Raw genomic sequence first — 60,948 nt, forward strand, 5'->3', positions numbered from 1 at the left:
TATTTAAACCATTAGATGATACAGAAAACAACCAAACACATACAAGACCAGACAAGGAATGATCTTCTTCTTCTTCTTTCCAATTTTACGGCGGTTGGCATCCAGCTTTTTGGTGCATTACCGCCCCCCTCTGCTCCGGAATATGGATCAGATAATAGATTTATAATACAGCTTTGTCCATTCTCTTTCCTACACTTACATAACACTCATTCCCCTCAAATAAACACTCACACACAAAACAAACTTTAATTATCAATTAAATCCTATTGAAAACTCCCGCCTCCCTTAAAAAAGACATCAATATTCTACTCTGCGTCCCATTTACTGAGCTTAATAACCCTTTTAATGTAATCTCCTGCACCCCAATCTGCCTCAACTTATTCTTCATTACCTGCCTCTGCATTTCATATCTCTTACAACTCATAATTATATGCTCCACTGACTCCTCTTCTCGACATCCCTCACACAACCCTGTCTGGTGCTTCCCTATCATCTTTAGTGTTTTATTCAGCGAACAGTGTCCCACTTCCCACCCTATCCTCTTTAACATTTCTCTGAATTTGGTATAAATGCCTCCCTTTCTCCTCTCTATCCCACTTCTCTTGCCATCTTTTATTTATTTTCTCCCAAATTATGCTTTTAACCTCTGCTTTACTAACATTAACCTGTACTTCTACATTCTCTTTTGTTAGCGCCCTTTTAGCCAGCCTATCTGCCATCTCATTACCTGTAATGCCAACATGTGCTGGCACCCACATAAATTTAACCTGACATCCCATATGACTTAATCTTGTGTTTAATTGAAGTACTTCATACAGGATATCTTGCCGAGCTTTTGAATGGAATGACCTTAAACTTGCCAAGACTGATACAAGGAATGATAGAACAAGCAGAAACTTAAATACACAGATGATAACTAGACAATGACAGACAGCTGTGATGATAATGATGATCGCTGGCAGGTGCAGGTAATGGTAGAGGAGGAGCAGGTGTGGGCCAAGGAGGATGCTGGGAACTGTAGTGTGGACGGACTCTAACAGATGACAGTGACAGTAACAGTGATGGTGACGATGACAGCGAAGGTGAAGATAATTATGGCAGTGACGGTGAAGGTGACAGTACTCCCCTGGAGTCTTCCACAGGGGGGGGTGAACCAGAACAGAAGACTCCAGGATGGTACCGGCAGTACAGGAGGTTAGGGCGGATCAGGCAGAGCAGGCGGCCATGGCGGAGACGTCCCTTCGGGCGGCCATGGCGGAGATGTCCCTTCATGTGGCCATGGCGAAGACGTCCCTTCGGGTGGCCACATGGCAGAGATGTCCCTTCGGGCGGCCATGGCGGAGACGTCCCTTCGGGTGGCCATGGCGGAGATGTCCCTTCGGGCGGCCATGGCGGAGATGTCCCTTCGGGTGGCCATGGCGGAGACGTCCCTTCGGGTGGCCATGGCGGAGACGTCCCTTCGGGCGGCCTTGGCGGATACGTCCCTCCGGGCGGCCATGGCGGAGATGTCCCTTCGGGCGGCCATGGCGGAGACGTCCCTTCGGGCGGCCTTGGCGGATACGTCCCTCCGGGCGGCCATGGCGGAGATGTCCCTTCGGGCGGCCATGGCGGAGATGTCCCTTCGGGTGGCCATCTTCTTCTGAGTTAATTTGATTGCTTTATTTGAAGAACAGGTCGCAATTTAAGTCGTGTTTGTTTTTTTCTAATCATATCTTCCCTCATTTGAATCCATCTCCCCTCATGAAACCATTGGCTCATTTGCATAAGTGATCACCATTACGATAAAGAAGCTGCACACAAACCTCAGTGGTTTGATTTTGGATTAATCAAGTATGTCGTCCTGCTACAGCCTGCAGCGCAGCATCTTGATTGGTTCTCGCGTCTATCGTCACCGCTGTGTATTTGGAGTGTTGAAAGTGAACAACATTTGAAAACTGTCCTAAACAGGATAAATCTGCCTCCGAAGGGCACTTTAGAGTAAGAACAATCATCGCCTCCATATTGGTTTAAAACAAACTAACAAATAAGTCAATAAATAAATAATAAAAACCTCATTGGTTCTGGCATCTTCCATCAATGCATCTTCCATCCAGCATATGATATGCTTTGGAAGACCACTGTATGCAGATTATGGGCTATATGGGTTGTAACATAAAACATGTAACCAAAGTTAGACAGACAGTTGAAATTGGGCTAATAAATGGAGTTTCAGACTATCAGTGGCAAAAACTCAACTGGTTTGTTTTACAAAAGAATAAAATAATAAACGAAGCTTTATGGACAAATACAGGTTCCAATTATTAGACATTTAGAAGTCTGGCTAATAAAATAAAGTGATGTCGCATTAATAACTAACATGATCTATCAGTGGAAAAAAGGGTTTTGATTTGGACTCTTTGACCCACTGAAGGTTTCTGTGATTCACACCATGAATAAGACATGGTTGTTGTACTGGCCGTGTCATGCTGTCCAAGACAAATTTCCCAGGAATGGGACAAAAAAGTATAAAGTAAGTAAAGTAAAGACACATTAAGGGAAGCATTTAAACAATTTTATAAATGCATTTTAGAAATTCAGAATCGAATCATTAATTTAATTGTATCGCATTGTGAATTGTCTCGAATCTAATCATTCTGAATTTGTGAAAATTGCTCTTGAATCGAAAATCTATGAATCATGAATCAAATCTATTCGCTGTTGACCCAAAGATTCACACCACTAATTTATTCCAGGAAACTGAAATATGCATGTTTTGTAAGTGACATCATATCCTAAATATCAAGCAAACACACCATCAATCAAATATACATTTTACATATTTATTACATTTAATTGACAGTTTATTGTAACATCACTTCACTTCTGCCTTTCTAAGAATAAACCAGATTTAATTCTCCTGAGACACAAATAATGATTATTCTTAAGATCTGCTGCTCACAGAATCATATTCAACAGTTATTGATAAAGATAAGATTAGTGAAAAACATAAAGACACATAAACACACCAGATATGCAAAAATAGTCTTAAAACACACATATATTGTGTTAGTATTTTAGACATCTAAAGAATATTCATTGATATCAGAAAACTTTAATAAGATCACATTATGTTATGATAATTAACACAGAGAAATATTACAGACTATTAAAATATAATTAGAAGATTCACTCAGAAATGACTAAAGAACAAAATAAACATATGAAAGTGAATATGAAAAATAAAGAATGAAAACAGTGAATGTAAGTAAACACACAAACATTGCCGTCTTCTCACTCCTCAGATCTGCTGCAGATGAAGTTGAGTTTGTGAGTCTCAGGAAGGCTGATCCAGCGCTGATCTCCTCCAGACTGAACTGCTCCTTTTCTCTTTGTAAGGCTGCAGTTTTCCGGTGTCGTTCCGTTCCCTGGAGCCCAGTTCTGATAGCACACGACCTCTCCGCTCAACCAGAGCCACATGTTCATTTGGCAGAAGTTGTGTAAACCCAGCCACACCGCCTCAGTAGACGCACGTTTAACCACATTTATCACCTCCTCCTGCATCTTGACTGACTGAACCGAGACCAGATCCGTATAATTCTGTCTGCAGTATCTCAGAGCTTCAGGCCACGTCAGATTCTCTTTGATCAGAATCAGTTTATCTGGACACAAAACAAAACCACAAGCAAAAACTAGAGAGAGACTGATCAAAAACAACATGCAGAACAAACACTGTGGAGGAATCTGTCATGTCAGACATGTAGCGTGAACTTTAAGATATCTGGAGGTGATGGATGGATTGTGTGTGTGTGTGAGGATCTGCTCACCTTCATGACACACAAAAGGAAATTGGTTATTGCAAGAGATGTCATGCCATTGACCCTGAGCGTTCAGATTGAGAACTGCACAGTTTTCATTTCCTCCAACATTATTAGGTTCACCAGAATCCCAGTATCTGAATGAGGAGTCACTCTGATCTGACCACTGCCATGAGTCTCTGAACAGACCGATCCAGACATCATTAGATATGTGATTATCATTGATGAACTTCTGAATCTGTTGACTCTCATTCTGGTTCCTCACACTGACCAGATCAATGTGATTATGTCTGCAGTAACTCTGAGCGTCTCTCCAGTTCTTCGTCTGATTGACAAAGACGAGTTCTGAGTTCACTTTAAGAAAAACAAATGGAAATAGATTTATAAATCAGTTTGTTCATATTTCTTATGCTGGTTCATGGTTTTTAATGTGAATAAGAGCAGCGAAGCATCAGAAACACATGTAATTCAAAGACTGTTTCTACAGCTGATGATATATTAAATATTAAAATTCATATTAATTCAATATAATATATTCATGATGATTTTGCTGATATAACATCAAGTATCCATTGTGAATTTTTGTGATAATTTTATTGCAACTATATTTCTCCATCATGTTTTGTTACACATTTCTGTGTAATACTGTATTCAGACACACAGAGCTGAATGAGAGACACATCAAACAGATGAAGATGTTAAACTGTATATTAATGTTTGTTAACTAGTTCTTAGAAATATATCAGCAAAAAAATCAATTCTAAAGGTTGAATTGTAGACTAATAATACATACAAATTAATATTGTTGCAATATTAACACTATTAGTGTTTGTCTTGTTTCTAGTCTGATCGGTTTTTCACATTGTAATGGACAAATTGTCTTTGTGTGTTCAGTTAAAGTTCATCTAACAATGACGATTTTTACAGGTTTGTGTTAAGAAATTTATTGTATTTATTGTATTGTAAATTTATTACAATACAATTTTTTATTGTAATACATGTAACAAGTGAACACAATAAAATCCCACTGAAAAGACACTGAATTTTGTTCTCAGGACAAGAGTTCTCTTACGAGAGGTCTCTCGTACTGCGTAAGAGTATCTTACGCTAGGGGAAAATCCTTTTTCCGTGAGATATTGAAGCCAAAAATGATCCTTAATTTTGTAATAATGCAAAACGCGTTGCGGCAGCATACAGACATAGGCGAGGCAGCTCGCGCGCCTATTGGCTGTTCTGCGGCAACTGCAGCAGCCTATCGAGCGAGGCCTGGCGTGACGCCAGACCCAATGAGGGTGCTTCGCGCCCACTGCGTCACATCCCGCCGAAACGGGCGTGGTCTAGGCCTATAAATACCGCTCGCAGGCAGCTATTATCTGATTTTTCATCCTTCAAGCGAAGCACACGCATTGCTGGAGCTGGAGAAGAAGCCGCGCCATCTGAGAGAGAGCACCTTCAGCGGGACGAGTCACTGAAGTCGCTGGCCGCGCCGCCTTCCTTGCCTTCCTGCTGCGCTTTCCGCCACTTATATCCTTTTATTCTCTGTACTCTGTGTGTGTGTGTGTCGCCGCTGCGACGCACATTCTAAAAGAGCAGCGTCTTTTTCAAGATGCCTTCCTGCGGCTCGTGCAGAGCCACACTCAGCGACGGGGACCGCCATGTTATCTGCGTTTCCTGCCTGGGTGGGGAACATGCAGCTCTCGCGCTCGCTGACGGCGGCTGCCCTCACTGCGAGCTGATGCCCATGGCGACTCTGAGGACTCGCCTGGCTTTCTTCACCGAGACTGCTCCCCCGCCCGCTGCGGTGTCGCGCCGTAAAAAGCGCCGTGCCCAGCGGGTCCCGGAACCTTCCCCCAGCCGCCAAAGCTCGCCGGTTCGCCCGCCTGCTTCACCGGCTTCGTCAGCTTCTCTTCCTGACGGACAGCGGCCGCTCTCTGCCGCCGCTTCCGTCGACATCGCTGACGAGGAAGCCCTGCTGGGAGAGGCTGATTCCTGCTTTATCCTGGCGTCATGCAGTGAGGATTGGGCGAGCTCTGAGGATCTCGCGCCCCCTGCCCGCACATCGTCAGGCAAGAGAGCGTCCATCGAGACGGAGCTCATGCGGATACTCGCACAGGCCGCGGCGAGCCTCGGCCTCGAGTGGTCTTCGCCCGAGCAGCCCGCTCACAACCGGCTGGATGGCTTTTTCCTGCCTGGGGAGCGCGCTTCGCCTGCGTCCAGACCAGCGCCTTTTCTTCCTGAGCTACACGAAGAAGTCGCTAAGTCCTGGAACGCCCCCTATTCAGCTAGAGTGCGTCCCGCTGTTTCTTTGGCATTCTCTGCAGTTGACGATGCCAAGAACAGGGGATACCTTTCGCTGCCGCCGGTCGAAGAGGCGATAGCGGCCCACTTATGCCCGCCCTCCGCTGGACGGCGCGCTAAGCTGGCCCTACCCTCTAAAGCTTGCCGCACGACGTCAAGCCTGCTCCGCCGCGCTTTCGCCGCCGCCGGGCAAGCTGCGTCAGCGCTGCACACCATGGCCACGTTGCAGATCTTCCTCCGAAAGCTGGATGAGAAAGGACCTGACGCGATCTGTGTGACGGACCTGAGAAGTGCCACGGACCTCGCTCTCCGTGCCACTAAGTCCGCAGCACAGGCCATTGGACGGAATATGGCTTCTCTCACCATGACTGAGAGACACCTGTGGCTGACGCTCTCAGAAATGGCCGAGTCCGAGCGCACCGCGTTCCTCGACGCCCCGCTTTCTCCCGCTGGCCTCTTTGGATCCTCCGTCAAGGATTTTGGCGGAGAGATTCGCAGAGGTACAGAAAGCGTCACAGGCTATGAAGCACTTCCTCCCGATGCGCTCCAGCTCTGCAGCAGGACGTGCGAAACCGTCTGCACAGAGCTCACAGCCCCAGCCACCGTCCGCTGCTGCCACTTCGCAGCGCCGCCAGGCCCGAAGCGCGAGACCGCGCTCCCGCTCATCCAGCCGCCGCCGCCCCGCCATGCGTGGCCAGCGGCCTAGGATTGTGGTAAAGCCCGAGGCCCCGAAGTCGTCCTAGCACGCCTAGGAAAACGACGGTGTTCGAGTCCCGCTGCGGCCGGACTCCCACCAAAGTCATTCGCTCGTCCAGTTCCAGCAAATGTGACTGTTCCAGTGTTTTCCGCAGCCAACAAGCCGGTTCTGTCACCCGCTTGCCTGCACACAAATTCCGTTTTCACGGCTACCCAGATAAATCCCCAAGAGAGTGTATTTTCTGGTGTCCCGGCCACGGCCGATGGTGTCTCGTGTGTAGTAAGAATGCCCACTGCCCAGTGCCCATCTCTGCACACAAGCACAGCCTGTCACACAGGTCCCGCGCACATAAAATCGACTCAGATCGATTGCGCTTCAAACATGGTAGATGTGCCCACTACTCAGTGCCCACAAACGTCTCAGGTTACGACTGTAACCTATGTTCCCTGAGAACAGGGAACGAGACACTACGTCAGAATGACGCTATGGGGAACGCCTCAGGCGTGACAGGTGTCTGAAATCAAATATCATCTCACAGCAATCATGCTGACCGGCGACAGCCCGTGAATCATTAACGTGAATGATTAACGTGCAACCTGCAAGTATAAAAGGGCGCTTTGCAAACATGACAACATCCTATCGTCTGAAGGGACTGTTGCAGGCAGGCCCCGAGGCATGGCAGGAAGACGTAGTGTCTCGTTCCCTGTTCTCAGGGAACATAGGTTACAGTCGTAACCTGAGACGTTCCCTTTCGAAAGGGAACTCACACTACGTCAGAATGACGCTATGGGGAACGATATGCCAACGCCACCATGCTAAGGGGAGTGCATGCCAAAAGGCAGTGACAACTGTCAGAACCGGCAATTCAAATGAACGCTAGAACCACTCACCCCCAGGTCACACTGAGCTGTCAGTGACAGCACTCCCTACGGTCATAGCCCAAGCTATATGACACCACAGAAAACCTCCATAAACATAGTTTAGTGAAAGGTCTACCTGGGCCTGCTCAAGGGCCAAGGACCACAACTTCAACTTCTTAGAAGGGGTCCCTTCTAGGGAATGTGGCTAGGGAACCTGAGGAACCCCAGCCAGTCACTATTCAGGGGAACGTGCCGCCTGAAACGCCACCAGGCAGGCCTGACCTGGTGTCACTATATAAGACACTACAGTCTGGCCACTTCCTGTCTGTCCGAAGACAGAGCCTCTGGACACTTGCCTTTAGGAAGGCATCCAACCCGAGGGACTGTGAAGCAGGCAGTGAACCACTCGGACCGGATCTCAGAGACGGGATATCCTGGAGAGTATGACTCAGCATAGTGCTTTACAACCCTTGCCAGCGAGGGGAGTTTCTCTACTCAATCCACGGATCAACCCAGTGTTTGTGTTTCAAAACACTGAGGAGGCCTGTGAGGGCCTAAGGGCTGATCTAACTGGGAGGCCTCAAGAGAGGCCTACGACCGACTGACCAGACTCAGGAGACCACATACTCATACTGACCCTCAGTGAGGGGAGCATTAGATCTACCTGGTAGGCAACCAGGCTGTAGCAGGAAAAAGAGGTTCCAGGAGGGAACCCGTAGCAGAGAATAAAAACTTGAGTCGAGCCAGGGCGCAAGCTCACCTTCGCCAGCTGCCTGATAAGGTCTGCTAAACTGAAAGTAAGCGGCCACTAGCTTACAAAAAACCCAGCACCACTGTGAAACTACTCTCAGGGAGACCTGGAGAGGCCTTACTACCTGACAACCACAGTATGTGGGAGCTCACTTTCAGAGAGGCCTGGTGAAGCCTACTATCTGATAGCCACAGAACGTGGAAGCTCACTTACAGAGAGGCCTGGAGGGGCCTACTACCTGACAACCACCGTATGTGGGAGATCACTTTCAGAGAGGCCTGGTGAAGCCTACTATCTGATAACCACAGAACGTGGAAGCTCACTTACAGAGAGGCCTGGAGAGGCCTACTACCTGACAACCACAGTATGTGGGAGCTCACCTTCAGAGAGGCCTGGTGAAGCCTACTATCTGATAACCACAAAACGTGAGAGCTCACTTACAGAGAGGCCTGGAGAGGCCTACTACATGACAACCACAGTATGCGGGGGCTCAACTTCAGGGAGGCCTAGTGAGGCCTACTACCTGATAACCACAGTGCATGGGAGTTCACTTACAGAGAGGCCTAGAGAGGCCTGCTACATGACAACCACAAACGTGGGAGCTCAACTTAAGGGAGGCCTAGTGAGGCCTACTACCTGATAACCACAGTGCATGGGAGTTCCCTTACAGAGAGGCCTGGAGAGGCCTACTACCTGACAACCACAGTATGTGGGAGCTCACCTTCAGAGAGGCCTGGTGAAGCCTACTATCTGATAACCACAGAACGTGGGAGCTCACTTACAGAGAGGCCTGGAGAGGCCTACTACCTGACAACCACAGTATGTGGGAGCTCACCTTCAGAGAGGCCTGGTGAAGCCTACTATCTGATAACCACAGAACATGGGAGCTCACTTACAGAGAGGCCTGGAGAGGCCTACTACCCGTTACCAGAAAAAACACATTAAGTGGAAACTCAAAGTATGTTGGAACTCAACCCCAGGGAAGCCTGGTGAGGCCTACTACCAGAGAACCATGACATGAAGGAGCTTACTTTCAGGGAGGCCTGGAGAGGCCTACTACCTGAAAACCACAGCTGACAGTGGACCAGACTGGCAGTCCAGTTGACTGTCTATGGGGCTTTGCCTTCAGGGAGGCCTTATGAGGCCTACTACCTGATAGTTCAACCTCAGGGCCACTTAGTACCACAGTATGAGGGATTCAGCCCTCAGGGAGGCCTAGTAAAGCCTACTACCTGATCCCCACAAAAAAATGTGGGAGCCCATCTCCAGGGAGGCCTGAAGAGGCCTACTTCCTGAAACGGTCTAATCAGCTGGATGTGTACTGCTGCTGGGGACTCGCCTAACAGGGAGGCCCGGTCGAGCCTACTAGCTGATAGCAAGTCTTTCTGCTACTTTAATGAACACTGCTGGAACCATACTAAAAAAAAAAAAAAAAAAACTTTCCTAAAGTTTTGACCTAGTGTATGCTCCACAATGTTGTGACCCACCTCCGAGGAGGCCTGTTAAGACCTACTACTCGGTAGTGAGTCTTCTGCCCGAACTACCAGGGCCAACCAACAAAGGTGAGCTGGCCTAGGAGCCCTATCTTAGGGGCTACCCGGTCAAGGAGGCCTGCTGGGGCCTACTACCTAACTGTGCAGCCTTCAAGGCAGAAAAACTGTTACTACAGCGCTTACAGCATCCTGGTACCTAACCACATCGCCAAAGGCAGTGTACTCAGCACAAAGCAATACCCTCATAGCAGGGGAGTACAACATACGCCACTCTGCCTAGTGGAGGCCCCATTTCAAGGGCCTACCTACTAGGGGTGTAACGATATTCGAACCGAACCGAAAAACCGCGATACAACAGCCACGGTTCGAACCGCGATACTCTCATGTCGAACCGAACGCGCCCCGCCCCCTGCTGCCCCGGCCCAACTCTCACATCACTTTGTCACAAAACTATTTTTTTCTTCCTTGACATTTGATTAAATAGTTATTAATGAGTACACTTTTAACAACTAATAAGAGCTGTAGTTTTACTAAATATTATTTACTAAATAAAATGCATGTCACGTGATTTGGGTGATCGATCACGCTCGGGAGTTTACATACGCACTTCAGGATGGCAACTCCGCGGCATATTGAGATTGAAGACCCTCCGGTCACAACCACTGACTGATACAACAGCAGCAGTGCTGATCACGACACTTGAGAATGATCACCGACACCGTCATCATCCAATATGATGACATATCACAGCTTTTTTTAATCATCGTTTTGAGACAAATCATTGTTTGATTTGCGAACATAATCCTCTGCCGTCTGGTCGCTTCCGCTTCAAGCCGGACTCGTCTCGCGCTAACGGTAATTCTCACTGTCCACGTTTTGATTTCGGCAAATCAATTTTGCTGAATGCAAACAACGTGATTATTGTTCATGAGTCCAACATCCAGCCACGCAAGAAAACATGAAATCTACCTGAGGGAATAATATGCTCGCAAAATATTTCTGATTATTATTAATGTTTAAAACTGTTTTGTTTTTTCCCCCAGGATTCTTTGAAGAATGTAAAGATCATAATAGATTTATTTGAAATAGAAAGCTTGTGTAACACTATAATTTACTGTCACTTTTGATTAGCCTAATGCATCCTTGCTGAATAAAAGTAGGCAATTACTTTCTTTAATTTCTTTCCCAAAAAAAATTCTCTTACTAACCTCAAACTTTTGAACTGTAGGCCTATGTATAATGTTAAAAAAGCTTTCTATTTCAGATAAATGCTGTTATTTTGAATGGTGGTTTGTTTGTAATGTGACATTTTGTTTGTATGACATTAAAATTATTTTTAGAATTAAATTGTACATAAATAGGTTAAGCAATACAAATGTGTTTGTCTGATAACCTTTTAAACATATACTTAACTACAGTTTGCAGACACTGAAATTATGTACATTGTGCGATACAGTACAAATATTTTGAGTGTCCCTCGTTTTCCTATAAAGAATCACGATTGTCCCGCATTTTCCTTTTCTGAAGTTGGCAACCCTACTCAGGTGTGCAGTTTATTTCTGACTAGTCAGTGGAGGCATTTATTTCATTTGAGTTAACTCAGGTGTGCTAACTGCTCTAAAGAAAACGTGAAGCCACTGTATAAAGTTAAGTTAATAAAGTTAAAGTTAATAAGTTAGATTATTGTTGTTGTTGTTGTTTTTATTAAGTTAAAAGTGAATCTAGTGTTATTATTGCTGGTGCCCTGCCATGAACCCTGCCCCCACAGCAAACAGAACCGAACCGAACCGAACCGTGGCTCCAAAACCGTGATATGAACCGAACCGTGGCATTGGTGTATCGTTACACCCCTACTACCTACTAAATGCATGGGCGTCAGCTCATGGCAATGCCCTGGCTTCAAGGGAGCGGAGTTCAAATACCGGAATGAAATGTAGTTAGAACTCCCTGCTCAACCGGAGCCATCGTGGTGTGAGGTAGATAATACAGAGCTGAGAATGGATTACTCAAAACTACCCCGCGTTTAGCGGGGGAGTAACACCATATGCCCCTGAAATGTTAGACAGGGAGCGGGCCTGCAAGTGGCTCCAAAGGGTAACCGGGATTTGTCCTGTGCCCAGCCTGGGGAAGCGGGGCTTGCTTGCAAGCCAACCAACCTTCACCCCTCGTTCGAGTGGTTCAGCTCAACGGGCTGAGTGGAGCCAGCTCTAGAGGCCTAATCCAAGTAGCTCTGTTCGGCAGGGTCTGGCAAACTATCACATCGCAGAGCGAAAGACAGCCTAACCCTGCCTGAAGGATCATACCTCAACTACCACCCTGCATTACTCTACCACCCCTGAATGCAGTGAAAGGGGCGGGCCTTGGCCAACAACTCCCATTTAAGGGAGGAGGCTGAAATCTAGGGGAGGAAGCCTAACACATAATGAATGTGGCAGCTATACTTAGCAGAACGCCTCCAACATCCCAAACCTAGCCTAGGCCAGCTACAGAGGCGGCCCGGGTTAGGGCCGACCTACAAGCATAGATCTACCTGAGAGCTCGGAGGAGCCACAGCCTACTTGATTGAGAGGCTGTAAAACACTCACCTACTGACACCTTCCAGCGCACAGGGGAGCGAAGTACTCAGGATACCAATGTCACAAACCGATAGGTAAGACATAAGATCTATCTGAAGCGCCAGCATCAGTCTAAACCTAAAGCAAAAAAGTTCTTTTTTTTTTTAGGAAGACCAACTACTCTACCCCAGGGTGGCTAACAGCCCTGCGGCTAAAAAGAAATGAGCGGTGGCCCACCACCAACTGGGGAGGCTTCAGGGCCCTGAAGTCTCCATACTTTACCTTTTAATTCTAAGAATGACCCCTAGGTCTATACAGGGAACAAGGCTTCTGTAGAGAGATACAAATAAGTGTTAGTTATATACACAAATTCTCCAAAAACCAAAAAAGTTCACCTGCGGCGTGCGGAGTGAAGACTTCACCAGAAAGGTCTCAACGAACCTGGGGTCCACCACTTTTACATGCCTAAAAGAGGCGCTCACATCAACCAGTTGCTACGGCGGGCCATCAGAACATAGTTCTCATCATAGGCCCAACCCCAGGACTGGTGTAACGCAAACGCCTGGGGAGTAAAGAAGAGGGAGAGGGCCGGTAGAAAAAGCCCTCCAGGGAGGTCATACCCTTACTTCCGCTGAGCGCTGCTCCGCTTGCGCTGAATGACCTCCCTTAAGTCCCTCTTCTTGCGGGAGGCTCGCCTTCTCTGCGTCCTACTCCTCCCTGGAGGGGGCGCACGAGAGGCAACACTAGACCTCTGGTCCTGTCTATGGTCCTCGGACCAAGACGGACCAGGTCCTCCCGCCTGCCTGGGCCGGGGCCCGGATCTCAGCGGTATACAGGTTTTAAATGCGGCTGAGCGCGCCTTCGCCTCCCTAAACTTTCCAACCACCGCCTCAACGGAGGTGCCAAAAAGTTTAGTAGGCGAAACTGGTGAATCAAGGAGAAGGGCCTTTTCCTTCTCCCCGATATCAGCCAAGTTGAGCCACAGATGCCTCTCCGTGGCCACCATCGCCGCCATCGACCGGCCAATCGCGGCAGCAGTCTGTTTAGTGGCCCGGAGAAACAAATCTGTGGTCCGGCGCAACTCAGCGACCGCCTCAGGGGACAGCCCCGTCCCCTGGTCGAGATCCCGCAGCAGATCAGCTTGGTAGGCTTGGAGCACTGCCATGGTGTGAAGGGCAGCACCAGCCTGACCTGCTGCCATGTACGCTCTGCCATTCAAGCGAGCCGTGACTTTAAGAGGCTTGGATGGCAGAGTCTGAGCTTTTAGTGTCGACGCCCGCCCAGATACGAGATAGTTCGCAAACGTCTCGTCAATGGGCGGCATCGACACATAACCATACTCCCCGATCCCCTCAACATCAGCGAAATTACCCCGCTGATGTCGATGAATACGGGCCGAGTATGGTTTCTCCCATGCCCTCTCGATCTCAGAATGAAGATCTGGAAGGAATGGGAGGCTCCGTTGAGCTGGTGGTCTATGTTCAGGGAGAAATCGATCGTCCAACCGGCCGCGAGCGATCTCTCCCTGAGCGCGCCGCCATGGCAACTGCAGTTTGTCAGTGGCGCGCTCCATAACTTCCACCAACTCAGCGTACATGGGGCAGGATGGCTGACGAGGTTGAGGATCTGATTCATCCTCCTCAGCCATCTCTTGCCCAGCCTGAAGAGCACTCGCTGCAGTATCAGTAGGAGAATCTTCTCCGTCATCCACCTGCAGCTCACTCTCGTCAGCCGATGACTCGTCCGAGAGGTGAACAACCCTCTCGAGACTGTCAGCGAGCTCCATCTGGGAGCCCCATGAAGCGCGTCGCCGCTCTGCCTCGGCACGAGCGGGACCCGATCCGCGAGGACCAGATGCTGAACTCTCTCCCCTCGAGAAGAGAGCCAGACGAGAGCGGAGCGTTCTCATAGGAAAACACTCACAGTTTGCACAGGATGCTCCCTCGAGAGCATCCCGTGCGTGCTCTTCACCCAGACAGTACACGCACATCTCGTGAGTGTCACCCGGCGACAAATATCTTGGGCACGGGTCAACACATTTCACAAATTTTTTAGGACTTGCCTTAGACGTGCGTTTCATTTTCTTGCTGTAGCAGACGTTTTAATTACAGACAAAAACAGTCCCTGAAGACGAAAAGGATGTTGTCATGTTTGCAAAGCGCCCTTGCAGGTTACACGTTAATCATTCACGTTAATGATTCACGGGCTGTCGCCGGTCAGCATGATTGCTGTGAGATGATATTTGATTTCAGACACCTGTCACGCCTGAGGCGTTCCCCATAGCGTCATTCTGATGTAGTGTGAGTTCCCTTTCGAAAGGGAACACCATGTTATGCATGTCTCACGGTTTCCGTAAAAGCAAAACCAACGTACATTCGCTTCACTCAAGCGAACAATGCTTTCGGTGTGATAAATGTCCCCGCTGTCCCGCGCCCACATCCACACATAGACATGACAGTTCCTACGGGACTCGCCCAGCCCTCCCCCTCGCGGTTGACCGCCGCAGAGGAGTCGAGCGCGGGCAATCTGCCCGCTGTTATCAGCGCGCCCCATGCCTCAAATGTCACGAGCGCGACGCTTGTGTTACAGCACACCGAAGCCTCTCCATCGCTGGGCGAACGGAGCGCGCTTCGTATTCAACCCCTAGCTATTCATGCAGACGCATGGGCAAAGCTGCCCGGGGTTTCGAAGTGGGTGTTGGACATTATAAAAAGAGGCTATTCGCTACAGTTTCGCCGACGCCCTCGCCGCTATACGGCGCGCGTCGAGACCACGGTAAAAGCAGAAGTAGCACATTTACTTTGAGCCGAAGTGGCGAAACTATTGAACAAAGGGGCCATAGAGCCTCTCTCTCAAGTTCAGAGCGAAGGAGGGCTATACAGCAGATACTTCCTGGTACCGAAAAAAGACGGGGGTCTCAGACCCATACTAGATCTAAGGCAACTGAACAGAGTGCTCGTGAAGCGACAGTTCAGGATGCTCACGACCAGAAAAATCCTCGTGCAGATTCGCCAAGGGGATTGGTTCGTGTCAATAGATCTGAAAGACGCGTATTTTCAAATACAGATAGCGTCACGTCACAGGCGATATTTGAGATTCGCCTACACAGTCCTGCCGTTCGGTTTATCCCTGGCACCCCGTACATTTACGAAGTGCATGGATGTGGCGCTCGCACCCCTCAGAATGAGGGGCGTGCGAGTACTGAACTATTTGGACGATTGGCTGATTCTAGCGCAATCTTGCTCAGTGCTCATAGAGCACACGACCATTTTACTCGATCACCTCGAGAATTTGGGTCTCAGTGTCAATTGGGCGAAGAGCTCTCTGTCCCCCAGTCAGATGATATCTTTCCTGGGCACAGAGTTGGACTCGCTGTCCATGATAGCGCGACTATCACAGCAGCGCTCGGTAGACATTCAGCGTACAGCGAACTCGTTCCGCTGCGGCGCGTCTGTCCCGCTCAAGAAATTTCAGAAGATGCTGGGTCTCATGGCCTCAGCATCATCAGTGCTCCAGTTGGGCCTGCTCCGCATGCGCCCGCTGCAGTTTTGGCTGAAAGCGCGAGTCCCGCGCCTAGCGTGGGCATCCGGTCTGCTTCGCCTCAAGGTCAATCAGAAGTGCGTCGCAGCTCTGAAACCTTGGAGAGCGGACGACTGGTACCAATCAGGTGTAAGCCTGGGGACTTCCTCGAGGGTGAGAGTGGTGTCCACGGACGCATCCACCTCGGGATGGGGAGCGCTGCTCGAGGGCAGACCGTTCTTCGGCCAGTGGTCAGAACGGGAGAAGCTCCTGCACATAAACTGCCTCGAAATGCTGGCAGTGGACAACGCGCTGACGCGTTTTTGTCCCCAAATAAAAGGACACCACGTCCTGGTCTGCTCGGACAACATGTCTGTGGTGTCCTACATAAATCGCCAGGGCGGCCTCAGGTCCAGGAACCTGTACAGGCTAACAGAACGCCTCCTGGTATGGGCTCAGCGCAACCTGCGCTCCCTGAGAGCAGCGCACATGCCAGGGCTCCTAAACATAGGACCAGACAGATTGTCCAGGAACAATGTTCCGGCAGGCGAATGGTCTCTACACCCACAGACAGTCCAACTGCTGTGGAAGAAATTCGGCAGAGCGGAAGTAGACCTGTTCGCGTCTCAAGAAAACGCTCACTGTCCGGAATTTTTCTCCAAGAGCAGGGACGCGCTGGCTCACGTATGGCCCCGCCGCCCGCTCTATGCTTTTCCCCCCGTCTCTCTCCTGCCTCAGGTGATAGAGCGGATCAGGGAAGAAGGATGCTCAGTACTGCTTGTAGCACCGTTCTGGGAAAACCAGCCTTGGTTCCCAGTTGTGATACAGCTAGCGAGCACTGCCCCGTGGCCAGTGCCAGTGAGGAGAGACCTCCTCTCTCAGGCCCACGGCTCGATCTGGCATCCTCACCCGGAATTGTGGTCCCTTCATGTCTGGGCCATCAACGGGTACATGTCGAACTCCCTAAGGGAGTATTAAACATGATCACGCAGGCTAGAGCTCCGTCTACGAGACGGCTCTACTCCTCGAAATGGTCAGTGTTTTCGGGCTGGTGCACAGCCCGTGGCGTGTCACCCACAGACTGTGGAGTGACGGAGGTGCTTTCCTTCCTACAAGAGCTGTTGGATAAGGGCAGGACCCCTTCCACGCTCAAAGTTTATGTGGCGGCTATAGCAGCGTTCTCGAGAACAACGCTTGGTCAGTCAATAGGAAGGAATGATTTAGTCATCCGCTTCCTTAGAGGGGCTAGGAGACTGAATCCTCCCAGACCTCCCTCAGTCCCCGTATGGGACCTTTCTACGGTACTGGAAGCCATGAAAGGTGGACCATTCGAGCCCTTACAGACGATTGATCTGAAACATCTGTCTTTCAAGACTGTGTTTCTGCTGGCTCTCGCTTCAGTGAAGCGCATAGGGGATTTACACGCGCTCTCTGTGAGCGCGACGTGCATGGAATTTGGGCCTAATGACTCAAAAGTCATACTCAAACCTAAGCACGGTTATGTTCCAAAATCCCTCAACACACCGTTTAGGGCGCAGGTCATCTTCCTGTCAGCCCTACCGGTCCCTGATGAGGACAGAGACGCGGGCCTCCTTTGCCCGGTCAGGGCATTACGAGCTTATGTGTCTCGCTCGTCTGTTTTCAGACAGACAGAGCAGCTCTTTGTTTCGTTCAGTGGGCATTCTAAGGGACTAGCCGCGTCGAAACAGAGCCTATCCAGATGGATAGTTGATGCTATAGCGCTAGCATACGCCTCCAAGGGCATGCAGTGCCCGTTGGGTGTCAGAGCGCACTCCACGAGAGGCATGGCCTCTTCGTGGGCCTGGTCGAGTGGGATTGCCTTGCAAGATATTTGTACGGCGGCAGGCTGGGCCTCCCCGTCTACATTTATAAGGTTTTACAACCTAGAGGTTCCCGCCCTGCAGGCCAGGCTGCTGTCGGTCTAGTTAACCAGTATTATCTGACCTGATGCTATCAGCTCAGAATGCTGCGTCTACTGAGCACAGCTCAACGATTGACAGTAAAAAGCAGTAGCACAGTATGTGCCTGGGCAAACTGTGTAAGACCCACATTTCTCCATCAGTTCAGGCCGTACCCCGCCCTGTCTGTATGATGATATTCGCGTCTAAGCGACGCTGCCATATGTGGAAGAGTGCGGCTTTGCCCCTCCCTCTTCCCGGACTCCCTGTGAGTTCCCTGGGTGATTGTGCACTACATGAACCCCGGGCTTTCGCCCTTGGGTCTTTGGTGTCAGATCTCAGCATGCACGGCGTTTTGCATTGGGTCCCCTAGCGTAAGATACTCTTACGCAGTACGAGAGACCTCTCGTAAGAGAACGTACTCGGTTACTAACGTAACCTCGGTTCTCTCTAGAAGAGGGAACGAGTACTGCGTATCTTGCCGTGCATGCGCACGCTCTGGTTGCTTCGATGATGAAAAAACAGATAATAGCTGCCTGCGAGCGGTATTTATAGGCCTAGACCACGCCCGTTTCGGCGGGATTTGACGCAGTGGGCGCAAAGCACCCTCATTGGGTCTGGCGTCACGCCAGGCCTTGCTCGATAGGCTGCTGCAGTTGCCGCAGAACAGCCAATAGGCGCGCGAGCTGCCTCGCCTATGTCTGTATGCTGCCGCAACGCGTTTTGCATTATTACAAAATTAAGGATAATTTTTGGCTTCAATATCTCGCGGAAAAAGGATTTTCCCCTAGCGTAAGATACTCTTACGCAGTACTCGTTCCCTCTTCTAGAGAGAACCGAGGTTACGTTAGTAACCGAGTACGTTTTGTTCATAAATATCAAGATGGGGCAAGTTGTTGTACATCTATTATATGTTGAAATGTTATGCATTCATTAATTCATTACAATTTACAGTATGTTTGTCAAAACAATGGTTTGATATTTTTCAATTTAAAATGTACAGTATAAAGTTTGCTGAAAATATAATTATCTAGGTTCATAATGGTAGATTCCCACAGTTATGAACAACAAATATCAAAATGTTCAATATCAGTTTATTTTCCATAAAAAAGTTGAAAGTGTGACAAATATCCACAGTCTCTTCCACATTTATGAGCACATTAAAAAGTAGCAGCATTTATTGCATTAATTTTGTACAGTATATGTTGCATCTTTTTATTAATGCATGTTTATTGTGATTGTATGGAGCTGCACTTACTGTTATTTGATGAATTGCAGATGAAAGTCAGGCTGTTACTACATGGATAATCATGCCATTCTCCATTTCTCATTAAAGCACACTCATCTCCACCATCAGGTTGTCCAGGTCTCCAGTTCAGATAGAGCGCAGGTTCACCTGAAGACCACTGCCATTTCCTCTGCAGCCCAATCCAGATATACTGACCACCTTCATCATTCACACTCTTCTTCAGCTCGGTCATGTCGTTCATGTTGTCAACGGTGGCCAGATCTGTGTAATTCTCTCTGCAGAATCTCTGAGCTTCAGTCCAGTTCTTCAACACGTTTATAAAGTGATACTGACGCTGAACACATTCAGATACGGAGCAGAGAGCTGTGAAAGGGAGCGTTTGATTTAATGCTTTTCATAACAGGGTCAAACCTGATGAAACTATAAACCATAAATAAAACAACAAACACACTCACCAATGAGAAGAAGAATCAAATATAGAGTTTGGTCCATTTCTGAGGAAGAAACACAACGAAAAACTCAGACATCAAACATTTACAAATTCATTATGGAGTAAAATATGACAGTTTCAGAAATATGAATGAAACACATAATCATTCAGACAATATTAACATCTGAAAGTGTAATTGTGTTTGAAGAATGAACATGTTCTTACTTTAGAGGTTGTGTGTTTCTGTCCTGAGTCTGATGTTTCTGTCTGCAGATTTAAACTACGTGATTATTATATCTGCTCTCATCCCTCATTCAGCTCATCACGTCATTTGTTTATTTCTCTGAAAACCCCTATTTCATATTTTACTTCCTCCTTATTTGTGTGTTTTTCCAACTCTTTCCCCTTATTTGCATCTTGACGTCTGTGTCAGTCTGTATCAGTCAATATGAATATGGACCTTGATCAGAACATTATATACATATTAACATTCATAATTTAAATTTGAACATTAATAACTAAACAGTTTCTCTAATGTTATTGCTGGACTGTATAACTCGTGTTACATCCCTGTTCAATTTATTGTGTGTTTGTGTTTCTCTGTTTTTGGTCACTTTTTATCTGTTTGTGTGTGAACTGAACAACCCACTAATGATCTGATTGATGAGGGTTGAGTTCATTAGTGAAGACTGGTGATACTGGTTACTGAGAGCCTTTAAAAAACCCTGTTTGAGACTCCAGTCAAAGAGAAAGAAACGTGTGTGAGATGAAGTTTGATTATTGAGAGTTTGTGTGTTGAGAAGAGGGTTTGAGGGATTAAAAAAGACAAAATGAAGAGAAAGGAAAGATGTTTCCTTGTCACCACCCCTGGTGTTGAGGAGGAGACACGACAGACATTCACAACAGAGACGAGATAAAGACATTAAAGTGCTCATATCATGCTTTATTCCAACGCATTCTCATCCCCAAATCGTCACTTTCAGACATTCTTCAATATCCGACGCACAAAGCACCCTTTAGCGTCCATATGAGACGCTTCGGTTATGGGTAGGTTTAGGCGTCATGTAACTGACGCTTTCGAAAGTTCGTCAATATCCGACGCATAAAGCACCCTTAGCTTCAATATGAGACGCTTCGGTTATGGGTAGGTTTAGGTCTGTGGTAGGGTTATGCGTCTCATATGGACGCTAAAGGGTGCTTTGTGCGTCAGATATTGAAGAAATTTTGAAAGCGTCAGTATATGACGACTTGGGATGAGAACGGGCTGTTTATTCCCCTGAAGTCCATTTCTAATGTTAGTAAAGGTTGTTGGACTCTCATTATCTCACTGAAATAATATCATCATCTTCTGCTGTTTCAGAATAAACGTGTCTTTATTTCCTCCGTCTAAATACTTGATTGTGATTGGCTGGAATGAAGAGATTAAAACATTGTTAATTTTTTTTTTAGATTTCATCTCTTTGTGAAAATTCTTATTTTGTTTAATTTCATACTCCTGCTGTTTACTGTTTCTTTGTTTGTCTATAATACTTGAACACATCTGCATGTTAACACATCCTCATCACTCATTTGTTTATGTCCACATTTAGACATTCAGGATGGACAATATTTCCATCTCTGACGTGAAACAGAAGGAGAAACAGTGTGTGTTACTGTTCTAGTCATATTTCATTATATTACATTCATTTGTATTCATTTAGTTTTACTGCAACAACAGGAAAGTTACTCTATAACTGTGTCCCAATTCAGAGCTGAATCCTTTGAAGTCCACGTAGGTCGAATCAAAAGTTGTAAAACGAGATGATCTAACATATGGAGGATTTCCTGTTTACATCACCAGCTGTTCCCGCCAACCGCTCCTGTCGCCTAGCAACTGTCAGATGCCATCAGGTCTCTGACAGACTTTTAAATATAAAGATGGAGCCATGTTTAGTTTTTTAGAAGCCACCCGGCATATTTCAGGCTGAGACAAGAGCATAGACAGTTAAAAGAAGTATATTTCTTATGTTATTTAACTACGAACATTTTGTTTTATATTTGAAATAAGCAGTGGTGGAACACCTCTCTAACAACACCTCATCCATCAGGACGAACCACGGCCCAGTTGCAGCAGTGGGTTTCCAATTCATTTGCCAACTATGTAATTTTGTATTTAAAAGTATATTTTCATGTTAACTATTGTGCAGTGGTGATTTTTTTTTTTTTTTACTTAAGTAAAAGTATTGCTACTTAAGAAATAATTTACCTGAGTACAAGTAGAAGTACTGAAAAATAACATAACTCAAGTAAGAGTAAATAAGTTGTTTGCTGAAAAACTACTCAAGTTACTACGTTACAAAGTAGGGGTGAGTGGGGCACAAACTAACGTGGGGTTAGTTGTAACACACATGGTTGAAAACTTTCCACACATGCCAGCATGACAAAACTTAGTGTATTTACTAGTTGCCATTTCAACACTATATAGAGAAAAAATGTGTCAAAATTTAACAAATCTTTGGAAGATATCACTGAACATTTATTTAACCATAGCAAGTACAATTTTCATCTCTGTTTTTTGTGTTTATGTAAAATTAGACAAATCTGATATTATTTTAATCTTGTGTGTGGCAGTCGTCCATGAGAGGCTGTCGCCTTTACTTTCGCTTTCACTGTAACCCTTTACTGTAAATTTACAGTGAATTTCTTACAGAATTGTACTGTATTTCCATAATACAGTATTAGGCTGTATATTTTACAGAACAGCTGTAAATATACAGCACATTTCTGTTTTCATCCCGATAAATTCGTAATACAGTATCATACTGTAAAGGCATTGCATTGTGGGATTGATTTGCATTGTGGGATTGATTGGGATTGACGATAAGTGGGATTTAGAGTTTAAGAAGATGGAAAATTGTTCAACTGAGTAATACGGTAAGTCAGTATATATTTTTTTTTGCGTTCGCATTTCTACATTGTTTCCACGTATTTGGTTTGATTTTGCGAACACGGTTTACTACCGCGGCCGTGCAAGCATTCACTCTGTTCCACCTGTTTACCAAGTAACGTTAACTTCAACATTTCACATAATAGGCAACATTTACCATGTTATTTGCATGACCTGCTTTTGATATATATATTTTTTCGTTTCAGGCTTTGTAATCTGATGACGGTCCAGTGCTAATGTAAGTGCTTTTACAGTTATAGTCTATCTATGTGGTAACAAAAATGCTATGCTTTCAGTTATGTGATCGTGCTTTTGAATCGTTGTCAGAATTTTGCTAGCATATGAAAATCCATGTTTTCCTCTCATTCTGTTTTCAAATGTAGTATTCCTGATTGCCATGCCATGGTCCTACAACTACTCCCACACTTCAAAGATAAGTTAGACGGTGTTATCCTTCAGATAAGTACAGATTATTCAACAAATCTCATTAATCTGTAATATGTTTTATGTTTTGGTTCTGTTGATCATGGTTGTGTTGTCCTTTTTAAAAATTGTTTCAGGAATTTGCAACTCTGATGTCCAGCAATCTACATTTGCCAGAGAGTCCACACATTATTTCCTGGTATGTAAACATTAAAGGGGTAGTTTTAACATAAAAAAAATAAAAGCCATCATTTACTCACTCCACTGCAAAATATGTTTTTCTTAATTAGTGTTTTTTTCTTGATTCCAGTCCAGATATCTAAAATTCTTACATGAAGAAGCATTTAATAGACAAGTAACAGTTAAAAATTGTCTTGTTTTCTGAAAGAAAGTCAAAATTAAGTGAGTTTATGCTTAAAACAAGCAAAATAATATGCCAGTGCGTTTTAGCGTTCTAACCCTAACCAATTTTAATTTTTAGGTGAAAAAATGTAATTCATAGAACTATGAATAGACAACTACATCGAACCACAGTGGAACCCACAATAGTTATTTTAATTATTAATATTATTTATTTATTATTATTTTTTTTATATATTTTTTTTCAATCTCCAAGTGACCAGTGCTGGACATTACTTTTGGAAGGTCAAGGTGTGTGTGAAGGATCACAGCCTAACTTCATCCCTGGGCTGGCAGCGCTGTTTGCCTCCTCCTATGAGTTCAGCTTGCAGTACCAGGAAGAGGCAGCACCTTTGTTTGTTCAGAGGTTAGTCATTAGCATATTTGCCATTCATATATATATTAGACTGAATTGTGTCACTAGCCTTGTCTTGACAGTATTTATTAAGCTGACTACTGGTATAAACAATATGGCCCTGGTTTCCATACTGGGCTTAGCTTAAGCCAGGTCTAGGCCTTAATAAAATTAGGGTATTTAAGCAGCTTTTATAAAAATGTCTCATAAAAAAAAACATTACTGGTGTGCATCTTGAGACAAAACAGTGGCAGTCACATATTTTAAGATATGTCAGTGCAAGTTGTTTTCAGTTGAAGGATTAGTGAAAATTCTGTCATTAATTACTCACCCTCATGTTGTTCCAAACCTGTAAGACCTTCGTTCATCTTCAGAACACAAATTAAGATATTTTTTATGAAATCTGAGAGGTTTCTGAACCACCCATAGACAGAAACGTCTTTGCAATTTTCAAGGCCCAGAAAGGTAGTAAAAACATTGTTTAAATAATCCATGTAACTACAGTGGTGAAACCTTAATATTATGAAGCGATGAGAATACTTTTTGTGCACAAACCCCCCAAAAATAACGACATTATTCAACAATCTCTTCTCTTCCACATCATTCTCCTACGCTGGTGACGTAGTGTAAACAGTGTCAAGTCACCTTCATTTATGTAGCGCTTTTAACAATATAGATTGTTTCAAAGCAGCTTTACAGTGATAATAGGAAAGTACAGTAACATAGATTGTTTTGGCTTTACAGCAGCTCTAGAATAAAGTTATTAGATCGACTATTTTTGACCGTCAAAATGCCGGCGGACACAGCTTCAGTGAGTTGTTCAAAATCTTTCTTTTTAGTAAACTCTGTATACACAAACAATGTTCTCAATGCTGGAGTTCATGTGTAGAGCCTCTGGTGATACTTCCGGCACAGTTTCATGTTGTGTCGAGCCTTCTTATTGTTTTAAAAATAGCGAGTTTTGATGCTATCATAGTCGTGCCCCAAGCACTCCCATTCACAAGGCATTTTGACCGAAAACGGAAATACGGTCAAACTTAAAAGTGGCGTTTCCATTCTAATTATGCTTTTAAACGAAAGTTTGCCTCGGATAGATTAACAAAAAGACCCTAGGTTGCATTTTGGCGAGAGTTATCCTTTAACGCGCTCCGGCCCACTCATCCGCACAAAACAGTGCCTGGTGGCTCGAGAACGCAAACCCTGTTATAGATTTCAAGGTGCAAGCCTTGAAAAAAAGCCAGTGCAGCGCTTCTGGGTTCTATGTCAGAACGTAAGCTTATTATTGGCCGACTCTGGTCGTGTGTGATGACCCAAGAGCTAGCCAATAGTGAGCCTACGTTCTGATGTAGAACCCAATAAGCGCTGCACTGTTTACACTACGTCAACAGTGTAGGAGAATGACATGGAAAAGAAGAGATTATTCAACAGTGTCATTATTTTGGGGGGGTTTTTGTGCTCAAAAAGTATTCTCGTCACTTCATAATATTAAGGTTGAACCACTGTAGTTATATGTACTATTTACCGATGTGTTTACCACCTTTCTGGGCTTTGACAGTTGCAATGACGTAGTCCAATGGAGGGACGGAAACCTCTCAGATTTCATCAAAAATATCTTAATTTGTGTTCCGAAGATGAACGAAAGTCTTGAGGGTGAGTAATAATGACATAATTTTCATTTTTGGGTGCAAACATGCATTTTAGTCTGGTAAATATCATGTTTAACATTATCATGTAGTCATGTATGCAATAAACATTGCAAGGCTTGCAATTGAGTTAAATTATTTCTGTCACAAAGGTTTGGGCTGGATTCTGGCAATGTGTGCTCTACATATACTGAGAGTCTATGACTGCCTTTCCACTGATACTCTGATGGGACCTGTTGAGGGGATGATATTGTTAATTAGCTGGGTGATGAGTAGACAAAAGTTGTAGACTGCATTTTTTTTTCATGTTGTTCAGTTTTATCCAAACAAACTAGTCGTTAAAACCGATATCTGGTTTCTATTTGCACATCTTTTGTGCTATCTCTCTCTGTCAAAATATATTAACTCAGTCCATAATATTTCATTGTTTTTTTTCTTTCTTTCTTTTCTGCCTTTTAGACGCTTTCTTGACATCAATCCTGAATGTGGATCAAAAATAAATAAAGGACAAGTAACTTCAAAGAAAACTGACCAAGTTGTGCAAAAAAAAAAACACCACTGTAAGCCTACAGGTTCCCTCACTTCTGTGAAAACTTGCAGACTTTGGGCCCTATCTTGCACCCAGCACAATTGACTTTGTACACCGACGCATGTATCATTCCTATTTTGCACCCGCGCACAGCAGACTTTTCCCTCCACAGACGCACGTCGGTAAACTAGGAAATACATTTGCGCTCCCCGGCGGTTCAGCGAAAAGAGGAGGCTTGTTCCGGCGCAAATGTTCCCTGATGCTATTTTGCAGGTTTAGAAAACAATTCCACCACAGACCAGGAAAAACCTAGTCTAAAGTCAGTGGCGCGTTGCGCATGTTATTCATATGCTATTTTAAGGGCGCATGCTTGGCCATAATCAATGTAGCGTGTGCACAACGCGCATGCACTTTAATTATCTCATCTACACAGAAGCAGCAGTTTCCATTTTTGCAAATCATACATTATTACAATAGATAGATAGATAGATAGATAGATAGATAGACAATTTATTATAAAAGCATACATCTAGCTTACACATTTACCCAAATTATCATACGCCTGTTTAACCGAAGTTAATTTGGGTGGGTTTCTCCCATTGCAATGTGAACCGCTCCTGGCTCCTGGCGCACTATGTGGCACTGTTGCTGCTGAGGGGGATCGAGGTGCTGAGGAGGCAGAGCAGAAAAGGAGCGGTGACCGCCGGTGGCTGTCTGAGGAGGTGGAGCTGGAGCGATTGAGACGGAGAGCTCACTGCTGTGCTCCTGGGTCGAGGAGGGGTGACCGCCGGTGGCTGTCTGAGGAGGTGGAGCTGTAGCGATTGAGACGGAGAGCTCGCTGCCATGCTCCTGGGTCGAGGAGGGGTGACCGCCGGTGGCTGTCTGAGGAGGTGGAGCTGGAGCGATTGAGACGGAGAGCTTGCTGCCATGCTCCTGGGTCGAGGAGGGGTGACCGCCGGTGGCTGTCTGAGGAGGTGGAGCTGGAGCGATTGAGACGGAGAGCTCACTGCCGTGCTCCTGGGTCGAGGAGGGGTGACCGCCGGTGGCTGTCTGAGGAGGTGGAGCTGGAGCGATTGAGACGGAGAGCTCGCTGCCATGCTCCTGGGTCGAGGAGGGGTGACCGCCGGTGGCTGTCTGAGGAGGTGGAGCTGTAGCGATTGAGACGGAGAGCTCGCTGCCATGCTCCTGGGTCGAGGAGGGGTGACCGCCGGTGGCTGTCTGAGGAGGTGGAGCTGGAGCGATTGAGACGGAGAGCTTGCTGCCATGCTCCTGGGTCGAGGAGGGGTGACCGCCGGTGGCTGTCTGAGGAGGTGGAGCTGGAGCGATTGAGACGGAGAGCTCGCTGCCGTGCTCCTGGGTCGAGGAGGGTGACTGCCGTCCGAGAGTATGGGTTACCATACTTGGCCTTCACCTTTTACTTTCACTGTTTTCAAAAAGAGATAGAAAGAAATTTGAATTTATTGGCTCCAATGTATAGATGAAAAATGACTGCTGAGCCAGAAAAAGAAAATTAAATTACCCAGACTGCGAAAAAAGAAAAAAATATTGAGCTATTCAGTAAATATATGCATATTTTGGTGTGCATGCATTGGCATAAAATCGAAGAGAAAAATAATTAGCACCTGCAGTGTTGGGGACAGAGCTCCTTTAATGTCTGTTACTGTACGTGTTGCAGCTGCGGTGATAACTCATTGATTAATTCTAACCCTGCTAAAGCGAAAACGTTAAATAAGTTCTCTGCCTTCATATATATATCTAGGGGATTGATGCAGTCTCTCATTACTCTTTCACGCTGGAAAGCCCAATGATCGTGTAGCGTGTATACCAGTTGCGCCATTGTCTCAACATTTTTATTTATCTGTATTTTCACCATGGAAACAAGTCAAGACTTCTCATGTTACACCTACCTTTGACTAGGCATAAAATTTAGTCTCAGACATGCGCTACACCCAGATGGTGCAACAGGTATTAATTCTATGCAGGACTTAAAACGCATTTTACGTTAAGTTTAATATTACGACCGGATGTACGTTCAGCTGGTGCAACTGGCCCCTGGAGGGTCTGGTTGAGACCCCCTTTGAACCTCTAGAGTTGATGCCTGACAAGCTTCTGACTCTAAACATGGTTTTCCTTATTGCTATCACTTCTTTAAAAAGAATCGGCAATTTGCAGGCTCTGTTGGTCTAGCCATCCTGCCTAAACTTTGCCCCAGGAATGGTTAAAGTAATCTTGCATTCTCATCCTGACTACCTGCCTAAGGTCCCCTTCTCGACCGAACATCCGGTCACTCTTGAGGCCTTCTCTCCTCCGCCGTTCACAAAGGCGGATCGGGAGAGTCTTCACAGAATGTGTCCAGTCCGTGCTATTCAGACATACGTCCACCGCACTAGCTAGTGGTGTAAGTCAGAGCAACTATTTGTTTGTCATGGGGGCCGTAACAGAGGCGGACAAAATGGTTCATTTTACTAGGGGGGGGGGGGGGTCACTTCCTCCCAAGCCTTGGTGTTGGGTGCCCCCCCGAGGATGCCCCAGGACTGCTCTTCAGACAAAATTATACCTGTCGATGCACCTGAGGCACATCTAATTATAGTCTCTGACGTGTGTGCATTCCGATGACATCACTGTCTGAGGCTATAAAAGTTCAAAGTCAATTCCATTGATGTGTTGCATACATGTATTCACAGCTGGTCACACACAAAAGCGTTCCCATATGTGCATTATCTCGTTCCTGCATTTTAAGGGAACAGGGTTACAGTCAAGTAACCCGAGACGTTCCATCTGAATGCGACCTCCAAATGCAATTTTCTTTCCCCGGGCCGTGAAAAATAGAACAAGTGGATCCTTCGCAGACTATCCCAGATTCATTATGGGTTACAAAGTGTCATTTGGAGTCTCCAAGTGGCCTTTTTTTAGGAAGTGCCTAGACATAAACTTAGATAAACACTAATAAACACTAATTTTCTAAGGTATTGTTATCAACTGGGCTTAGCAAGGCTTCATGCTGTGATCCCACTGTGTTTTCCAGCTAATAGCTCCCAGCAATAGTTATCTGCAGGCATCTGTTTACAAAAAAAAAATGTTGGCGGAAAGGTTTCTCCCCCTTTTTTAGTGTGTTCAAAGTTCTATTACTCAAAACCAGAAACACGTACAGTGATTCTGACTGTTTAGGAACAAACATCAAAGTATCCCCTTTCAAAAGAGACCAAAACCATGCATCCGCATGTTTCAAGAACAGTGTTGGGAACTTTTTCCTTCTTCAAAGCAGAAACCAGGAGACGTTGGGATCACGTTCAAACAGAAGTTATTCTTTATTGAGCGCGGCTGCAATTCGTCCAACATAATCTGACTAAGGGAACTTTACATGGTTTCTTTATAGGCATTTCAGTGGGCTGTCCTTAAAGGTGCTGAACTTACACACAGCCTTTAGGGATGACTACTGAATCTAATTATCTAAAGACAATAGAGGCAATTACCCCCAACTGAGATAATGGTACCCCCCAAATTGTATAAACAACACATGGTCACGAGAACTAAGACTATGTAACATTCACACATAGTTCAACTCTTAGTAGAAAGATCAAAGACTAACACAACCCCTTCAAAGGAAACTGTTAAATCTAATCAGTAAATGGATGCCCTCATGTTCACCTTGAATGCCCAATACAGTATAGTTCACCTTAGTTTTTTATGTGATGTTATGTGAGGAAGTAGGATCAGCAGATCTAAAACATATTTGAAATAGATTCTTAAAATTTGTTATTCTTCAACAGCATGCAATTTATTTTGGGTATGCCTTTTTTAGGCGTTTTAGAGGAAATATTACAGAAACGCTAAGAACCAACTTATACTGTACATAAAAATACAGTAAAATCAGCGCTAACCCTACAGAAAGACCACAACAATTCGTCAACCAACAGATGAGGTGATACTTTTTCACTTTGTTGTATTTTTGCTGTCATCCAAGTTTTGTCAGATCCTGTTTAAACCACATTTAGGCATCTAAATATATGATTTCTGGGAGATTTTGTGTTGTGTCATTGTGGCTGTGTTATTTTCCCTGTGTAAAAATGCTTTATGAATGTTTCCTTTTTCTCTTGATTTAGGATGAATCTGGGGGATAAAAAATACCTGCTGGGGATGGTGACTCCCTTGCAGGCCAAAACAATAATTAAAGCCTTTTTAAGTCTTGGCTTATGTAAATTTCTACAAATAGCATATTTTTATAGACTAATAAAATAAAGTGATGTAGCATCATTAAAAACTAAGATCTATCAATGGAAAAAAAGGGTTTTGATTTTGACTCTCTGACCCACTGAAGGTTTCTGTGTGATTCACACCATGACTAAGAAATGTTAAGGGAAGCATTTAAATAATTTTATGAATGCACTTTAATTCAGAAATTCAGAATCAAATCATTAATTGAATTGTATCGCATTGTGAATCGTCTCAAATCGAATCATTCTGAATTTGCGAAAATCACTCATGAAATCGATTCGCTTCAAATCGACCCAAATATTCACACGACTAATTTAATCCAGGAAACTGAAATGTGCATGTTTTGTAAGTGATCATCATATCCTCAATATCAACCAATCAAATATAAATGTTACATATTTATTACATTTAATTGACAGTTTATTGTGACATCACTTCACTTCTGCCTTTCTAAGAATAAACCAGATTTAATTCTCCTGAGACACAAATAATGATTATTCTTAAGAGCTGCTGCTCACAGAATCATATTCAACAGTTATTGATACAGATAAGATTAGTGAAAAACATAAAGACACATAAACACACCAGATATGCAAAGAGATTCTTAAAACACACGTATATTGTGTTAGTATTTTAGATATCTATAGAATAGTAATCATTGATGTAACAAAAATTTGATTAGATCGCATTATGTCATGATAATTAACATACAAAAAAAAAAAAACAATTACTGGATTCACTCAGAAATTATTAAAGAACAAAATAAACATATGAAAGTGAATAAGAAAAATAAAGAATGAAAACAGTGAATGTAAGTAAACACACAAACATTGCCGTCTTCTCACTCCTCAGATCTGCTGCAGATGAAGTTGAGTTTGTGAGTCTCAGGAAGGCTGATCCAGCGCTGATCTCCTCCAGACTGAACTGCTCCTTTTCTCTTCGTAAGGCTGCAGTTTTCCGGTGTCGTTCCGTTCCCTGGAGCCCAGTTCTGATAGCACACGACCTCTCCGCTCAACCAGAGCCACATGTTCATTTGGCAGTAGTTGTGTAAACCCAACCACACCGCCTCAGTAGACGCACGTTTAACCACATTCATCACCTCCTCCTGCATCTCTTCTGACTGAACCGAGACCAGATCCGTATAATTCTGTCTGCAGTATCTCAGAGCTTCAGGCCACGTCAGATTCTCTTTGATCAGAATCAGTTTATCTGGACACAAAACAAACCACAAGCAAAAACTAGAGAGAGACTGATCAAAAACAACATGCAGAACAAACACTGTGGAGGAATCTGTCATGTCAGACATGTAGCGTGAACTTTAAGATATCTGGAGGTGATGGATGGATTGTGTGTGTGTGTGAGGATCTGCTCACCTTCATGACACACAAAAGGAAATTGGTTATTGCAAGAGATGTCATGCCATTGACCCAGAGCGTTTGGTTCGATCACTGTACAGTTTTCATGACCTCCAACATTATCAGGTTGACCAGACCTCCAGTATCTGAATGAGGAGTCACTCTGATCTGACCACTGCCATGAGTCTCTGAACAGACCGATCCAGACATCATTAGATATGTGACTATCATTGATGAACTTCTGAACCTGTTGATTCTCATTCTGGTTCCTCACACTGACCAGATCAATGTGATTCTGTCTGCAGTAACTCTGAGCGTCTCTCCAGTTCTTCATCTGATTGACAAAGACGAGTCCTGTGTTCGCTTTAAGAAAAACAAATGGAAACAGATTCATGAATCAATTTGTTCATTGTTCTCATGCTGCTTAACTGTTTACACAGTGGTGAAAGCATCAGACATGCCTGCACTATTGAACGATTAAATTAGCTTTTTTAACTAAATGCACACTGTCCTTTATGATTGTTGCTTGTCAGACTGTACGAACATGATAAAAAGGTGGCAGAGAAAATCTCTTACGTTCATTTTGTTCATGGCTTTTCTTGAAAAATGAAGACAATTTGACGGTAAGTCACACTGCAGGACTGTGAGTCAAATCTTCTAACACTGACAGAATTTCGTTGGAGGTAAAATGGGATCGCAACAGTCATTAACTGGCTATCGGTGAACATGTCAAACTAATGATCAGATACTTCAGATTGTAGCATAGGATCAGAGTAATATTTTAGGATTTGCTAAATTTGTCTCAGACGGCCAAATTGTGGCCAAGATTGCACTGTGTGCATCAGCTTAAGGGTTGGTAGATTATAATTAGATTCTCTTTCTGTTATTTTTTCTGTTAACATTTCAGGTAGTATATTTGCCACAACGTTATACAAGGAGATTTGACTTGGAAAATACTACATTTTGATGTTTTTCATTTACATTAATTATAGTGTTTACTATTGATGCCTTTCAATTTTATTTAAAATCTTGTTAAATAAATCTTTTTTTTTTACATTGTTTGTACTCACTGTTGTTGCAAATGAAATGCCTTGTATTACTACATAGCAAATCATGCCATTGTCCATTTCTCATGAAAGCACACTCATCTTTGCCATCAGGTTGTCCAGGTCCCCAGTTCAGATAGAGCGCAGGTTCACCTGAAGACCACTGCCATTTATTAACAACCATCCTCTTCAGCCCAATCCAGATATTCTGAACACCTCCATCATTCACACTCTTCTTCAGCTCGTTCATGTCGTTCATGTCGTTCATGTTGTCAGCGGTGGCCAGATCTGTGTAATTCTCTCTGCAGAATCTCTGAGCTTCAGTCCAGGTCTTCAACACGTTTATAAAGTGATACTGACGCTGAACACATTCAGATACGGAGCAGAGAGCTGTGAAAGAGAGCGTTTGATTTAATGCTTTTCATAACAGGGTCAAACCTGATGAAACTATAAACCACAAATAAAACAACAAACACACTCACCAATGAGAAGAATAATGAAATACAGAGTTTGGTCCATTTCTGAGGAAGAAACACATTGAAAACTCAAAAACTCACATTTTCATCTTCAGAGTAAAACATGATCATGTACTAAAAACATTTTAGCTGCAAAACACAATGTACAATCAGACAGTATTAACATCTCAAAGTCTTATTGTAAGTTATTTGAAGAATGAAAATGTTACTTTAGAGGTTGTGTGTTTCTGTCCTGAGTCTGATGTTTCTGTCTGCAACTTTAAACTACGTGATTATTATATCTGCTCTCATTTCTCATTCAGCTCATCACATCATTTTTTTATTTCTCTAGAACAAATTTTCATATTTTACTTCCACTGTATGTGTATTTTCACACGTCTATTCAAATCAGGAAAACAAGTGTAGAATTTTTGTATTTTTTACTCCTGTGTCAGTATCAGTACATTGCTGGATTAAATATGATATGATCACATTTCTTCTTCAATAGTGTTTCTTTATCTGTAAAAATACAGAATGAAAGGATCATTTTAATTGATGTAGCCAATTAGCTCAAAAAAGGGAATATATAATTACTGGCATACTGGTTATGATCAATTATTACCTACATATTTTAAATCACCCAAAAAGGGGATACATAGCCCATGTATTTGTATCTAATATGGATAATTAATTACAACAAATTATAATCAATTATGAATATACAGATAGGCTAGAACAGATACATTTTCAGATTAACCTTTAACAGACTCTCAAGAAAGGTTATTCTTCTGGTCATGAAGACTAACTTTCCTGTTCTATTAGATTGCTATAAAGTACTCAACAATATAAAAGCTCGTAACTTAAAGGGATGGTTCGGAGTAAAATCAACCTAGGGTCCTTTGTACCATGACATCGAGCCAAACCCTCGTAAATTGTATCTCGTAAATTACCCCACTAATAATGCCCAGAATGGTAGCAAACTTCTACAGTAGTACAAATACGTTCTGTACTCATAAAATATGGCATTGGAAAGTTTGTAAGTACATCAGGAGTTTATTTAAATAACACTGATGGCTAATGCTACTGCTAACCCGGACGTTGACGTCACTTCATTGAGTTGAGAAAAGCACGTAAAAGTCCTGACAGAAAGCGATGCATAAGGATGTAGTGTAACGACACATTATTATTTTTTCCGAAGTGTTGACAACTTAGTGTTAACTAATTGTTGTAAACTGGTACTACCAACAAAATATTAGTGCATTCTTGTAACTGGGCGTCGTTACACTACATCCTTATGCTTATCCTTATGAGGGTATGTTTACACGACAATGATGTATTAAAACGTTTTTTTCTTTTTTTTTTGTTCTTTTTTGTACAGATGAACACATTAGCTGTGTTTCTACCACAAGACCTTTCCCTGGGAACTATGGACTTTGGGGTGGTACTCGGTGTGTTTCGACCGCAGGAACACGGGTCTAAATGGAGTTCCGGGTTAAAAATCTTCCCTCAGAAAGTCCAACTCGATTCTCACAGCAATTTGTATGTATTTTACGAGTTGCCCAATTCGTATGAATTCGTATGAATGACCTACCCCTGACCCTACACCTAAACTAACCCATCATTGGGGTTTAGACAAACGAATTCATACGAATTTAGCCACCTCATTCTCACTTGTGTGGATTCATACAAATTGGTCGTGAGATATCGATGGAAAGTCCCTGTTCGCGAGGTAGTACTCTCTTTTTACAATACAGATCGTTTCAAAGCAGCTTTGACTTGGCAGGCATGACATGAAGAGACTCAGACTTGGCAGGCATGACATGAAGAGGCTCAGGCTTGGCAGGCATGACGTGAAGAGGCTCAGGCTTGACAGGCATGACGTGAAGTGGCTCAGGCTTGGCAGGCATGACGTGAAGTGGCTCAGGCTTGGCAGGCATGACGTGAAGAGGCTCAGGCTTGGCAGGCATGACGTGAAGAGGCTCAGGCTTGGCAGGCATGACGTGAAGAGGCTCAGGCTTGGCAGGCATGACGTGAAGAGGCTCAGGCTTGGCAGGCATGACGTGAAGAGACTCAGACTTGGCAGGCATGACGTGAAGAGGCTCAGGATTGGCAGGCATGACGTGAAGAGGCTCAGGCTTGGCAGGCATGACGTGAAGTGGCTCAGGCTTGGCAGGCATGACGTGAAGTGGCTCAGGCTTGGCAGGCATGACATGAAGAGGCTCAGACTTGGCAGGCATGACATGAAGAGGCTCAGGCTTGGCAGGCATGACGTGAAGAGGCTCAGGCTTGGCAGGCATGACGTGAAGTGGCTCAGGCTTGGCAGGCATGACGTGAAGTGGCTCAGGCTTGGCAGGCATGACGTGAAGAGGCTCAGGCTTGGCAGGCATGACGTGAAGAGGCTCAGGCTTGGCAGGCATGACGTGAAGAGGCTCAGGCTTGGCAGGCATGACGTGAAGTGGCTCAGGCTTGGCAGGCATGACGTGAATAGACTCAGACTTGGCAGGCATGACGTGAAGAGGCTCAGACTTGGCAGGCATGACATGAATAGACTCAGACTTGGCAGGCATGACGTGAAGAGGCTCAGGCTTGGCAGGCATGACGTGAAGAGGCTCAGGCTTGGCAGGCATGACGTGAAGTGGCTCAGGCTTGGCAGGCATGACGTGAAGTGGCTCAGGCTTGGCAGGCATGACATGAAGAGACTCAGACTTGGCAGGCATGACATGAAGAGACTCAGACTTGGCAGGCATGACATGAAGTGGCTCAGGCTTGGCAGGCATGACGTGAAGAGGCTCAGGCTTGGCAGGCATGACGTGAAGAGGCTCAGGCTTGGCAGGCATGACGTGAAGAGGCTCAGGCTTGGCAGGCATGACGTGAAGAGGCTCAGGCTTGGCAGGCATGACGTGAAGTGGCTCAGGCTTGGCAGGCATGACATGAAGAGACTCAGACTTGGCAGGCATGACATGAAGTGGCTCAGGCTTGGCAGGCATTATGTGAAGTGGCTCAGGCTTGGCAGGCATGACGTGAAGAGACTCAGACTTGGCAGACATAGCGTGAAGTGGTTCAGGCTGAGAGGATACTGTGGGTTTGAAGTGTTCCTCATCCGTTAAACCCACAGTAAGAGTTGATCCACTTAACAAAAGGGCATAGTCAATATACTGGGCCAGGGAAAAATTAATTTTTCCCCCTGGCAATTGGGACCGCACCGGATCGTTAGGGATGGCTGACGTGAAACAGTCGTTCCGAAGCTTTGCGAGATCCCGAAGCGCAGATGTTTCGAAACACTGATCCGAAGCGTGATTCAAAACACCCATGTCACGTGACTATGGACAAACGAAGCCTCGAAGTGTTTCACTAAGTGTTTCATCAGGCGTGGTCCGCCGAATCAGCGTTTGATTGACACAGTCGGGAACAGACCACACAATCGCACATCTGTATAAAAGTGAAATCAACGCATATTGACCTCGTGGGTTTTTGTGAGAGGAGTTTGATTTTGAGATTGGATTTTTGATGATATAGTGAGTGCGATTTGATTAGTTATAGGCTATTTAGGCTTACATTTAAATTTACACAACACATTGACTGATAGGCTAGAGACAGACAGAGTATACATATAGTGACACATTAATAGATACATAGATATAAATATATATACACAGCTAGATTAATATATACATATATAGATAGATTATAGACACATATATAAATACATAGATAGATTTATAGATAGATACATATATAGATACATAGATTATATCTAGATACATATCTAGGTACATATCTAGATATCTAGATACATAGATAGATTAATATAGATACATATCTAGATACATAGATAGATTCATATAGATAGATAGATAGATAGATAGATAGATAGATAGATAGATAGATAGATAGATAGATAGATTTGGATAGGTAGATAAAATGGAGGCTCCCCATAAGAGATGCCGTACATCTGTGGTGTGGGAGCATTTCCGTTTAGAAACCCCAAATAAAGTGAGATGTGTGTATTGTGATCGGCAGCTAGCCTTCTGCAACAATACATCATCCATGAGGTGCCATTTGAGGAGCACTCATCCTGCCATTAGGGTGCAGAGGATGGTGGCATTCCCCCTGTACCTCGGCCTGCTACTGACACTGCTGGGCCATCTAAGCAAGGTATGCGTTGTTTGAAATATAATTATAATTGAAATATAATTACAAACTGTTGGGACACTTTTTAGAAAGTCCATAGGCCTGTGTCAACCTAAGCCCTACAACCTAACGTCCCAATCACAACTGCCAATCATGTTAAAAACAGCTTCACTGTGAATATAATATAATATGATTCATGTTATTTATACTTCATATATGCAGTCAGTTTAGGATTTGTTACTAACTGCTGTTTTCATTTTCATTCCGAGCCACAAATGTCAACATCAGGCCCATCATCATCATCATCATCATCAACATCAACACAGGACAGTTTATGGGAACTTTTTGATAATCGTATCCGTGAAACCCAGATGATACACAATGCTACAGCTGATGCCACAGTGGAAGTGAAAAAATACCTCAACGATACATTTTTGCCCAGAACTCATGATTCTTACTGGAAAGAGAGAGCAGTAATCTTTCCTCATTTGTATGTCCTTGCTAAAAAATATCTTTGCATGCCAGCAACAAGTTGTGAGAGGATTTTTTCAAAGGCTGGAGAAATTATCTGTAAAAAAAGAAGTAGGCTAAGTCCTTCCACAGCAGAGAAATTAATATTTTTGAATAAAAATCTATAAAAAAGTGAGACATTGTGGCTTGATTTCTTTTATTAATATTCATTTTTCATGACCAAAATAACATTATGCACAGTGAGGAGCCTATAGGTTACAAGCTTCACATATTAAAAAAATACAATAATAAAAAAACAACACATTGTTTAATGGCTCGTTGTCAAGGTTGTTTCAGATCAACACCTGCAAGTGACCACTAGGTGTCACCGTTGAGACGGGTGTCGGATTGTTTCGAAGCCTCGACACAATACGGCACATTTGCTTCAACTGTTTCATTGCTTCACGAAGCCTCGATCTGCCCATCACTAATTTAAACCATTAGGTGATACAGAAAACAACCAAACATACGAGACCAGACAAGGAATGACAGAACAAGCAGTAACTTAAATACACAGATGATAACTAGACAATGACAGACAGCTGTGATGATAACGATGATCGCTGGCAGGTGCGGGTAATGGTAGAGGAGGAGCAGGTGTGGGCCAAGGAGGATACTGGGATAAAGATAAACGATAAAGAAGCTGCACACAAACCTCAGTGGTTTGATTTTGGATTAATCAAGTATGTCGTCCTGCCACAGCCTGCAGCGCAGCGTCTTGATTGGTTCTCGCGTCTATCATCACCGCTGTGTATTTGTAGTGTTGAAAGTGAACAACATTTGAAAACTGTCCTAAACAGGATAAATCATGTAAGAACAATCATGGCCACCATATTGGTTTTAAACAAACTAACAAATAAGTCAATAAATAAATAATAAAAACCTCATTGGTTCTGGCATCTTCCATCAATGCATATGATATGCTTTGGAAAACCACTGTATGCAGATTACGGGCTATATGGGTTGTAACATAAAACATGTAACCAAAGTCAGACGGACAGTTGAAATTGGGCTAATAAACGGAGTTTCAGACTATCAGTGGCAAAAACTCAACTGGTTTGTTTTACAAAAAAGAAGATAATAAACAAGAAGCTTTATGGACAAATACAGGTTCCAATTATTAGACATTTAGAAGTCTGGCTAATAAAATAAAGTGATGTCGCATCATTACTAACTAACATGATCTATCAGTGGAAAAAAGTGTTTTGATTTGGACTCTTTGACCCACTGAAGGTTTCTGTGATTCACACCATGAATAAGACATGGTTGTTGTACTGGCCGTGTCATGCTGTCCAAGACAAATTTCCCAGGAATGGGACAATAAAGTATAAAGTAACCCAGCTAGCAGGGAACGTTCTCAGAACTTTCGCTAACATTCCCTACAAGTTTGGTTAATGTTCTAAAGAAAACATTTGAATGTAATGTTTACTGAACATTTTAAGGATGTTTTCTCATTTTAAAAAATGTTCCTATAACGTTATATGAAAACTAAGATATAACATTTTAACTGCAACATTCAAAAGATGTTTTGGGAATGTTTCTGAAATAACAAGTTGTACTATGATCTCAAAATATCATTGTCCCTATGTTTCATTATAACGAAAGAAGAACGTTCTCTCTGTCACGTTAGGAAAACGTTTTGAGGATATCATTGAGAGATGAGATGTTGAATGTTCTTTATAAAACGTTATTTTAATGTGACGAGTTAACAAAATTATAACATTTTATTTGCAACATTTTGAGAATATTTTGGGAATGTTGTTAAAGTTAAAGTTTGTACAATGATCTCAATATAACATTGTCCCAATGTTTCATAAAAACAAAAGAAGAACATTCTCTCTGTCACATTTGTAGAATATTTTGAGGATATCATTGAGAGATGATATGTTGAATGTTCTTTATAAAACGTTCTTCTAATGTGACGAGTTAACACAATTAGAACATTTTACTTGCAACATTTTGAGCATATTTTGGGAATGTTGTTAAAGTTAAAGTTTGTACAATGATCTCAAAATAACGTTGTCTTAATGTTTTGTCATAACAAAAGAAGAATGTTCTCTCTGTCACGTTAGGAAAATGTTTTGAGGATATCATTGAGAGATGAGATGTTTATTGTTCTTTATAAAACGTTCTTCTAATGTGACGAGTTAACACAATTAGAACATTTTACCTGCAACATTTTGAGCATATTTTGGGAATGTTGTTAAAGTTAAAGTTTGTACAATGATCTCAAAATAACATTGTCCCAATGTTTCATAAAAACAAAAGAGGAACATTCTCTCTGTCACATTAGGAAAATGTTTTGAGGATATCATTGAGAGATGAGATGTTTATTGTTCTTTATAAAACGTTCTTTTAATGTGACGAGTTAACAAAATTATAACATTTTATTTGCAACATTTTGTGCATATTTTGGGAATGTTGTTTAAGTTAAAGTTTGTACAATGATCTCAAAATAACGTTGTCTTAATGTTTTGTCATAACAAAAGAAGAACGTTCTCTCTGTCACATTTGTAGAATGTTTTGAGGATATCATTGAGAGATGAGATGTTTATTGTTCTTTATAAAACGTTCTTCTAATGTGACGAGTTAACACAATTAGAACATTTTACTTGCAACATTTTGAGCATATTTTGGGAATGTTGCTAAAGTTAGAGTTTGTACAATGATCTCAATATAACATTGTCCCAATGTTTCATGATAACAAAAGAAGAACATTCTACTTGCAACATTTTGAGCATATTCTGGGAATGTTGTTAAAGTTAAAGTTTGTACAATGATCTCAATATAACATTGTCCCAATGTTTCATAAAAACAAAAGAAGAACATTCTCTCTGTCACATTTGTAGAATGTTTTGAGGATATCATTGAGAGATGAGATGTTTATTGTTCTTTATAAAATGTTCTTCTAATGTGACGAGTTAACACAATTAGAACATTTTACTTGCAACATTTTGAGCATATTTTGGGAATGTTGCTAAAGTTAAAGTTTGTACAATGATCTCAATATAACATTGTCCCAATGTTTCATGATAACAAAAGAAGAACATTCTACTTGCAACATTTTGAGCATATTTTGGGAATGTTGCTAAAGTTAAAGTTTGTACAATGATCTCAATATAACATTGTCCCAATGTTTTGTCATAACAAAAGAAGAACATTCTCTCTGTCACATTAGGAAAATGTTTTGAGGATATCATTGAGAGATGAGATGTTGAATGTTCTTTATAAAACGTTCTTGTAATGTTATGTGTTAACACAATTAGAACATTTTAATTGCAACATTTTAAGGATGTTTTGAGGATGTTGTTGAGATAACAGATTATATAATGTTCTCAGTAAAACATTGGCACAATGTTCCATAATAACAGAGGAGGAACATTATCAAATCAACGTTCGTAAAATGTTTTGAGGATATCACTGAGACCTGAGATGATGAGTGTTTTTAAAAAAAATTCTTGTAATGTGACGTGTTAACAAAACTAGAACATTTTAAATGTAACATTTAGCAATCAAACTACACAATTATTGTTAAATTGAGCTTGCTGGTCTGACAGCAGGCCAACAGGGTTCACGATGGAACATATGGTGCATTTAAGTCCTCCTGGGAAGTTTGTATTCATGAGGTTTTACAATTTTGTTTAATGTTTTAAATTAATGAAGCCACTGTAAACTTTATCATCACATATTATACTGTTACATATTAATGCTATCATATTTTGTGCAGGCATTAGCTTACTTCATTGTCACTGCTGAATACCTAAGTATAGTGGTATCCCACAATGTTTCCCACTGACACACCCCTAACTCTTCAAGATCGGGGTTAAAGAAAATCCTGAGCTTCCTATTCATATTCTCATCATTGTGTTGGCGTTCAACTTGTAAATACGATCTTTATGACATGACTTGAATGCACCAATAGCTCTAGCTTAATTAGGGACAATCCATACAAACACTCTTTGCTAAAATACATTACAGACTGTCACAGTAAGAAGTTATTCGTCCTGTATCAACGCTAAAGGCCTAACCACTGCAGTCAACACCTTGGAGTATCCATGCTGTTAAATAAAAGTCTGTAGACAAGGGTTAGGGTTAGGGTTAACCTTAACCCTTAATTTCTAACCCAGACCCGGTTTCACAGAGTTTAGATTAAGCCAGGATTAGGCCTTAGTGCATTTAATTAGCTTTTAAAAATGTGCCTTAGAAAAAAGAAAAAGAAACATTACTGGTGTGCATCTTGAGACAAAATAATGGCACCGACATATTTTAAGATATGTCAGTGCAAGTTGCTTTCAGGTAAAACAGCTCAAACGTGCATTTTAGTCTGGGACTACAGGCTTAAACCTTGCCTGTGAAACCCGGGGTATATGTTGCAACTTGTATAGAATTATGCCAATGTTAGCAAAGTGTTGTGTTGGACAGAGGATTAACCCTAAACCAACAGGTTGTGTAACAGTGCCACACAGGGTGAAAAGCAAGTTGACATTATTAGGCATAAGAGTGTTTCTAAAGGAAAGGTCAATATTTTGTTAAAGTGCAAAAGGATCATTATGGGTCACATGAATGTATCTCTAATGTTACCATGATACCAATCCATTAGTTTTTCATGTAGGTAGGTATACAGAATTGTATATGAATAGCCTATACATATGCAATGTTTGCTCTGTTTAATATATAATATGTTTGCTCTTTTAAACTGCTGTTTGGCAGAGCAGTGGTAAATATATGTTGTTATACATGGTATATATTATTTGTGTAATTTATTATTATTATTTATATGTTATTGTAAGTTTATTTATTTTTTATCATGCACTGCAATGAAGACACCATTTAACCAATTGATTAAATATAACAGCCAGCTTACAAATACAACTAAATAAATAGCCGTGCACATTTTTTTCATATTCTTTCTTTTAAAACATGTAATCTTTTCCTGTAATTGCAATGTTACCACATTATTGGCTGTCTCTTCGAGTTGTTTTGAGCATGATTGGTTATTCAGACTGTCATCCAGGAATCTGGCCAATGGCAACTATGCGCGCCTTTTACTGGTCAAGTTTGAAGTTTGAATATTCGTCTGTTAGAGTGAGTGTGTGTGTGTGTGTGTGTGTGTGTGTGTGTGTGTGTGTGTGCGCGCGCTGCTGCTGCTCGGGATCTTCAGTACTAGCCTCCTTCGGTTCTGTGGCTTTTACATTGTTTAAAACATGGATTATTTTGCATCGTACTGTTACATTTTTATTTTGAGCGAGTTGCGGGATGTAAATGGACAACGAATTTTAACAACGTAGCCTACGTGTAACGGACATATTGCAATCTGCGGAAGGTAAATAACTTTATTTTATATAAAAATACATTCTGCTACATCAAAATATAGTGTGTTAAATTGAGAAGCTAATTTTAAATGCGACTAGAGCAATATCGATATTATGTCAATGTTTCAGGCTGCATGTGTAACGTTAGGCTAAATATTGTCAGCTAAGTTAGTTTTTGATAAAAATAAATAAAAATAAACCTCAGCATAGTCTGAGCTTTACAATGAGTGAACTGAGAACATTGTGTCTTTATACAGAGAGGAACTCGAACCACACTATGAAAACTAGGCTTTTGAATGATCGCGGGATATCGGCCTAACGTTACCGTCAAAATGATGAGTCATCATCATAATATGTTTTTGAGCTGGTGAGTAAAAATTTGCAAGATTTTTATGTCTCTTTTAGTAAGTAAATACAAATAGCTAATAATATTGCTGTATGTGTGTGTGTCCCATTATCCAGGAATTTTGGGAATAAATTATCCAGCCACATGATCTTCAGTTGCGGTGAGTATTGTCATAGTAAAATACACGTGAAATAGAGGCAGAACATGTAAACTCTGCTCAAAGGCACACTGGTCCAAACCCTCCAGTCAAAATTGTACCTGTCTTCTTGATATGAGTTTTTATGGGCCTAGCTGACCCAAACATAAATGTCCTTTCAAAATGAAATTATTTTCAAACCTGTATGACTTCTGTGAAACACAAGAATGTTGGGAATAAAACAACATTGGAACCCATTTTATGGAAACAAATGTTCCCAATGTTTCATGATAACAAAAGAAGAACATTCTACTTGCAACATTTTGAGCATATTTTGGGAATGTTGCTAAAGTTAAAGTTGTACAATGATCTCAATATAACATTGTCCCAATGTTTCATGATAACAAAAGAAGAACATTCTCTCTGTCACGTTAGGGAAATGTTTTGAGGATATCATTGAGAGATGAGATGTTGAATGTTCTTCATAAAACGTTCTTCTAATGTGACAAGTTAACACAATTAGAACATTTTACTTGCAACATTTTGAAAAAATAAAATAAAATAAACCTCAGCATAGGAGCTTTACAATGAGGGAACTGAGAACATTGTGTCTTTATACATAACATAAATGTCCTTTCAAAATGAAATTATTTTCAAACCTGTATGACTTCTCTGAAACACAAGAATGTTGGGAATTAAACAACATTGGAACCCATTTTATGAAAAAAAACAAAAAAAACAGTGAAGTCATTTCTCAAGATATCTTAATTAAGGTTATACAAAATAAATTCATACAGTTTTGGAACAACATGGAGTACCGGTAAATAACGATAGAGAGTCTATTTTTTGGATGAGCTGTTCTTTTTAGGACATGTTCCCAGGGTCCTTTGCTAAATTAACCATGGTTTTTATTATAGTAAAGTGTAGAAACAATATTTTTATGGTGGATTGATTACAATAATTTATTACCATTTAGTTAGTGTAGCAAAACCATGGTTAATGTTAGTAAGGGTTCTCCAGATTTATATAGCCTAACACTTAAGGAAAACATAAAAAATGGTCCTATGTCACCCAGATCAATAGTCTGTTAACACACATTAACACACTTTTTACATTTTCTTAAGATCAAGCATTGGACCAATGTTTACGGAGCAGAACAGGCACCAACAGCGAAACAAGTCCATCACTAGTAAGTATCCACTGCATTTTATAAAACCGTAGTCAATTTTAAACGCACAATGCACTCCAAAATAAAAATTATCTATTTTTTTCTCCCTCGTGCCAGATTTATATCTGTCCCAGATTTATATCTGACTTTCTTTCCACAGAGATTTTTAGAAAAATGATCATTAAAGAGAATCATATAAAGAGAAATGTGGGAGGAGCTTGAATTTATTGCCTAGCCCTGTTTGTTTGAACCGCGAGAGCCGTCAAAGCTTATGCTACTCCTATGTCATGCACCGACAAGAGCCTTTTATAGTCAACACGTCGGACGCAAGCAACTTGCAGTTTTGCCCCCACCAACAACGCATAGTATTGCATACAACGGTGCGTCGCGTATCAAAAACTGGGACGACACATTTTTCTACTCATAGACGCATATGGCGGCCGAAGTGTAGTGATGCGTAGCCTTGCAGGCGCATATGCGTATCGATGCGTTGACTAACTCTTTGGGCGTAATTTGACTTGCATATGGCTGTCTGCTGGAAGCTAGTTATTTAAGTCGATAAAATTATAAATATGGTAGGGCTGGGGGAATTAACACGTTAATCTTCGCGATTAATTTGAGATGCTTAACGAGGTTATAAAAAAAATGCAATTAACGCAGCACTTTTTTTGCCTCATTTTAATGACTTCCTGTTGCGGAAAAGGCTGCAAAATATGCCGTCCCGCCCCTCCGTGTTCGGCGATCAGGTTTTATTCTCGCGCAGCTTTCATGAGCGGGTCTTTTCCGCTCCGCGCTCTCCATTCCGTGTGTGTGTGTCGGCGCACTGACACACACACACAACACTGAGCAAACATTGAGCTCTTTGCTCAATGTTCTGCTCCGTGTTTGCGCTGCGCGTTCTGCTCTGTCGTTAACGGCCCAAACGCTCCAATCATGTACCGATCATGCACTGGAAAAGCAAAGTCAAATAACGTGAAATTTCTCAGTAGTAGACTTCTGTGAAATAGCCCTACTGAGCTGGTATAGTCATGCTGACAACAATGGTAAAATTACCTGCTCTGATCACATGCTCTTGTAATAATAGCTTTGTAGGACTATGTTTTATTTTGATAATTAGAAAAAAAAAATTATAATAATAAATTGTTAAATTTATTATGTTGATTGATTATTGAAAATAATAATATATTGATATATTGATGTTTAATATTATTTTAATACAGGGCTATTTTCTGTTCCTTTTTTTCCTTTTTGTTGTTTAATTAGGTTATTCTAAGTTTAAATATTGATGATTACAAGCTTGGGGGAAATGCAATTAATTGCATTTAATTACAGCAAATTGTGTAAATAATCAGTTACTTTTTTTAATCGATTCCCAGCCCTAAAATATAAAATATGGATATGTTTCTTACACAAACGCATCACTTCGCTTCACCTTTCGCCTTTATTAACCTGCCAGAGCCGTGTGGAGTACTTTTATCATGGATGGATGCATTTTTATGGACTTGTCAAAAAAATCCCACAGGGAGCTACAGAATAAGAAATCTTTGAAGTCCACTTTTTTACTGTCTGTTTCCATCAGTAAAATTACAGTTTTTTTTTTTCTCTCAGAATTGTGAGGCAAGAACACACAATTGCAAGAAAATATCAGAATTGTGAGCTGTCTTTTTTACTCCCCTCAGAATTCACCCTTCGAGGGAGTTTGATTGACAGGTATTTTTTACATTTTTATTTTACCAAAAATATTTTTTTCTAAAAAAATTACACAAATTAAACGTTGAGACTTTGTTTCAACTTTCATATCAAAAGTAACCTGCTCTGTCTTGTCTCTGCGTTTAAACGTTTCAGCGTTTTTTCTGTGATCCGCAATGTATTTTTCATTGCGTGACAATATGATGTGTGGCGTGAGAGCGCCATGGCTTGTTGAACATAGCAACAGTAACTAAAGGGGGCGGGTCTTTGCAAATTGCATTAACCATGGCTGCCTGTTAATTATCACTGGACTACTTCGCTCTCGCATCTCCCAAAAGTAATTTTTTTTTTGTTTTCTTGATTCCATTTGAATGGTTTAATTAAATTGCTATAACCAATTATTTAAAATGTAATGATTTAAGCAAAACGTTCTTCAAAGGTTAAACCAAACTTTTATTTGACGGATTGCCGTGTAGACCTTTGAGTTTCTCTGTGTTTTATGATATGATGATAGTTTTTCTCAAATGAAGCTAAAATGCTGCTGAAGTGACTCTCAGAGCAGCTGTATTGATGAAGTGCATTAATGTTCTCATATAGAAACGACAGCAAAAAAAAAATAAGCCAGAATTGCTTTTTTTTTCTCAGGTTTTACTAATTTATCCTGTGATTCTGACTTTCAAACGGCCAATTGCGAGTTTATATCTCGCACTTCTGAGAAAAAAAAGTTTGAATTGTGATTCGCAATTACCTTTTTTAAAAATTGTATTCCATGGCGGAAACAAGCTTTCATATGCACAGACAGTAGCTCACATTTAACATGCAGATTGTGCGCACACAGAAACCTACTGGAGCACAAAAAGTTAGTGTCAACACTGTCCTGTGATTTCTCAATAAGAAACAGAAGTTATAGCATATTTTTCTTTCTGCTTTTGAAGTAACTAAAACTTACAGCTTAGCTAATAGCAAAGAGACGATTCACAGGTATGATTAAATCACACTAGAAATTGTTCTATCTCAAATGCAGTACTACTTTATCTGTATCTGATTTAAAACAAGCAGAAATCTGTAAGAAATGTAACAATCCATAGACAATATAACTGATGAAAATGAGCTGTTACATCAGAGCAAAAGCATCGTGGGCAGTGCTGTGACATGCTGCAGCTGTGCTCAAGGCTACCTGAGTTCGAGGTTCACACTTCTCAAGCCAAGTTTGTAGTTTGTTAAAATAATTTAGCCTCTAGTTGTGTTATTAAAGGGATACTCCACTTTTTTTGGAAATAGGCTCATTTTACAACTCCCCCAGAGTTAAACAGTTGAGTTTTACCGTTTTCGAATCCATTCAGCCGAGTTTCTGATATTTGGAAGAATATCAGTAACCAGACAGTTTCTGGTCTCATTGACTTCCATAGTAGGAAAAAATATATACTATGGAAGTCAATGAGACCAGAAACTGTCTGGTTACTGACATTCTTCTAAATATCAGAAACTCGGCTGAATGGATTCGAAAACGGTAAAACTCAACTGTTTAACTCTGGGGGAGTTATAAAATGAGCCTATTTCCAAAAAAAGTGGAGTATCCCTTTAACATGTATATAATGGATTAAGTATATGTTTTAAATTACAGAAACAAAATAGATACTCATAAGGTATCATATTTATACTTTTAAATAAACTAATCTAATTAATTTCTGATTAATAATTAGGCTGGCTAATTTTGAAAGTTTTCAAAGTCAATATTGCTTGTGATCTTAATATGTAATATGTATTTGTATTATTTTTGTTTACACTGTTGCATGATCTTCTTTTATAGGCTATGAGGAAAAACTCTACCATGCACACAGAGAATGGAGCTCAATTCTGCTAACTGGGATAGCAGCTGAAAAAGAAGAAGAGAAGAACAGTAGAACACCTATTAATGCAGATGACTTTATTCTTTTTCTGCAAGAACCAAGACAACCAAAGACTGATGATGAGCGCTCTGAGCAAACAGCAGTCAAGACGTGTGATTGCACATTGGACTTTACTGAGTTCTTCATTTAATGTTGGGCATCTACTGTACGCAGAACTTCTAATAATTTATGTGAATGCCATTCATAAACCTGTTAGATTTTTGTTTTATTTTAGAGATTAATAAAATTGTATGTTTTAACAATGTTATAGCTAAGCATTTTTTATGTTTAAGAGAACATTTTGGGAACAAAAATAAAACTTCCCACTAAAAAATTTATAAGAATGTTAAGTAGTATTTTTAAGAGTATTTTTAGAGAATGTTATCCTAACTTTTAGAAGAACGTTCTAAGAATAAAAATAAAACTTCCTGCTAAAAACTTTATAAGAATAAAGGGATAATGTTCTAAAAATGTTATGATTAAACATTTATAGAAGGTCATCATCACAAAACATTTTTAGAGTGTTCTTAGAGAATGTTATCCTACCTTTTAGGAGAAATAATGTTCTAACAATATTATTATTAAACATTTTTATAATGTTGTAAAAAAAAATGTTATCTGAACTTTTAAAAGAACATTCTGGGAACAAAAATAAAAACACCCCCTGAAAACTTTCTAAGAACGTTAGAGAATAATGTTGTAAGAATGGTACACCTAAACATTTTAATAATGTTTTTAAATAATGTTATCCGAACATTTAAAAGAACATTCTGGGAACAAAAATAAAATTATCCGCTTACAACATTATAAGAACGTTAGAGAATAATGTTATAAGAATGTTATTACTAAACATTTTAATAATGTTTTTAGAAAATGTTCTCTAAACATTTAAAAAAACATTCTGGGAACAAAAATAAAACTACCCGCTGAAAACGTTCTATGAACATTAGAGAATAATGTTATAAGAACGTTATTACTAAACATTTTAATAATGTTTTTAAAAAAATGTTATCCGAACATTTATAAGAACATTCTGGGAACAAAAATAAAACTACACGCTAAAAACATTATAAGAACGTCAGAGAATAATGTTATAAAAATGTTACTACTAAACATTTTAATAATGTTTTTAGAAAATGTTCTCTAAACATTTAAAAAAACATTCTGGGAACACAAATAAAACTACCCGCTGAAAACGTTCTGAGAAAATTAGAGAATAATGTTAAAAGAATGTTACTACTAAACATTTTAATAATGTTTTTAAAGAATGTTCTCCAAACTTTTAAAAGAACATTCTGGGAACAAAACTAAAACTAGCCGCTGAAAACTTTCTAAGAACGTTAGAGAATAATGTTAAAAGAATGTTACTACTAAACATTTTAATAATGTTTTTAAAGAATGTTCTCCAAACTTTTAAAAGAACATTCTGGGAACAAAACTAAAACTAGCCGCTGAAAACATTTATAGAACAATACATGCTAATGTTCTTAGAACATTTTTAGAACAAAAAATTTCTAGCTGGGAAGTAAAGTAAAGACACATTAAGGGAAGCATTTAAACAATTTTATGAATGCACTTTAGAAATTCAGAATCGAATCATTAATTTAATTGTATCGCATTGTGAATCATCTCGAATCTAATCATTCTGAATTTGCGAAAATTGCCCTTGAATCAAAAATCTATGAATCATGAATCAAATCTATTCGCTGTCGACCCAAAGATTCACACCACTAATTTATTCCAGGAAACTGAAATATGCATGTTTTGTAAGTGACATCATATCCTAAATATCAACCAAACACACCAACAATCAAATATACATTTTACATATTTATTACATTTAATTGACAGTTTATTGTGACATCACTTCACTTCTGCCTTTCTAAGAATAAACCAGATTTAATTCTCCTGAGACACAAATAATGATTATTCTTAAGAGCTGCTGCTCACAGAATCATATTCAACAGTTATTGATACAGATAAGATTAGTGAAAAACATAGACACATAAACACCAGATATGCAAAAATAGTCTTAAAACACACATATATTGTGTTAGTATTTTAGATATCTAAAGAATATTCAATGATGTCTGAAAACTTTAATAAGATCACATTATGTTTTGATAATTAACACAGAGAAATATTACAGACTATTAAAATATAATTAGAAGATTCACTCAGAAATGACTAAAGAACAAAATAAACATATGAAAGTGAATAAGAAAAATAAAGAATGAAAACAGTGAACGTAAGTAAACACACAAACATTGCCGTCTTCTCACTCCTCAGATCTGCTGCAGATGAAGTTGAGTTTGTGAGTCTCAGGAAGGCTGATCCAGCGCTGATCTCCTCCAGACTGAACTGCTCCTTTTCTCTTCGTAAGGCTGCAGTTTTCCGGTGTCGTTCCGTTCCCTGGAGCCCAGTTCTGATAGCACACGATCTCTCCGCTCAACCAGAGCCACATGTTCATTTGGCAGTAGTTGTGTAAACCCAACCACACCGCCTCAGTAGACGCACGTTTAACCACATTCATCACACGACGCTGAATCTCGACTGACTGAACCGAGACCAGATCCGTATAATTCTGTCTGCAGTATCTCAGAGCTTCAGGCCACGTCAGATTCTCTTTGATCAGAATCAGTTTATCTGGACACAAAACAAACCACAAGCAAAAACTAGAGAGAGACTGATCAAAAACAACATGCAGAACAAACACTGTGGAGGAATCTGTCATGTCAGACATGTAGCGTGAACTTTAAGATATCTGGAGGTGATGGATGGATTGTGTGTGTGTGTGAGGATCTGCTCACCTTCATGACACACAAAAGGATATTGGTTGTTGCAAGAGACGTCATACCATTGACCCAGAGCGTTCGGACTGATCACTGCACAGTTTTCAACACCTTCATAATTATTAGGTTCACCAGACCTCCAGTATCTGAATGAGGAGTCACTCTGATCTGACCACTGCCATGAGTCTCTGAACAGACCGATCCAGACATCATTAGATATGTGATTATCATTGATGAACTTCTGAACCTGTTGATTCTCATTCTGGTTCCTCACACTGACCAGATCAATGTGATTCTGTCTGCAGTAACTCTGAGCGTCTCTCCAGTTCTTCATCTGGTTGACAAAGACGAGTCCTGTGTTCACTTTAAGAAAAACACATGGAAACAGATTCATGAATCAGTTTATTCATCATTATTATGCCGATTTACGGTTTGGAAGTAAAGAGGACCAGTGGTCATCAGAAACTAGTGATGTTACACATGAGACTGAAGCTTCAAAGCGCATATTGAGTTTTCAGCGCAATATCTCATGAATCTCCGTGCCGGAGCGCGTATTGCTTTCAGAGAAACACGTGATCAACGACAAACGAAGCCTCACTTTCTGTCCAGTCTCGTGAATGCTTCACTTTGCGTGTCGGAATGTTTGAACCCAGAACAATACTCTACAGGTTTCTGAAAGTTTAAGTCCATTTACTATTTTTATTTTATTTTTTATAAATAGACCTATAGCCTGTGTTACATGATCACATATTCTGACATATAAACATCATAGAAACCATAAAGTAATTAGAACAACATTTACTTGCATCAAGCAACTTTGTTGGTATTTTTATAAATAGTATTAATATAATTGTTAGATTTAATTTATTGCAGCACTTTAATATGTGATTTAAATTATCAGAAAACTGAACATTTAGCGTAGTCAGGCTTTTATTTCTGCTCAATAGATAAAGCAACGGCGCTGTGGACAGGGTTTATGGCTGCTATAAATTTGACCTGCCACAAGATGGCGCTGTTTTCGACACTCTTGATGCTTCCAATCTTTTCCCGGAACAATCAGGGAAATTCTCAGTGCTTCTTGAGGCTTCATTTCTCCATCCCTATCAGAAACATGTGTCATTCATAGACTGATTTTGCTGATAACTGTTGCAATAAACTGCTGGCCCAGCCAGACTGCAGCAGGTGGAGTTGATCTGCTCATTAGCAGGGCAGACACAGGCTGTGTACGAATACACCCTTAAATAGGGCACTTTTTGAGGAAACAGCCATTTGTAGTGGTGTGTGCAAAATCCTGTTTTGTATTTGACTGCATCTATTTGTGCTCTTAAAGTGGTGTTTGTATTTGTGTTTAAAAGTTTTTCACCTGAATGACTGACTGCATCAAACTATCAAAATAAAATATTGAGGAATCACTTGACAATAACATTAAGTACCATTTAGTGAATTTTCATGACAATTTTATTGCAATTTTATATTTCTCCATTATGTGTCCTTACACATTTCTGTGAAATACTGGATTCAGACACACAGAGCTGAAGGAGAGACACATCAGACAGATGAAGATGTTAAACTGCATATTAATGTTTGTTAACTAGTCCTTAGAAATGTGTCAGTAAAAAAATAAAACATTGGATTGTAGACTTATATTTTAGGCTATTCAAATGATTATTGTTCCAATATTAATAATAATGTTACTGTTTATCTTTATTTATTTATTTTTTAATTGCAATGGACAGTGTGTCTGTGTGAGTTCCCTTAAAGTTCATCTAATGAGGTTTTTACGGGTTAGTGTTGAGATCCTGAATCAGCAGCTCAAGGCGTTCAGATTGTTTATCACATGCTCTCTAGCTAATGATCACAAATTCATGTATGAAATGTTTAATTTGTTTTAATTCAATCATCAAAACAAAATTATTATATCATATTTACTTTTCGTTATAATTTATAATTTACAGTATACATTGTTGCTGTAAAAAATAAATCTGCTCTCTAATGGCAGATTCCCAGAGTTATCAACAACAGAAGATCAACATGTTCATTATCGGTTTATTTTCTTTCCAGAAGTTGAAAATTGTGACAAATATCCACAGTCTCCTCTATATTTATGAGCACATTAAAAAGTAGCAGCATTTAGTATTACATTAATTTTGTACAGTATATTGTGCATCTTTTTATAAATTAATCATTATTGTGATTGTATGGAGCTGCACTTACTGTTAGATGAACTGCAGATGAAAGTCCGGCTGTTACTACATGGATAATCATTCCATTCTCCATTACTCATTAAAGCACACTCATCTCTGCCATCAGGTTGTCCAGGTGCCCAGTTCAGATAGAGCGCAGGTTCACCTGAAGACCACTGCCATTTATCAACACTCGTCCTCTGCAGCCCAATCAAGATATACTGACCACCTCCATCATTCACACTCTTCTTCAGCTCGTTCATGTCGTTCATGTTGTCAACGGTGGCCAGATCTGTGTAATTCTCTCTGCAGAATCTCTGAGCTTCAGTCCAGGTCTTCAACACGTTTATAAAGTGATACTGACGCTGAACACATTCAGATACGGAGCAGAGAGCTGTGAAAGAGAGCGTTTGATTTAATGCTTTTCAAACTATAAACCATAAATAATACAACAAACACACTCACCAATGAGAAGAAGAATCAAATATAGAGTTTGGTCCATTTCTGAGGAAGAAACACAGAAAAACTTAAAAACTCAAGAAAAGAAAAAAAAAAAAAAACATGATCATATACTAAAAACATTTTAGTAGCATAACTTGATTCACAATCATTGAGACAATATTAACATCTGAAAGTGTAATTGTGTTTGAAGAATGAACATGTTCTTACTTTAGAGGTCGTGTGTTTCTGTCCTGAGTCTGATGTTTCTGTCTGCAGATTTAAACTACGTGATTATTATATCTGCTCTCATCCCTCATTCAGCTCATCACGTCATTTGTTTATTTCTCTAAAAACCCCTATTTCATATTTTACTTCCTCTATATTTGTGTGTTTCTGCAACTCTTTCCCCTTATTTGCATCTTGGCGCCTGTCGGTCTGTATCAGTCTATGTTAATATGGACCTTGTCAGAAAATTATATACATATTATGAACATTCATTCATTCATTCATCCCAGGGATTGATGGATAGAAAAGAACAATATTAAAGCTAGAATATGTAAGATTTTTGTAATAAAATATCTAAGAATCACTTGCACAGTGTGATATATTTCCTGCAGTTGTGTACTTACAATATCCCAAAAGTTCCCAAAGATTTTTAATTTCAGAGAAATTCCAATTTTAAATAATGGCTCGTCCATGTTCACTGGTCGCCTGTCAATGACGTAATATCCGCGTTATCCCTGGTTTCCGCTCGATCTGCCATAGTAACCATGGCGACAGACGTGGACAACTGCGTTACGTTTAGCTCACGCTGTTGTTGTTTCGTTCAAACATTATAGACCATGGCAAGCAGACTTTGGGACAAAAGGAGAACTAAAACGAGGATCAACATCAGCGTGGCGTTTTCGAGATGCCGAGACTGCAATGGGCTCTAGGGGTGGGCGGATCGATCATGAAGTATCGAAAAGGATCGATCCTCACATAAAAATATTGATCCAAATGTGTGTTTTTTTACCAGTAATTTTTTATTAATTTAGCACGCAATTCAGTGCGTAAAATAAGCTTGTAAGTGGAAAAATAAGTGAATGTTAGAGGATAATTGTAGATAGAACTTTTTCTCCTAGTCATCTGGATACAAGACGAAACCAATCAATCACAGAGAGCGTTCGATGCTGGTGCTTCGCTGAGCTCACAGGCCCAGTGCGTTTGGGAAACGAAGCCTTGCTTAGATGACAGAGAAACAATCGGGAGTTATTTCGCAATAAACAAACCAAAAGTGTACATAACGGTTCAAAATGTTGACGTCAGTAAGATTTTTTTAATGAAATTAATATTTTTATCCAACAAGGATCGATGCATTAAATTGATCAAAAGTGAGTCAAGGGTTTTACACTGTTAAAAAAAAATCTGCTTCATATAAATGCTGTTCTTTCAACTTTATTCATCAAATAATTCTGCATCATGGTTTCCACAAAAATATGAAACTGTGTTCAACATTGATGATAATAAGAAATGTTTCCTGAGCAGCAAATCAGCATATTAAAATGAATTATCATCATGACTGGAGTAATGATGCCGAAAATTCAGCTTTGATCACATGAATAAATTACAGTTTACTATGACATAGAAAACCTATGTTAAATTGTAATATTACAGTTTTTACTGTATTTTTGATCAAATAAATGCAGAAGAGTATTAAAAATCTTACAGACCCCAAACTTTTGAACAGTAGGCTAGTACTAGTAGGCTAGTACTATAGTTAGGGTAGTTTTGTAAAAGTCACTGACTAATTACAGGCGAGTTGAGAGCACAAATCACAAAATATTTAGTAGTCATGAAAACATATTTAGCATATTAATGATGCATTCACCTCATAAATCATGACACACTGCTCTAGCACAGGAAAGTGTATGTCCAAGTGCATGCTTTTAAAATGAAAAAGTATTGGTATCGATATCAGCGATACTGGCCCTGTATTTACTTGGTATCGGATCGATACTGAAATTTGCAGTATCGCCCACCACTAATTGGCTCTGATTAACTCGTCAGCACAGAAGTTGCTAGGCTGAAACCAATGGAAGTTTGTTTCAACCAAAGAATAAAACAATTCAAAAGATAATTGCGACTTTTTATCTCTCAATTCTGACTTTTTTTTCTCTTTTTTTTTTTAGGTAGGCCTATGTAGTAAAAAATGTAATATATAAACTCACAATTGCAAGTTATAAAGTCAGAATTCCTAGATATAGTCACAATTGTGAGAAAAAGAAAGAATTGTGACTTTGTAACTCACAATTGAAACTTTATATCACACAATTCTGAGAAAAAAGGTTTTGTGAGATAAAAAGTCACAATTGCATTTTTTTATTCTGTTGCAGAAATAAGCTTGTAGACAATGACATGACATTCACAACAGAGACGAGATAAAGACATTAAAGTGCTCACATCATGCTTTCATTCCCCTGAAGTCCATTTCTAATGTTAGTAAAGGTTGTTGGACTCTCATTATCTCACTGAAATAATATCATCATCTTCTGCTGTTTCAGAATAAACTTCTCTTTATTTCCTCCGTCTAAATACTTGATTGTTATTGGCTGGAATGCAGACATTAAAACATAAAAAAGATGTAAAATCTGTCTCTTTGTGAAAATTCTTATTTTGTTTAATTTCATACTCCTGCTTTTACTGTTTTTTTTATTATTTTTTTTATATATAAAACATGAACAGATTTGCATGTAAACACATCCTCATAACTCATTTGTTTATGTCCAGATTTAGACGTTCAGGCTGGACAATATTTACATCTCTGACGTGAAACAGGAGAAACAGTGTGTTATTGTCAAGTTGCAACCCTGTATCACATGAAATACGTTCTGAGGAAACTATTTTGCAACTCGCAATTACGTTACATGCCAACATATAAGCAGTGCTATTACGTTGGTCCTTAACCTAATATAGCCAATCTATTGCAGTGCTATTACGTTTGTCCTGAGCATAATACATCCAAAGCAGGTTTCTTTTCACACGTAGCAGCTAATGCTGTTCATTTTGTTTTAATTATTTACTCCCTTTTTTCTCATTGGGCTACAAAATATTATCTATGCCAGGGCGAGTCAAATGGCGGCACCCAGATAATTTTTTATCTGGCCCTCCAACTGGTTTTTGATGTTTAAAACCCCTCGCAATCTGATATCAAAGTCTCCGCAAAGGTTTTGCGCGTTCAGCGGTGAGTTTAACAACGCACGTGATCATTCATCGGTGAGTTTAACAACGCAGCGGTGAATTTAACAACACTCAACTGCAGGCAAAACGACATTAAAAGGTGAGTTTAACAACGCTCTAAGACGCTTGCAAGTAAGCAGTTTTAGCGTTTTCTTGTCATAGGTAGGACACTGCTTTAAGAAGCTGGATAACGTATTTTTATCAGAGGTTTGATTAAAAACTGTTGAATCAGGACAATAAGTTGTGTTTAGAAACTTTAGATTTGTAAGGTGGCCATTTCTTATGACGATAAATGATAGAAGAAATTATAAAAATATAGCTTTCTGCACCAAATGTGCAGGCTAGCAAAGTTAGCTTATTGAATTCAAGTTTAAGTATTAGGCTAACGTTACATTAGCTCACAACTATTATCCAACATTATAAATGTTCAGAGTGAAGAACGATTAAGCCAGATTGGTTTGTTTTACAGCCTAATTGTTTAAAATCCACTCAAAAATATATAATAAACAACCAAATAAATCCATAATTAACAATACAATTTATTTCATAACTACAAAATTGTGGCTCATCACAATTTTTCAATAAGAAATAAAACAATTAATATATAATAATAAGTAATGCTGTCATAAATTATTGACTGATTCATATACATATATATATATATATATATATATATATATATATATATATATATATATATATATATATACATATACATATATATATATATATATATATATATATATATATATATATATAATTCCCAATTAATTATATAAAATTGGGAATTATATATATATATATATATATATATATATATATATATATATATATATATATATAGCCAAATGGAGCAAAACTTGCATTTATTAACTGTTTGTCAAATTTTGTTATAAAATGTAATTAACAATATTAACTTGTTTTTTGACTGTGTAAAACGAATATCACATTCAATCTAGCCCATTCTGGCAACACAGATTAAGAGAATACTGGTGTGAAATGTTCAATTCTGTTTTTTTTCCCCTCTTTTCTTCTTTCGGTCCCTCAAATTTGGCAATCTATTGATTCGTGACACGGGCACGTTTATTTCGTTATTTTCGTAATACCAGCATGTTTTTTAAACTAATGTGTTTTCAATGGGAAGCGTCTTTCGTCATAACAGCACGATTCTTTCTGCCTATCGGGCTGCAGCAGAGAACCTGTTTAATCAACATTAATTCACGATATTTTATCTTATCATGGACCATGGTTTATGTATTTTTTTAATGTTATTATTTCGATCTTATTGCCAGGGAAGCTGGATTGCTTTGCTGTTTATTGATATTTTTAAAATGATATTTTATCAGTAGGAAGTCTCGTTCCGAACACATCGCGATATTTGGCATCAGTTCACGTGTGCCAGATGTTGGTAAGTAGTAATAAATACGCTGTCCTAATAATGTGTGATATAATGTCTTTTCTGTTTGTCGATATTAATAAGATTAGCTCACATTCAGTCACTGCATTATATCTGTCATCGCCACGGAGGCTTTGCGTTTCATTGCTTTCTAATTCTAAACAGGGTGATTCAACACCGTCTGTCACGTGACGTGCTTTAGGCCTATAGACCTTCAATCAGTTCCATAGTAGAAGCACAGTAAAAACAACACTTACCATGCTTTTACCACATTAACATTAGTTTTACTGTGATAAGTGTAGTAAAAAGACAGTAATCACAAAACTGACCATGCGTTTACCACACTATTGGTAGTTTTAATGTGATACGTATTGTAAATGCACAGTAACCACAACACTTACCATGCTTTTACCACAGTAACCCTAATTTTACTGTGATAGGTGTGGTAAAAGGACAGTAACCACAAAACTTACCATGCTTTAAACCTCAGTAACCTTAGTTTTACTGTGATTGGTGTAGTACAGGGCAGTAATCACAAAACTTACCATGCTTTTACCTCAGTATTGATAGTTTTAAAGTGATATTTGTTGTAAATGCATATTAACCACAACACTTGCCATGCTTTTAATGCTTTATAATGTAACATCCAATATTTGTAAGGCAGTACTTTTTCCTTTAAATAATCCTATATATTAATTATACATATTTATTGATATTTTCTTTTCTCTTTTTTCAGCTTAAAAGACCAAAAGGGCCTTTCGGACGCAGTCAGCCCATTATTGTTTGAGGAGAAGTAAACGGAGGAGACGGAAAGCTGCATAGGTAAATATTCACAATGGTATGTATGTGTTGGTTTTAATCCTAAATCAAACATTTTATCAAGCATTTGTTGTTTCTTAACTTTTCTCACAAAACCCATAGCCCAATCAGTACAAACATAGTATTAAAGTCTTAATAATTCACAAGATTTAACAAGTTGTCAAATTCGTATGATACTCGTACATATTTGTATACTCGTACACAATCCTGCAGCTTTTACTCCTAGTGCTGTCATTGGCTACTGCCTCAAATCCTGTACATATTTATCGCGATATTTGTAAATCAGTTACGCCCCTTCTTGGAAAGTAGTCGGATGTCACACACACTGTCAGAAAGTTGATATTAATTGCATTGTATTTATTACAATTATTACAAACTGGTCCCCGTCTGTTTATGTTCCAGTGATACATGATGTCTCTCCACACCTCAAAACCTACCTCTGTTTGCAAGAGTGGAAAAGCTTATCTGACATTATCATGTCACATGACATCAGATACTCAATTATTTTGTCATAATCAGATCAGTTACACTGCCCTACCCGTTTGCATGTAAATCATTTTCATACGATTATTGCTAGCTATTAAAGACATACTTTTATTCATAGAAATGCCCACATATCAGTGAACTTATAACATAAAAATGCTTTTAACATTTAATTATGCAACACTCTTTACAGAAAAATATCCCCCAGTTATGGATAAACTCACAACGTCATCATCAAGTGCTGTGCTGGGCACATTGGGCAACAAGTGTCCTCCAACGTATTCAATCCGTGGCCAAGTTCTCCACATCTTCCCATGGGACACTGACAGTCTTCAGGTCTTCGTGAAACATCTGTCTCCGTGTCTTCCTGGTCTTCCCTGTCTCCTGCATCCTCCTGGTGGTGTCCTCTTCATCACTGTGTTTGGGTGGTGTTGTTTGGGCATGCGTAGAATGTGTCCAGCGAGGTGCACACTTTGCTCTGTCTCAGTTTCTGAAAGTCTTCATGTGAAGTCCACTCCTCCTCGTGATCTCTTTGATATATGCAGAACCAATATTGAAAATAGTGATTTATCTTTTTCCATATTGTTAAAGCATTTTGTTTTCTCTTTCAGCTTCATAAACTGTACTTGATTTCTGCCTAATGCCTTTATAAAAAAGGGTCAGTGCTCATCAGGTGTTTTGCTAAAGGACATATTCATTGCATAGTTACAATAAAAGTGACCAATAATCACAAGGATATAGAATGAAAGTTGAGAATGTAAAATGTTGTGCTTATGTTTTTGCCTGTTTGTTCTTTAAAGCGAATAAACAAATGTATTTTCACATAACAAAGTTGAATCTCATCTCTTGGTTTGTAAATATATAACTTCATCATAGCAATTTTTTAACGTTAATGTATGTGTCACTATAATAGATTGCCCCTGTATCTGGATATTTTTAATGTCTGCATTCCAGCCAATAACAATCAAGTATTTAGACGGAGGAAATAAAGAGACGTTTATTCTGAAACAGCAGAAGATGATGATATTATTTCAGTGAGATAATGAGAGTCCAACAACCTTTACTAACATTAGAAATGGACTTCAGGGGAATGAAAGCATGATGTGAGCACTTTAATGTCTTTATCTCGTCTCTGTTGTGAATATCATCATTGTCTACAAGCTTATTTCTGCAACAGAATAAAAAAAATGCAATTGTGACTTTTTATCTCACAAAACCTTTTTTCTCAGAATTGTGTGATATAAAGTTTCAATTGTGAGTTACAAAGTCACAATTCTTTCTTTTTCTCACAATTGTGACTATATCTAGGAATCCTGACTTTATAACTTGCAATTGTGAGTTTATATCTTAAATTTTTTACTATATACCTAAAAAAAAGAGAAAAAAAAGTCAGAATTGAGAGATAAAAAGTCGCAATTATCTTTTGAATTGTTTTATTCTTTGGTTGAAACAAACTTCCATTGGTTTCAGCCTAGCAACTTCTGTGCTGACGAGTTAATCAGAGCCAATTAGTGGTGGGCGAT

General features: G+C 40.5%; 3 protein-coding genes and 2 long non-coding RNA genes across 6 annotated transcripts; 2 read left to right on the plus strand and 3 right to left on the minus strand.

Annotated features, from left to right (window-relative positions):
- Positions 1 to 2,806: 2,806 nt before the first annotated feature.
- LOC311080064 (C-type mannose receptor 2-like) lies at positions 2,807 to 19,492 on the minus strand. Its single transcript, XM_084109828.1, has 3 exons — positions 19,145 to 19,492; positions 3,804 to 4,148; positions 2,807 to 3,638 (listed from the first exon to the last, which is right to left on the minus strand). The coding sequence occupies exons 1-3, from the start codon at positions 19,374 to 19,376 to the stop codon at positions 3,271 to 3,273; spliced, it is 945 nt and encodes a 314-aa protein (XP_083965954.1). The 5' UTR covers positions 19,377 to 19,492; the 3' UTR covers positions 2,807 to 3,270.
- An 11,332-nt stretch (positions 19,493 to 30,824) lies between these two features.
- Positions 30,825 to 32,975, minus strand: LOC311079743 (C-type mannose receptor 2-like; the record flags this gene model as incomplete). The annotated part of the gene is made up of 4 exons (XM_084109397.1): positions 30,825 to 31,264; positions 31,429 to 31,773; positions 32,481 to 32,846; positions 32,939 to 32,975. The coding sequence occupies 4 exons, from the start codon at positions 32,973 to 32,975 to the stop codon at positions 30,897 to 30,899; spliced, it is 1,116 nt and encodes a 371-aa protein (XP_083965523.1). The 3' UTR covers positions 30,825 to 30,896.
- A 9,688-nt stretch (positions 32,976 to 42,663) lies between these two features.
- LOC311078876 lies at positions 42,664 to 48,360 on the plus strand. Of its 2 annotated transcripts, XR_014605301.1 has the most exons (5): positions 42,664 to 42,875; positions 43,122 to 43,231; positions 43,327 to 43,370; positions 44,471 to 44,535; positions 48,014 to 48,360. It is a non-coding gene; the product is annotated as an uncharacterized lncRNA (long non-coding RNA). The 2 variants fall into 2 exon arrangements; XR_014605302.1 differs by lacking the exon at positions 44,471 to 44,535 and having other exon boundaries at positions 42,666 to 42,875.
- Positions 48,361 to 49,641: 1,281 nt separating this feature from the next.
- On the minus strand, positions 49,642 to 53,780 carry LOC311078813 (C-type mannose receptor 2-like). Its single transcript, XM_084107812.1, has 5 exons — positions 53,737 to 53,780; positions 53,533 to 53,571; positions 53,099 to 53,461; positions 50,903 to 51,247; positions 49,642 to 50,738 (listed from the first exon to the last, which is right to left on the minus strand). Exons 2-5 carry the CDS (start codon positions 53,567 to 53,569, stop codon positions 50,371 to 50,373), a joined length of 1,113 nt encoding a protein of 370 aa, XP_083963938.1. The 5' UTR covers positions 53,570 to 53,571; positions 53,737 to 53,780; the 3' UTR covers positions 49,642 to 50,370.
- Positions 53,781 to 58,095: 4,315 nt separating this feature from the next.
- LOC311079972 lies at positions 58,096 to 60,250 on the plus strand. The gene is made up of 3 exons (XR_014605482.1): positions 58,096 to 58,135; positions 58,860 to 58,961; positions 59,619 to 60,250. It is a non-coding gene; the product is annotated as an uncharacterized lncRNA (long non-coding RNA).
- The last annotated feature ends 698 nt before the right edge of the window (positions 60,251 to 60,948 follow it).

The sequence above is a fragment of the Abramis brama genome (genome assembly GCF_963993115.1).
Source record: "Abramis brama genome assembly, chromosome: 3".
Lineage (NCBI taxonomy): Eukaryota > Metazoa > Chordata > Actinopteri > Cypriniformes > Leuciscidae > Abramis > Abramis brama.

What these genes read in the sequence shown, in the direction of transcription:
- LOC311078813 (XM_084107812.1), bottom strand. Translation starts at nt 53,569, where the DNA reads ATGGACCAAACTCTATATTTGATTCTTCTTCTCATTG. An exon ending in TTTGATTCTTCTTCTCATTG is followed by an intron (nt 53,462 to 53,532) that starts GTGAGTGTGTTT and finishes TCTCTTTCACAG; the next exon opens with CTCTCTGCTCCGTATCTGAA. An exon ending in CATCTGCAGTTCATCTAACA is followed by an intron (nt 51,248 to 53,098) that starts GTAAGTGCAGCT and finishes TTTTTCTTAAAG; the next exon opens with TGAACACAGGACTCGTCTTT.
- LOC311080064 (XM_084109828.1), bottom strand. Translation starts at nt 19,376, where the DNA reads ATGAACGACATGACCGAGCTGAAGAAGAGTGTGAATGATGAAGGTGGT. An exon ending in CTGCAATTCATCAAATAACA is followed by an intron (nt 4,149 to 19,144) that starts GTAAGTGCAGCT and finishes TTTTTCTTAAAG; the next exon opens with TGAACTCAGAACTCGTCTTT. An exon ending in TCCTTTTGTGTGTCATGAAG is followed by an intron (nt 3,639 to 3,803) that starts GTGAGCAGATCC and finishes TTTTGTGTCCAG; the next exon opens with ATAAACTGATTCTGATCAAA.